At 42.0% G+C, this 72,089-nt stretch overlaps 1 long non-coding RNA gene across 2 annotated transcripts; it reads right to left on the reverse strand.

The window, feature by feature from the left end:
* Window positions 1-18,693: 18,693 nt before the first annotated feature.
* On the reverse strand, window positions 18,694-54,445 carry LOC114809134. Of its 2 annotated transcripts, XR_003756891.2 has the most exons (4): window positions 54,297-54,445; window positions 36,343-36,412; window positions 27,511-27,751; window positions 18,694-19,259 (listed from the first exon to the last, which is right to left on the reverse strand). It is a non-coding gene; the product is annotated as an uncharacterized LOC114809134 (long non-coding RNA). The 2 variants fall into 2 exon arrangements; XR_005661179.1 differs by lacking the exons at window positions 18,694-19,259; window positions 27,511-27,751 and adding an exon at window positions 32,375-32,520.
* Window positions 54,446-72,089: the final 17,644 nt, after the last annotated feature.

Here is a 72,089-nt window from a genome sequence, read left to right on the forward strand (position 1 = left end):
CTTCTTTGGTAGTTTTCTAGCTTTAATTGAAATGCCTCCATGAGAAGCAGCATGGCTTAATGGCAAGATCACAGGTTTGGGAGTTAGAGGACATGGGTTCTAATCCTGACTCTGCCACTTGTCTGCTGTGTGACCTTGGGCAAGTTACTTAACTTATCTGTGCCTCAGTTATCTCATCTGTAAAATGGGAATTAAGACTGTGAACTCCTCATAGGGACAACCTGATTACCTTGCATCTGCCCAAGTTCTTAGAACAGTGCTTGGCACATAGTAAATACTTAACAATTACTATAATAATTATTATTATTAATATTAAGAAATGTGTGAAAAACTTCTGAAGGAGAAAAATCTGTCTTTTGGTAGTAAAAAAAAATTAATTTATTAATAATAGGACAATTCCTATTTTGCAGAATACCTTTTCTCCAGAAATTGGAAATCAGAATTAGATAAATAGAAAACAGAAAGTAGTTTCATGGTCCCCAACAAAGGTTTTCGAGAGTTATCTTCTCTAGATTGTAAACTGCTTGAGGGCAGAAATCTTGTCTTCTAACTTGTCACGGTACCTTTGAACTCTTACTCTTCCAAGCCCTAATAAATACTATTGCTTGATTGATCCTGTTGACATCAGTTTCCAGAGCCCAGAAATGGCAATGCTAAAACCACAGACTATCAGCTCCCCTCCCTAGCCCCCAAAACAAAGCAGGGAAGCAGCATGGCCTAGCAGAAATAGCATGGATCTTGGGACTTGAAGTACCTGGGTTCTATCCCTGACTCTGCCAATTGTCTGCTGTGTGACTTGGGCTTCTCTGTGCCTCAGGTACCTTCTATAAAATGAGGATTAAGACTGTGAGCCCATGTGGAACATGATTTAGGTCCAACCTGATTATCACTTATATACCTCAGTGCTTACTACAGTGCCTGGCACATAGTAGGGTCGAAGAAGTACCATTAAAAAAACAAAGACAAAATTAAGAACTCAGTTTACATTTCCTTGCCTTCAAATACCCTATCTCCACTGCTCAACAATCCCAATCACTTTGGACGTGAGATTAAATGGTGTTATACTTCCCTGGAAAATTCATGGATCCAGAATGGTCTGAGCCCTGACTCAGTCCAGATGAAAAGGATTTAACTGCATTGCATTTATAAAGCCACCCTCCACACTGAAGGATGCAAATACATTCTCTTCATGTTTGGAGTGGATCAGGGATTACCAAATCACATTGAATTGCAATTACTTTAGGGATGACACATCACCGCTATTCTTCAATGGCTAAAATACAAAACAGACTAGAGGAATGTAAGCAAAGGAAAGAGTTGGCACTTCTGAAGGAATTTGTTTAGTCCCATAATTTCCCTCAAGTAATTGCAGTAGGAAGTGTGAGGAGGGTTGAAATTGGGTTATTGGGAAAAAAAGACCAATCTCTTACATTTTAACATAAAGCGAATGGATAAGTAGTATTTTTTTCACTCCAGTAGTATTGAAGTTCCTCAACAAATCAGCAAATTTATAGGACAACAATATTTCTGGCATGGTGACAGCTTAGAAAATGTAGCAGTGAGAGTTTTAAAGGACTGCTCTCTTCTTCCAGAATGAGGGTCATGGCTATTTGAAATTAATTTCCATAGGTCACTCCAAGACATCTTGGGCTGAACATTTCACACAACACCTGTTGAGTCTAATTACAGCTTTTCTCTCAGCCTGAGGAGAACAACTTTGACCCTCTTAGGCCAATAGTGGGAATCTAAAATTGACTCTCTGGACCCATAAACATGTAAACACTGATCTGTGGATGTACTGTCATAGTTAGATGAACTACTCATGCCCCATATTAGTGACCTGAGACCTGCTAGGCTATTAGTTTTATTTATACACCGGAAAAGGTACAAAAAACTGTGTACTGAGTAAGATTGATCATTCACCAGTAACTTTTCCCTCCATAAATCTGGGGCAATAATATGTCTATTGGCCTGTTTTTTACCTTGTCATTTGTAATAACTCTAAAACAAAACAAACAAAACAATTTATAGCACATTCCCCCATGACACTATAGAAGTGGAAACATGAGGAAATAAATTCAAGAGACATTTGCCCACCCTCAATTGAGTTTATCTCAAAATTTTATTTTCATAAATGGACATGATGGAGAAGTGCCTTATTCAACTACTAAATTTAGCCCTATTACTATTTGACACCCTCAGGAGCCACTATCTTGTGGCCTGCTGTTAGCCATATCCTACCTCCTTTCTTCTTCTCTCAGAGGGAAGCAAGACAGGGAGGGAAAGAGAGGGGAAGAGAGACTGAGAGAGACAGAGATAGAGACATAGAAAGAAAGAGAAAGGGAGGGGAGATAAAGGGAAAGACAGAGCAAGACAGAGAACAAGTGAACAGATATCTGGTTATTTTGTGTCAAGTTAGAAAGTGGATTTTAGGGTAGGTAGGTGGCCTGTCCATATCATGGATTCATTGCCCCATTTTAGATTATAAGCCCCATGTGGGTCAGAGAATGTGTCTGTTCTGATTATCATGCTTTTTAGTACACTCCTTGTCAAATATTATTATTTTTAATTATTATTATATATTATGTTATATAATATATATTATCATTATTCTTAAATGAGAAAGGTAAAGAGATAGAAATTATCATGCAGGTCCTTGTGGGCAGTTATGGCATCTTCTAATTTTATTGTAGTTCATTCAAGTATAGTATGATTCTCTGCCCTCAAAGGCTACTGACTGGCATAAGCTACAGTGTCTCCTGGGAATATATGGGTGAGTGGAAAAATGGGGGTGAGAAGAAGAAATAGAGAAAGGAAAAATGAAAGAGAAAATATTCCAGTTTAGACAACCTCAGGGCATTTCCTACTGACTAATTAGGACAGCCATACTTTATATGTATACCTTGTTGTTTAAGCCCAAAGATATTAATGAACAGTCAAGTGCAGCATCAAACAAAAGTATTTGATTGAGTTCTTCTGAGCTCTATGCCAACTCCCCAAGTCCCTTCTCTCTATTTTGACTTTGAAGCCAATAAGAGACAGGGACTGAGTCCAACCAACTTGACATATCTACCCCAGCTCTTAGGATAGTGTTTAACACATAATAAGCACTTAATAAATACCACAAAACAAACAATAAAATCTCAGTATATAAGGACCCACGAGCCCTCCCTGCCTGTCTTTTTTTTTTTTTGCATGTGACCTTTCTTAGTGTCTCTCTTGTGGTCATCACCAGTTCTGACAATCACATTTCCTCTCTCACACTCTCATCATGCCCAGATCAGGAGTCCTATATACCCAAGAGCTTTCAACCTAACATCCCAGTATTTAGCCCTAAGCAAACCATCATCTTCTACTTTCCTGACTGGCTGTTGATTAGGTCTCCTCATCGACCGTTTCTAATTATGACTCACCATAAAACCTCCGAACAAATTGGGATTTGTTCCACTGTCAAGACAAGCCCCTTAGTTTCCTTTGGACTTCTGACTAGAGCCAGCTTCAAACATGTGGCTTCCCTAAAGCAATGGAAGAATTCTCCTCCTGTTTCCACTCTGAATGATGTCATTACTTTATGTTGCAAGCACATGCAGTGCTTTCTTTATACTGTCATTAGACTGTACCGCATGTATACATAGTTTAATGTAATGATGTCATAGAGAAGCCAGGTAGAACCCCTGAGACTACAACATTTAAATGATAATAATGGTACTTGTTAAATGACTAATAAACACCAAGCACTGTACAAAGTTAAGTGTTGGAAAAAATACAAAATCATCAGATTGGACACAGTCCCTTTCCCTCAGGGGACTCATGGTGTAAAGGAGAAGGAGAAGAAATACTGAATTCCAATTTTACAGATCTGAGGACTGAGGCACTGAGAAGTTAAGAGACTTGCCTGATTTCACCCACAGACAAGTGGTAGAACCAGGAGTATAATCCAAGACTCCTGACTCCAAGTCCTGTGCTGTACCCACTATGCCATCCTACTTCTCACCCTTCTGCCCCTTGTAGGAGAGCTTCTGCACTGGGAAGACTCAGATCTCTGCTCCCAGGGGTATGGTTTCTGATGAGGGAGAACTTTAACATTTTTAACTCACTGCCCTACAGTTACCCCTTGCAAGATACCCGCCACTCTCACAGTGTTTGACCCTCAAGTTTTTCAAGATGTTAGTGATGTGAAGGTGGCAATGAAAATGGGGCCCAGATTGTACCTGTGAAAGGGCCTTGAGAAAACAGAGCAGCTCCATCAGTTATGTGCTAATAGAGGGCATGGACATTGGCCTTATCTGCATCAGGTATTAGAGGTAACACATACTCATTATCTAGAAAAATTTGGTCTAAAAATATAGTAGATCTTAAATATAAAAATAATTCAACTGTGCCTTAAATATTCAGATATTTCAGAGTTTATTTTTTTTTCTATCTGGATTGTCTAAATGATTAGTGGTTTTAGGCCCAGGTTGAGTTACTGAATAACACTTCTATCACATATCTGATGTTTCATTCCTTCCCAGTAAAAACAAAAAGACAAGAAAAACGTCAAGCACCATAATTCTCAAAACTGAATTGCTAAACGGATGATGTCATTTTCCAAGATGGTTTATTTGCTGGATTCCTCCAGTAATGAATATCAACTATATGAATGTAATCCCTCCATAGAGAAAGAGAGGGAATTATTAAAAAAACAAAAAACTCACTCTAGTATCTGCTAAATCTAAGATTACCTGGGATGGGGTAAATTCCAAAAGGATTTTGATTCCATTCAGCTCATCCCAGCTGGAAGAAACCTCTTAAACTCTTCCTTTGTAATCAAACCCCACTTCCCTCCTTGAGGGCAGGGATCAGGTCTACCAACATTAGTGTATTGTACTCTCCCAAGTTCTTAGTACTCTGCACATGGTAAGCACTCAATAAATATCATCTTTAAATTAATTGATTGACAGTTTTCCCAAAGTAGTGGGCTCATCCACCTTCTACAATATTAATCAGCAGAAAGCAGAGGTAAAAAATTGGATTCCTTAAAAGACACCTTTCCAAAGATGTCTGTCATATGTTCAAAAGGTGAAACCAAAAGTGAACAAAACAGCTCTTATAACGCTTCTCTTGCAGAAAAACCATCTCTAGGATGATCGTGCCTTAGTTTTCTCTCTTCTTGATAATACTCTCACTATGGGTCCTATTCCTTTGATGGAAGGCTCAGGCTAGAAAAATTCATACTCATTCTGTCCTGATGAAAATAATGTGCTCCATCCCTCCTTGTATGGTACGTTTTGAGCTGAAATCTATGTTCATTTTAATATTAGAGTGATTCACCCTGTGGGGGGGAAATGGTGACATAGTGATTTTTTTCTTTGGAAAAATCAAATTCCTCAGCATCTCTGGAATGCTGTTCCCAGTCACACAAAGTAATTCCTTTAAAAAAAAAAGCCAACCTGAGCCTTAAGAATGGACATCCTTGAAGCACTATTGTTTTCAGAAGACTTTGGGTGTAAGCCATGGCCATTCACAAGCATAAAATCAGGGGAGAGGGGAGGAGAGAGAGCAAGCATAGGGGCTATTTTTTGCCTCCTCAAAGAAAAAAATCAAAATATGATGAATGAAATAATATCATAAAGCTCTAAAGGAGGAATGTTCAAGTCCTCTTTCAAAATGAATCCTCTTTTCATTTTTCTCCATTGGGTGTATGAAAATGTAAGATAAGACAGGAAAGGTAATCCTCTGAAGCCATACAGGAAGTGTTTATTTTGTCTTATGTATAAAATCATCCCAACAGAGCTGAGATCCAAAAAAGAACTTGATGTCCTCACTAAAATTGAAAATGACCTTGGTAAACAACTGGAGGGTGCTGATAGCATACTGAGCTTCCCGCATTCTCCACAAGCTCCTTGAATTGCTCATTTCAGAACGGTGAAAAACATTTCCTGCTTTAGTACATATCAGAAGAGAGAAAATGATCTGGAATGACCCTAGGAGACTTGAGCAGATTGGTTCATAATCCCAACCAAATAGCCCATTGGCCAAACTACTTGGAAGAATCCTATTTTCAGCCAGAAAGTGGAAATGCCCTTGGCCAGAGTTAAGTGGGGACATTCTCAGTAAACATACATCAAATTAAAGTTTTATCTATTAGTATGTGTTCATCCAGCCACAAGGCTTGAAAAGACCTATGGAGATGCCCTGAGCCGGGTGGTGCATGGAAAGACATTCCAACTAAGCCTTAACTTTAGGCACACCATAATCATTCCTTCAGTTTTCACTGTTACTTACCGGAGAGACAGAGATGTGTCCTATGGTAGAAATGAAACAATGGCAAATCAAACTCAAAGAACAAGATAACTTCTGAGCCTAGGAGCAGTTCCACTTGTTTTACAGAAAAGCATGAGCCCTATCCCCTTTCTCCACCCCCAGTCACTTTTCCTCTGACACTTCATATTAATCAATCAGTCACTTGTTTGAATTTATTGAGTACTTACTGTATGCAGAGCACTGTACTAAGTTTTTGGATGAGTATAGTCAGTCATTCATATTTACTGAGTGCTTACTGTGTGCACAGTACTTTACTGAGTGCTTGGGAGAGTATGTTATAACAATAAAATTACACATTCTCTTCCCACATCGAGCTTACAGTCTAGAGGGAGAGACAGACATTAATATCAATATATAAATTACAAATATGTACATAAGTGCTGTGGGGCTGGAAGGGATATGAAAAAAGGATGCAAGTTCAAGTTCAAGTGCAAAGGTGATGCAGAAGGGAATGGGAGAAGAGGAAATACAAGCATACTTGGGGAAGGCTTCTATGAGGGGATGTGCCTTCAATAATGTTTAGAAGGTGGAGAGAGTGAATGTAGGATATGAAGAGTGTGGGTGTCCCAGGTCAGAGGCAGGATGTGGGTGAGAGGTTGGCAGTGAGATAGATGAGATTGAGGTACAGTAAGTAGTTTGGTATTTGAGGAGCAAAATATGTTTGTTGGGTTGTGTAGGAAATCAGGGAGGCAAGGTAGGAGGGGGCAAGGAGATTGAGTGATTTAAAACTGATGATAAGGAGCTTCTGCTTGATGAGGAAGTGGATGAGCAACTACTGAAGGTTCTTAAGAAGTGGGGAAACATGCACTGAATGCAAAGAACCAGTGTAACTTAGTGGAAAGAGCATAGGCTTGGGAGTCTTAGTACAGTGCTCAAGCACTTAGTACAGTGCTCCACACACAGTAAGCGCTCAATAAATATGATTGAATGAATGACTCAGGGGACCTGGATTCTAATCCCCCTTCCATCACTTGTCTGCTGTGCAATCTTGAACAAGCCACTTAACTTCTCTGTGCCTCAGTTCCCTCATCTGTAAAATAGGGATGAAGACTGTGCACCCCACGTGGGACAACCTGATTACCTTGTATCTACCCCAACTCTTAGAACAGTGCTTGGCACATAGCACTTAAAACTATCATTATTATTATTAATAATAAAAATGATTCAGGCAGCAGAGTGAAATATGGCCCAGAGGGAGAGAGACGGGGAACAGGGAGATCAGCAAAAAGACTGCTGAAGTAATTGAGGCAAGATAGGCAAAGTGATAGGATTAATGTGGTAACAGTTTGGATGGAGAGGAAAGGGCAGATTTTAGCAATGTTGTGAAGGTTGAACTGACAGGATTTGGTGTCTGATTGAATATGTGGGTTAAATGAGAGTGATAAGTCAAGAATAAGTCAAATTTTAAGTTTAACAAAAAGCAAATGCCAGTGTTCAGAAATAGGAATTTGTTGTTGCATTGTTTTAAAATTCCTGTTTCTCAAAAAAAGAGTACATTTCAACAATGAAAGAGAACATTCTAGACTCAAGGATTTTTAACTAAATTATTTCATCTTGAATTTGAAAAGCAACTTTATATATTGTGAACAAGTATTGGCAGTAACATTTACACTCAAAAAGGATGTGACCCCCAGGCAGGCTTATTATTTCACACACAATGAGCACACACTTCAATGTCAGATAGTAATTTCTCCAGTAGTTTACAGAAAAAAAATTTCCATAAAATGTATGCATATAATTTTATCTTCAGCCTGGATTGACAGAGCATGGCGTGGTCCTAAATGATTAACAGGGATTTGGTGAAGAGAAGGCTTTAAAAATTTGAACTCATCAAAAGAATCTCTTAAAAGTGTTGTGGGTCAAAGCAGAAGAGTACAAAGCAGTTTCATCAGATAAATAATAACTGATTAGTCCTTTCACTGACCAATCCAAAATAAGACTGAGTCCTTGTAAGTGCTCTGTAGATTTTGCGATATCTTTAGCTGAATCAGCAGAGGGACAGAAATATGATAAAAAAGCCAAATGAAAGGCAAAGAAAGATATGGTACCATATGCCATGTGGTAGTGGCATAAACCTAGTCCCTTAAGGAATTCAAAACACCTTATAAACATCTCTGAGAAAAGATCTAGCTAAGAACGATAACTAAAATAATAGTTAATTCCTGCCCTTCAAAATCCAGCATGGAAAATGAGCCTAGTCCACTACCTGGTGGAAGAAAGACTGAAAAAATGACGATATTTTCTTCTGGAAAGACAGTGCGGGAAATGATGAAAATCTAAAGAATCATGAAGTCTCCAATTTCCACAACAACAAAGCAAGGGGACATCTTTGAGGACTGAAAGTGATTGATTCAAAACAAACAAATCAACCTAATCAATAAAAGCCATTCTACACCTTCTGTGAGCAGACCACTGTACTATGTCCTTGGGAAAGTACAACAGAATTAGGAAACATAATCCCTGCTTTTAAGGAGTTTATAATCTAGTGAGGGAGTCAGACATTAAGATATATTACAGGTAGGGGAAGTAATGGAGTAATATTAATTACGGTACTTGTTTAGCACTTACTATGTCCCAAACACTGTTCAAAGTGCTGGGGTAGATACAAATTAGGTTGGACATAATCCCTGTCCCAAATAGGGCTCAAATTCTTAATCCTCACTGGCAGAAGAGGCCCAAAGAAGTGAAGTGATTTGCCCAAGGTCACGCAGCAGTAGTGGAAAGAGCACAGGCTTGGGAGTCAGAGGTCATGGTTTCTAATCCAGGCTCCACCACCTGTCAGCTGTGAGACTTTGGGCAAGTCACTTCACTTCTCTGGGCCTCAGTTACCTCATCTGTAAAATGGGGATTATGACTGTGAGCCCCACGTGGGACACCTTGATTACCTTGTATCTACCCCAGTGCTTAGAACAGTGCTCGGTACATAGTAAGCGCTTAGTAATAATGTTGGTATTTGTTAAGTGCTTACTATGTGCAGGGCACTGTTCTAAGCGCTGGGGGAGATAGAGGGTAATCAGATTGTCCCACATGAGGCTCACAGTCTTAATCCCCATTTCACAGATGAGATAACTGAGGCACAGAGAAGTTAAGTGACTTGCCCACAGTCACACAGCTGACAAGTGGTGGAGCCGGGATTTGAACCCATGAGCTATGACTCCCAAGCCCAGGCTCTTTCCACTGAGCCACGCTGCTTCTCTCTTAACAAATCTTAACAAATACCATCATTATTATTATTATTATTATCATTACTTGGCAGAACTGGGATTAGAACCCATGACCTTCTGACTCCCAGGCCCATGTTCTATCCACTAAGCCATACTACTTGTTTTATTATTATTAAATGCCGTTGAGTCGTTTCCAATTCATAGGAACTCATATATCTATATGCCCTGTCCTCTGCCATAATCCGCAACCTTTCTAACGGTTCTCCTATTATTGTTATGGTCTCTATCCATCTAGCTGCTGGCCTGCATCTTCCATATTTTCCCTGAACTTTTTCTAACATTAGTGTCCTCTCCAGAGAATTAGTCCTCCTAATTATGTGTCCAAAATATGCTAATCTAAGTTGAGTTATTTGGCCTTTCAAAGACCACTTTGGCTTAATTTGCTCCCAAATCCATTTGTTTGTTTTTCAGGTAGTCCATGGCATTTGCAAAAGCCTTCTCCAACACCACATTTCAAAGGAATTAATGTTCTTCCTATCCTGTTTTTTCACTGTCCAGCTTTTGGGTCCATACACTGTCACTGGAAACACCATAGAATTGACAATTTATATTTTTGTGGCAATTGTTACATCAGCACATTTCATGACTTTTTCCAGGCTCTTCATAGAAAGTCTTCCTAGACTTAATCTTCAGTGTATTTCTTGGCTACTAGTTCCTTTATTATTGATTATCAATCCCAGGAGGGCTTCTAGATATGTACAAAATGTTTTACCAAGGTCTGTGAATACTTAAGGGCTGAGAGGGCATGAAATAGCTGATATGGGTGTTGTCAGTTACAAAGTGGTGGGGGGAGAATAAAAATTAATTGAAGGAACCGTCCTGGAGGAAATGTGGTTTCAGAAGGACTTTGGAAGAACTGTGATCTGTCAGACATGAAGTGGGATGGAGTTCCAGACAGCAGGAAGAATGTGAGCAAGAAGTCAGTGGAGGCAAAGGAACAAAACACACAGGGAGTTGGGTTGAGAAAAATCAAGCGTGCAAGCTAGGCTGCAGTGGGGGAAAAAAAGATAGATAAGTACAAGGGAGAGAGCAGATTGAGTGGATTAAAACCAACTATCAGGAGTTGCAGAAAGGAATGGGCAGACACTGAGTGTTTTTGAAGAGTTGAGTGATGTGTGCAAAGTGTCATTTGAGAAATGTTTTCTGGAAAGCAGGTTGAGGAATGGATTGAGGAGGGAAAAGCCTGGAGATCAGGAGCTCAAACCAGTATATGATGTGTCCACAGCATAGTGTCCAGTAGCATGAAAAGGAAGAGGCAGAGGCTGGAAATGTGAAGGAAAAAAATGATAGATTGCAGTGACCATTTGCATGAGGGGACGGAAAGAGTGGTAGAAATCAAGGATAATGCCAAGATTACAGCTCTGATTGGTGGGGAAGATAACAGTGTTGTCAACCATGATAGGAAAGTTATGTGGAGGAGAGGACTGGGGAGATAAAAATGAGTCTAGACTGCAAGCTCGTTATAGGCAGGGAATATGTCTGCTAATTCTGCTCTATTGTACTCTCCCAAGGGCTTAGTACAGTGCTTTGCACATAGTAAACACTCATCAAATATCACTGATTGATTGATTGAGTTCAGTTTTGGATTTACTGGTCTTGAGTTGGTGGCAGACTATCTTTGTAAAGGTTATCTGGTGGCAGCAGGAAATGGTATACTTCAGAGAAGGAGGAGAGCAAGACTAACGAAGTTGAATTGGGAAATTGAAATTGAGTGGAAATTGAGAAGAGAAGGGGGTGCAGAATAGATTTTTATGGGGACACCTAACAGATAGGGTGTGGAGACGGAGCCAGCAAAAGAGTCTAAGAGGAATTGGAGGGAGAGAAAAAGGGAGAACCAAGAGAGAACAATGTCAGAAAAACTAAGCTTAATTGGTATTTCCAGGAGAAGGCAGTAGTTCAGACTGTCAAAGGTAGAGATTTAGGAAGTTTGGAACAGAGTAAACTCCCTTAGATTTGGCAAGAATGGGGGTGATTGATTAGCTTGGGGAAAGAAACCAAAGTATAGAGGGTCATAAAGGGAGATGGAGGAAATGAAGTGGAGGTAGTGGGTGTAGACAACCCAGTCGAGAGGTTTGAACCAGCATGGGAAGAGGGAGATGGGCTGATAGCAGAATAGTGCCGTAAGGCCTAGAGAAAGCATTTTCAAACTAGTGGATATGTGAGCATAATACAAGGCAGAGGGGCAGAAGGCAGCTCATTAGAGAATGAGTGGTTGTCAGTGTCAGTCAGGGAGGGAGGAAAAGTGGGTAAAAGTGTTTTTAGAGCTGAGAAGCTATGGGTATGGAAACATAAGTGGGCAGGGCCTTGAGAAGTGGCCAAGGAAGATGAGAGAATGGATTTGGGAAGGGGAGAGGACTGGGCAGGGAGAGGAAGGTTTGGGGAACTCAAGCCTGATGGCTTGGATTTTTTAACAAAATAGTTGGCAAAGTCATCAGAGGTGATAATGGAGTAGGTGGGGGCACTGGGGGCCTCAGGATAGAGTCTACAAAAGTAGGTGGGGGCAGTGAGCATGGAAGTCATTGAAGAAGTAGTGTTGCTGAGCAGAGGAGAGGGGCTGATATAGCATACAAGGATGAAAATTTGTGTCCAGAGTTGATCTGGTGCCTGAATTTCCTCTAATAGTAATAATAATTATTATGGTATTTGTTAAGAGCTTACTATGTGCTAGGCACTGTACTAAGCTCTGGGGTGAATACAAGCAAATCAGGTTGGACACAGTCCCTGTTCCAAATTGGGCTCCCAATCTCAATCCCCATTTTACAGATGAGGGAACAGAGGCACAGAGAAGTGATTTACCCAAGGTCACACAGCAGACAAGTGGTGGAGTCAGTATTAAAAAGCAGTGTGGCTTAGTGGAAACAGCACGGGCTTGGGAGTCAGAGGACATGGGTTCTAATCCTGGCTCCGCCACTTGTCTGCTCTGTGACCTTGGGCTAGCCACTTAACTTCTCTGTGCCTCAGTTCCCTCATCTGTAAAATTGGTTTGAAGACTGGGAGTCCCACGTGGGACAACCTGATTAGCTTGTATCTGTTCTAGTGCTTAGAACAATACTTGGCACATAGTAAGCACTTAACAAATACCATAATTATTATTGTTATTAGAACCAATGATCTTCTGACTTCCAGGCCTGAGCTCTTTCCACTACGCCATGCCCCACAGAGGAACGCAGGAAGAACATTTTGGTGAGGAGAGACAGCAACGGAGAGACACAGGGGCGAGGGAGTTTGTGTTTGAAGTAGAAGGCAGTTGAGGGTGTGGACTTGTGTGACAAGAGAGAGAGAGGTGAGGTGAGGGAGACCAAATGGGGCATGATGGTCAGGGATAAGTAGAGGGGGTCCAGAGTTTGGAGGTCTCTGTGGGAGGAGGGAACATTTTTGTGGGGAGAGAGGGTGTGGAAGAGAAGGCAGTCTAGGAGGTTGTGGTTAGATGGTGGTAACTCAAAGTTGGTGAGGTTAGAGATGGCTAGTGACTAGTGTCACTTCTTTACACTGAGGTTGGTAAGCATAAGGAATTTGTTTCCACAGGAATTTATGCAGGCCAAAAATATCAGTACATTCAAAGGAGATTTTTGATAAATTCCTTGCTGCTTGGCTTTACTGGGTTGAGAGGAGTTGTAGATGTAGAGGGAAAGCTTAAGGATGATAACTGTCCCATCTGTCACCACTAAGATGATCATTGAGGGGAACTATCATGTCATTTCTCCAAATGTCCCATACCATTGCTGGAATCAGAACCCTGAGGTTGGTCATCCATTGGTCTGACTTGATATAAGCATTGTGTATGGTCATATGTTCTTAGCTGGTTAGCTCATATCTAAAAGCTAAGGTCTGAGAGTTAATACTGATGACAGATTCCCTTCTTTCCTCTCAGATTGCTATAGGAGAAATCATGAAAAGTATTATTGACAGAAATAATGGTATTTACTAAGCCCTACTATATTTCCAGCACTGTGCTAAGTGCTACAATGGGTAGAACCAATCATTTTTACTGAGCACTTACTTTGTGCAGAGCACTACACTAAGCACTTGGGAGAGTACAATATCACAGAGTTGAGAGACATTTTCCCTGACCACAGTGGGCAGGCAGTCAAATGGGACACAAGTCCTACCTTTTTTTTTTAATGGTGCTTGTACCTGTCTTACACAAGGCTCATAGTTTTTTGGGGTGGAAGAGAGGGCATTTTTTCCTATTTTTACAAATGAAGATAGTGTGGCACAGGGAAGATAATTGGCTTGCTCAAGATCTTGCAGCAGGTAAGTGGCAAAGCCAGGGCTATAACCCAGGCCTCCCGACTCCCAGGTCTTTGCCCTTTCCATTCGGCCACACTGTTTCTCTGAGATTAAATCTGATAGATCAATTTCCCAGTGCTCCCCGTATTCATTCATTCATTCAATCAAATTTATTGAGCGCTTACTGTGTACAAACCACTGTACTAAGCTCTCAGGAGAGTACGATATAATAATAATAATAATGTTGGTATTTGTTAAGCGCTTACTATGTGCCAAGCACTGTTCTAAGCGCTGGGGTAGACACAGGGGAATCAGGTTGTCCCACGTGGGGCTCACAGTCTTAATCCCCATTTTACAGATGAGGGAACTGAGGCACCGAGAAGTTAAGTGACTTGCCCAAAGTCACACAGCTGACAAGTGGTAGAGCCGGGGTTCGAACCCATGACCTCTGACTCCAAAGCCCGTGCTCTTTCCAGTGACCCATGTCCTCTGACTCCCAAGCCCGTGCTGTTTCCACTAAGCCACACTGCTTTTTAATACTGACTCCACCACTTGTCTGCTATGTGACCTTGGGTAAATCACTTCTCTGTGCCTCTGTTCCCTGTACAATAGAAACAGAGGACATATAACAATAAACCACCACATTCTCTGCCCAAAGAACCACACTTTACCTTCAACTCTTCAAGTTCAGACATCCAGCTCATGCCATTATCCCATACTGGAATTTCTTGATAGACCACAGCTAGTCCTATCTTCAGAGCCCTCCTAAAATTCCACCTTTCCAAGGAAGCTTTCCCAAATTAATTCCTGAATGCTAAACCTTGTTGAACTAATGCTCATCCTTGGTCCTTGTAGATTTTGATTGTGTCCTCAATGCTGTTATGCATATGAATTTTGTTATTCATTTGTATATTATTCATATACCTAGCTGTACATTTGATTATTTTTTCAGCTATATCACCCTGATATGTTTGCATTAGTTCTAGCCCATAGTTGTTCTTCCTTCAAGTTACACTAGCTGTAAAAAAAAAAATTGATTTGTTCCCCACAATTAGATTGCCAGGCTGAAAGCAGTAAGTAGCCATTTGTTTTGTTACTTTTTACTTTTCCAAGTGTTTCATAGAGTTCCTAACAATAAATACCATCGATGGTGATGTGATGGTGATGAAACTCTGTCACCAGCATTATCCCCACCCAGTTGCATTCCACTGCCTGCATCACTGTTTCTTTCCCAAGTTAGGCCTCATTTTCAAGCAGTGAAGGCTTCTGACCTCTCACATTAACACAACAACATGAAACAATTATTTCTCTGACCTGTTCTGACAAAATAATCTCATCTCATCTCCCATTGCTCATTCGTTAACTACTTCCCAAACACAATGTTTTAGACAAAGCCAAGTAAGAGGCCACAGAAGTACCCCGAATTCTTAGCTGAGAAAGTTGTAAAGGAAAAACAAGTAAAATAATATTGGAGAATAACGTTTTGTCTTGGATAAAGAGAGCCTTGATGCTTTCTGCCCTGCTTAAATTCTGTAGCACCCATAGCTCTGTTTCAGCAGTGAATCATTATTTACATAGTGTTAATGATTTGATTTAACCTTCCAGCAATGAACTGCTTCAATAGCTCATTAGTTAGAGTAATTGGGTGCCTCTTGCCAAAGGCTGAAATCTCAAGGGTGCAATTTTAAACCACATTTAAATCCAGATAAATCACATTTTTTTGGCAAAATACTACTTCCTGTCCCTAAGAAAAATGATAAGCTTTCAAAAAGAGCTCCAAATGTTTCAGTCTTAAAAAATCCTCATGATTGTATTTGGAAGATTATGATCTTGTAAAAACAACCGTATTTTGGTGAATAATTAAAGGGAAATCACTTATATTCAATTCATTCCAAAGATTCACTGGACTATTGACTTCTGTTCTCCTCAGATGTAGACCCTTAGATCAAAGCTCCTCCATAGGTTGTAAGCTTCTTGAGGACAGGGAACAGGCATTTTGTTTCTATTGAAGTCTTCAAAGTGCTTAGTCCAGTGATCTGCAATCAAAGGTCCAAAATAAACATTACGGATCATCCTTAGGGATCATCATGGGCACAACAAACCCTAAACTCCAACAGTATTATCCAGCCACAATCTTGGGTGACAACAGTGGTAGTTAGGACAGTCTGGATTGGAGAAGCCAACAGAGAGTCTGTTCTCCTTCCCAAGAGGCTTTGGAAAGGTCAAGAGGCCAAGATGCAAACTCTAAAACGAGAACAGACCCTACCCTGGGAGGAACACGGTCCAGCACAGGACAAGATTTATGGGCATGTACTATGGAGTGACTTTAATATACAAATCTTTTTAGCTAGATCCAAATCTTTTTAGCTAGATCCATAGGCATGGATAGGTCTTCTTGTCATTGATGTCACCTTCAGGTTCTCATTTCAGGTACATATAGCTGGGTGCTTAGAGAGATACATCGTTTCCTCCAGACCAATGAAGACCTTAGATCTTCATTATCAACCACATCAACGCCATTTGTCGAGTATCTACTTATGCAGAGTACAAAAGCTTATAAGACATGAAGAAGCAATGTAAGGCAGGATTGCTGTTCCTGAGGAATTTCTAGGAGAAGGAAACTCACATGAGTCTGGCAACAATCACAAAACCACACAAAATTATTCAGGAACATTTGTGGTAATATTGACAAGAGCAATGATGATGATGATAATAATGATTGTATTTGTTAAGTGTTTATTATGTGCCAAACACTCTAATAATAATAATAATGTTGGTATTTGTTAAGCGCTTACTATGTGCCGAGCACTGTTCTAAGCGCTGGGGTAGACACAGGGGAATCAGGTTGTCCCACGTGGGGCTCACAGTCTTAATCCCCATTTTACAGATGAGGGAACTGAGGCACAGAGAAGTTAAGTGACTTGCCCAAAGTCATACAGCAGACAAGTGGCCGAGCCGGGATTCGAACCCATGACCTCTGACTCCAAAGCCCGTGCTCTTTCCACTGAGCCACGCTGCTTCTACTAAGTATGGGGATAGTTGAAAGATAATTAGGTGAGACACTGCCTCTGTCCCACATTGGGATCATGGTCTAAGTAAGAGGATCAACAGCTATTGAATCCCCATTTTACAGATGAGGAAATAATAATAATAATAATGATGATGGTATTTGTTAAGCGCTATGTGGCAGGCACTGTATTAAATGCTGCGGTGGACACAAGCAAATCGGGTTGGACACAGTCTCAATCCCCATTTTCCAGATGAGGCAACTGAGGCCCAGAGAAGTAAAGTGACTTGCCCAAGGTCACAGAGCAGACAAGTGGAGGACATGGGATTAGAACCCATGACTTTCTGACTGCCAGGCCTGCTCTCTATCGACTCTGCCATAAAACTGAGGGCCAGAGAATTTAAGTGACTTGTCCAAGGTCATACAGCTGGCAAGTGCCAGAAATGGGGTTAGAACACAGGTCCTCTGCTTCCCAGGCCGGTGCTCTTTCCACTAGGCCAATCTGTTAGCATTTTCTCATGGTTTGCAGAGTTCTGGAAATAGTTTGCTCCAGTAAAAAAGTCTGTATTTTCACAGGTATACAGCTCTGCTAGTCGTTTAAAATGGAAATTTTGATTAACGTTCGGTGCCTTTTCTGCAGATAATGATTATCCGTCTTCTGAGTAACCCATGCCAAGATTTTCCCATGTGACAATGAGAAATTAAGGGTGGGTTTTACTTGTTTCCAGCCAATGATTCTACTACAATTAACCTTAGAGCAGCTGCAAAGTAACCTGGAAGCTTAACACTTTGCAACACAATGTTAAATCCCAAACCTATACTGCTCTTTCCAGGCACACAGCCAGGAAAAGGAAGTGGGATACTATCAATGTTGCTTTTGTTTATTTTGTTTCTTAACTTCAAGGTAAATTCATTGTCTGCTGAAATGTTTACTTTTTTCTTCTTGGAAATGTCATTCATGATATGACTTCCACTGAGAACTACTATTTGTTTCTGAATTCTTTCCTCTCTTTCTAGAGCCCGGAGATAACCAGACTTTCTTTTCTGTCTCATCCTCAGCTCTCTCCTGTTTAAAAATGATTTAGTCCCAGTATCTGATAGTCACAGTATGGGTTCATAGTCAGTCTCAACTGTTTCTGTTGGTGCCTTGTTCTAAAGGCTGAAATTTTACTCTTCTCCTCCTCTGTCAGAAGATGCAAAAGGTAAAGAGATTTGATGCAGATTGGCTAATTTTGAAACTACTGAAGCCTGTGTCTCAAGTGACCTCTCTGCTTTTTTAACTCCAAATAAATGATTCTCTCAAATATATGAGAAAATATACAGATTACCTAATCCTTCTCAATTCCTTTCAATCACTATTTTTGCAAGAATTTGTTCTAAAACAAAACTGAACAACATTAGGTAACAGGACAGATTAATAATTGTCTGCTTGCCTGCTGAGAAACAGCATGACTTAGTGGTTAGAGCACGGGCCTGGGAGTCAGAAAGTCCTTGTTTTAATCTCAGCTCTGCCACATAATAATAACAACAATTATTATTATACAAGCCAATTGAGTTGGACAAGGACAACCTGATTAACTTGTATCTACCCCAGTGCTTAGGACAGTGCTTGGCACATAGTAAGTACTTGAAAAGTACCATAATAATTATAATAATGTATAATAATAGTAAGTATTATTATTATTAACTGTGGCATTTGTTAATCATTTACTATGTGCCAAGCATTGTACTAGGGGCCAGGATAGATGCAATATACACAGTGGGACTTTTAGTCCAAGCTGGGAGGAGAACAGCTATTGAATTCCCATTTTATAGATTAGGGAACTAAAGGACAGAGAAGATAAGTAACTCAACCAAGGTCTCAGCAGGGGAGTTGCTCAGCCAGGATTAGAACCAATTTCTCCTGACTCATCCTGTGCTCTGTTCACTAGGCCATGCTGCTTGTGCCTTTGCTGACTTTGATATAAAACAGCATCCAATAAGAAACAGATTACTTCAGTGTTTAACAAAAATTTGAGATTGTCTCAACTTCCCAAAGTTGCCCTTAACATTTCTCCTGACAAGGTGTGAAGTGAGGAAAAACATGGGGAAAAATCACTTTATTACCCTACCTGCCCCAAAAGACATACGGTTGATAAACACCTCAAAGCCACAGAGGGAAAGAGAGAGCTGTTCTGGAAACCAACTCCTTCTGTTATTCTTCAATTCATTTCACTGGCCAGCATGCAAATTTACAAAAAAACAGATGGTTTGCATTTCCAAAAGCTTTTGAATGTGCAAATCTTGCTTTGTAGCCCAAGAAATGCCTTTGTTTGTCCTTTCCCAGTTTTGGGGCTCTTCAATAACAAAGTCCGCTGATGAAGAAGAAAATCCCCACTGGATCTGCTTCAGCCTGAAGTTCTGGGAGCCAGATGGTGGCCGTGCCTTAGAAGTGGGCTTTTCGAATTCGCGGAGATCCCCCATTCACAGACTGAGTCTGTCTGCCTCCGCTTCTGTGTAGAATGACAATAAAGGTCTGAGCCTACAGCATGGGGCAACAAGCTGGACTCAGCCCCTCCCCACCATTCATTCATTCAATCGTGTTTATTGAGTGCTTTCTGTGTGCAGAGCAGTGTACTAAGTGCCTGGAAAGTACATACAGCAAATAAAGAGACAATCCCTGCCCACAACGGCCTCACTGTCTAGCAGACACAGACATCAATACAAGTAAACAGGCATTTATAGAAATAAACAGAATTATAGATATACACATATATACATAAATGCTGTGGGGCGGACAGGGGAGAAGAGCAAATGGAGCAAGTTAGGGTGACTTGAAAGGGAGTGGAAACTGAGGAGCTCAAACTAGTCTCAGTGAGCTACTACTTCCTTGCTAAATGAATTTAACTATGGTATTTGTTAAGGTCTTATTAAGCATTGTTCTAAAACCTGGGGTAGATACAAATTAATCAAGCCAGATATAGTTCTTCATTCATTCATTCATTCCGTCAGTCATATTTATTGATTGCTAACTGTGTGCAGCGCACTGTACTAAACACTTAAGAGAGTATAATTCCAAAATAGACACATTCCCTGCCCAAAACGAGTTTACAGTCTAGAGGGGTGTTCCTGTCTCACATGGAGATCACAGTCAAAATAGGAAGGAGAACAGGAATCGAATCCCCATTTTACAATTGAGGAAACTGAAGTACAGAGTAATAATGTTGGTATTTGTTAAGCGCTTACTATGTGCAGAGCACTGTTCTAAGCGCTGGGGGAGATACAGGGTAATCAGGTCATCCCACGTGAGGCTCACAGTTAATCCCCATTTTACAGATGAGGTAACTGAGGCACAGAGAAGTGAAGTGACTTGCCCACAGTCACGCAGCTGACAAGTGGCAGAGCCGGGAGTCGAACTCATGACCTCTGACTCCGAAGCCCAGGCTCTTTGTACTGAGCCACGCTGCTTCTCCTAGTTAAGTAGTTAAGATACTTCTTCAAGGTCACACATTAAGCAAGTAGCAGAGACTGGATTAGAACCCAGGTCCTCTGATTTTCAGCCCCATGCCTTTTTCCATTAGACAGTATTGCTTTCCTTTGCTTATGCTGCTTTCCATTTGCAAACCTTTTTTTTTTGAGAGTCCTTAATTTACCATACTTCTCTCCAGAATCAGTCATGACCCATTAGATCTGCATTATCCTTCTTTTCCCTTCCTGCTCCTCAAAAAGGATTTGAGTTTAAACAGAGAAGCAAATGGAGGATTTGTGACCAAGGTTTGCCAACAGTGAGGTGGCCAGAGTTCCCTGAGTTCAGAGTGAGTTCAGCGGTGAGGTTTACAGGGGATGGAGCCAAATGTCCAAATTTAGATGGGAAGAGGAGACACAAAGGAGAGACAGGGACTGAAAGAAAGATGAAAGTCAGAGAAAAGATAGAGGAATATAAGGAGGCAGGAGACAAAAGTATAGAAAAATAGGCAAGAAAGAGACAAAAAGGAAGAGAGGAAGAAAACAACAGGCCCAAAGGCATGGGTACCCCCCAACACATCAGAAACATAAACACAGAGTCACTTGAACACTCCAAATTTCTTCAGAAAGGTATTGGACTGCATCATAATACTTTTGAAAGCCAGTTACAAATGAATGAGAATGTAGCTGATGGGCTCAGGTGGCCACTGATAAAATTTGAGCCAAATCCACAAGTCATTAACCCCACAGGCCAGAGGGTAAAAGAGTGAATCTTCTACTTGCTACTAGATATGATCTTACAAGAGCAGAGTTATGGTGGGAGGGGTGAAGGGGGTCCCACTGTGGTTTTTGAAGGTGTGCTATTTGGTGGGCATACAGATGCCCACCTCAACACCTCTCAATTCAGTATCTTGCCCTACCTCCAAACCCCTCCTAAAACAATTCAATGGAATAACAATCATCCCTCACTTTTATGAGAAGGCCTCACCCCTGTAGGAGTTCTGGCAGCACTGATGGAATCAGGCTATGACATGAGGGGGTTCCTCTGAATGAGAGGCTTAGATTTGGTGGGGATGTTCTGTGTGAAATGGAATTATCTCCGGCCCAGGAAGGAATGGCCAGTACCAATAGCACTGACTAAACAAGCCCTCACTGCATACAGGACTCTGTTCTAGGTGCCTGGGAAACAGAAGTACAAGGATTGATCTGTAATTCTCTTGAAGCACCAGATCAATTAGGAACTTTTCCTGTTTAAATTCGCCAAGCTTAGGTTATCTCACCCCAACAACCACCCTTGCCACTTAAGTATATGAAACCATTCTTAGCTCTTGTGTATGTTTCAATTTGAATGCAACACTTATTTATTCACTTCTCCCGCATTGGAGTGTAAGCTCCTTAAGGGAAGGAAATAGGTAATTTCTTTATCCTGAAATTCCCAAATGCTTAGGATGGTGCACTATGCCAAGAGAGAGTTCAATAAATGCTAGTATTACTACTAATACTACTACTATTTTTAATTAATAGATATTTATTCTTCCATACTCTTGCAGTGTCCCATTGTCTCTTCATTCCTCCTCCAATTCCCACTCTTTCTAAAGAATTTGTGTCCGCTTGGCTCCTCCAGTAGATTATAGGACCCTTTAGGGCCAAGTTCACAACCTTTATTTCTATTGTTCTCTCTTTAGTGTTCAGTATAGTGTTGCACACAATAGTTATTCAATAAATAATATTAACTGGCAACAATAATAACTGTATTAGTTAAGCACTTACAGTGTGCCAAACACTACCCTAAGCACTGGGATAGATGCAAGAAAATCAAGTCAGACACAGTCCTCTATCCCACAAGGGGCTCACAAGTCTAAGAGGCAGGGAAAACACCCATTCAATACCCACTTTACAGATGAGGAAACTGAGACATAGAGCAATTACTTGACCTGCCCAAGGTCACAGAGCAGGTAAGTGGTAGAATCAGGATAATAATAATAATAATAATCGTGATATTTGTTGAGCATTTACTAGGTGTCAGCCACTGTTCTGAGTGTTGGGGAAGATATAATCTGGTCAGACACAGTTCCTGTCTCACATGGGGCTCACAGCCTAAGTAGGGAGACCTACTGCAGAGCTTGGACCTGGGAGTCTGAAGGACTCGAGTTCTAATGCCAGCACCACAACTTCTGTGTGACCTTGGGCAAGTCACTTAACTTCTATGTGACTCAGTTTCCTCTTCTGGAAAAGGGGGATTAGGACCATGACCACCATATGGGAAATGGACTGTGTCCAATCTGATTTCCCTGTACCTACCTTAACACTTTAGAGCAGTGACTGGCACATAGCAAGCATTTAACAAATACTATAAAAAAACAACAACAGGTACTTAATCCCCAGTTTACAGATGAGAAAACCGAGGCACAAAGAAATTAAGTGACTTGCCCAAGGTCACATTAGGCAAGTGGCAGAGCTGGGATTAAATCCCAGGTTTTCTGACCCCGAAGTCTGTGCTCTAGTAGGCCACACTGCTGGATCATGAACACAGATAAGACACTGGTAACTTCACAGAATCTCCTATTTTCTTCCAGACTCAGGAAGAAACAGAAAGAAGTGATAAAGAGATAGAAGGCAATGAATAGATGCCATTGCATTCTGGAAGGAGACTGAAGACCTCCCTTAGCTCAGCTGAAAAGACTGAGACAAAGACAAAGTTGGGCTTTTTAGGAGAGGAAGGATCTTAGGATATGGCTCTAGAAACCAGGATCCTTCATTGTGAGATTTCCAAGGGAAAGTTTGGCCCTGATAAATCAACTGTCAGACTCATTCAGGTGTTCATGTGATTCATTTGTTTTCATGCTTTCCTTTCCGTAGAGGAAAGAGAAAAGTAATCTGATTATTGAACTTCATTCTGCCCACAGAAAATCTGAATAACATAGGAAAAAGCAGCCAGACAAAAGAGATACTTTAGATATACTATTTTTAAATCCCCAGACTTTTTTTGCCTGCAGGTAGAGGACCATGAATGCTGTTACCTGCTTTTAGCAGAGTTTAAACATCCTTCATAAATCATTGCCATTACTAATAAAGACCAAAATATACTGTATTGGCTTCCCAGACACTGAACACAATGTTGGCACTTTTGATCGAATATTAGCTCCATGAGTCAGTCAAGGCACCCACCCCTTTATGTCTCCATACCCCAGCCATTCCAGATGGACCGCTTTTGGCTCTCTCTGGACATGGCTTGGGCAGCTTGGAACCAGATGACAGATGACAAATGGTACAGTAGGACTTAGGTGGTAAACAGAAGAATACAGCCGCTGAGTCATTAGGGAACCATTCAGGCCCTTGAATGCTTTTTCTAAGTCACTTGGTTCAGTGTGTGATCCTGAAAGAAATGCTTAATTTCACCCAATTATGTTACAATTCAGATCATTACATCTCTCTTCACCCATCTGCATTTCTTTTCTGCCCAGAAAAATGTTTTCTCTTCAGAAACTACTTTTCTGTTCTGATGTTTTCTTTATGTGGACAGAATTTTAGGTGCAAGATTTTTTTCCTGTGGGAGATATTCCTATGAAGACAGGGCATTGGCTATTCAATTTCTGGTCCTAGGACAATTTCTTTCATTTACAAACAGGAATATCATGTTTATCAGGATTAATCAATCAATCATATTTATTGAATGCTTACTGTGTACAAAGCACTGTACTAATTGCTTGGAGAGTACAACACAACAATATAACAGACATATTCCCTGCCATAAATGGGTTTACAGTCTAGAGGAGTAACTGGATTCTAATCCCTGGGGGACTGAGAAAGAGGATGAGGAGGAGGAGGCTAAGGCAAAATAATTTTAAATGACTAATCAGGGTCTTTGGGAGTGAGCTCCAAGATAATCAGACTCCTCTCTTCCCATGTCCCACAATTTAAAGGGTAGCATCACCTTTAAGAGCCAGTCACACTGGCACAGGCTGACTGAAGCAGCAGTTTTGAGAAGACTGCCTTCATAATGTCCCAAGCAGAGGCTATGTCAGAAAAGTCAAGAGGGGGAGTGATTTGTGAGAGTCAGCTAAGGCTAGCTTGAGGCCTTGATGTCGGACTATAATACAGCTAGAACCTTGCTAAATTCCTGCTTTAATCCAGCCCCGAGGGTGTCATTACTCCACATTTCTTTGGAAGTGGCAGAATCTTCCTCTAGTTAATAATAATAATAACAATAAAATAAGCACTTACTTTGTGCCAAACACTGTATTAAGAGCTGAGGTTGAAAAAAGGTTAATCAGCTTGGACCCAGTCATTGTCCCAAATGGAGCACACAGATTAAGTCAAAAGAAGACTTGGCATTGCATCCCCATTTTACAGATGAGGAAACTGAGGCATAGAGAAGTTAAATGACTTGCCCAAGGTCATGTGGTCAATACATTGTGGAGGTGAACTTAGAATCCAGGTCCTCTGAGTCTCAGGCCTTGGACTCTTTCCACTAGGCAATGCTGCTTGTACTTTCCATGCACTTAGTACAGTGCTCTGCACACAGTAAGCACTCAATAAATACGATTGATTGAATGAATGAATGCTTCTCAGTTGAATGTCCTGATAGTGATTGAAAACTGTTCTCACTTTCTGTTCTAGACCAGTCATCGGCCCATTATATATTTAGCATTCCTTCCCTATGTCAGCATTTCAAGGATTTGGTGTATGGAGCAAGATTTTTTTTTTTAAAGTTTACTTTGTTTTTATTCTTAGAATTCAGCCAGTGTTAAATCATTTTGGTCAATAAGTCTCAGTGTTGACTCATTCCAGAATAAAGTTCAAGTTACCTAAAAACAAGAAGATGATTTCTTTAACCTGAGAAAGGTATAGATGTTAGCTGCTAGCATAATACTCGTTACCCTTGGTTGACAGAGATAGTATAGCTCAACCAATACTGTGGAAGACAATCTTATTTCAGGGTGATTCAGCCTAGGGATAAGAAAAACTTCTTTCAGAATAGAAGAAGCAAGAAAGCAACATAAATGGGGAGAACAAGTCAATGTTACCCAAGAAACAAATTCCTTCAGTCAAGACTTTCCAAACCTCTTTTCTTTATTCCTGTGATGTGTCTATTTTTATCTATCTCCCCACAGCTGTTGTGAAGGTTATTTAATAATAATAATAATGGCACTTACTATGTGCCAACCACTGTTCTAAGCGCTGGGATAGATACAAGGTTATCAGGTTGTCCCCCTTGGGGCTCATGGTCTTGATCCCCATTTTACAGATGATGTAACTGAGGCACAGAGAAGTTAAGTGACTTGCCTAAACTCACACAGCTGACAAGTGGTAGAGTCAGGATTAGAACCCACCACCTCTGACTCCGAAACCTGTGCTCTTTCCATTAAGCCATGCTGCATTTCTGATGAATGCTTTAGGGGCCCAAAATTAGTATTGCATCATTCTCCTAAGTAGGCCTATCCAATTAACACCTGGGAAATCTTCTGCCTTGGATATGTTATAAACAATTAATGGTTCCTGCATTTTACCAAGAAGAATAAGAGAATTTCATCTCTCCCTTTGAAGTGAGTCAAATGTTAAATGGGATCCTGAGTCTCATCACTGATGACAGGAACAGAGAGACTAGGGATTCTATTAAGTATCAACCAGTCTATGTGATTCCTACTGAGCATTTGATCATGCCAGAAATAAACATAAAAAATGGCCATGGAAAGGGACAAGAAAAATGCTACTGAACATCTTACTCAAGAGGCTTCTATCTCATTAGCTGAGGCCGCTTGAAAATGTTCCTAGGTAGTTTGCTGCCAAAAATGTGAATCAGAGCAATTCCTTTCATTAGATGCCCCCAAACCTGACTATTTGTGAAATGTTTTGCGAAATAGAGTTTATGTGGTTCTGCCAGGAGATTCCAACCTCCTTCCCTTGGCCCATCTGTGGAACCTTCTGCTCCATACCATGGCCCCGAATGGGTTATGTTCATTTCAGGAATCCTAATTAGACCTTACTGAAAGAGGAAAAAATCCACAGGGAACAGGCAGTACAAAATAATATTTGACACTGATGTGGTAGAAACAGAAAAATGCATCAACAATTTAGGAATTATAGGTTGGTCCCTGCTGGGGTAAGGGGGAGAGCCCGCTTCACACTCTCAACTGCCTGCTGTACTTAAGGTGGCCTAGGCCAAGTATCCAGGCTCTTGCCCTAGCCCATTAAGAGAGACACTCCCCGGCCATGTCCTTGCTAAAAACCTTTCGTGGGAAGAACGACTGTTTACAGATAACTCAGCACTAATCACTGGACTTCCTTGTGGAAGGAAAAGTCAGTTGGGATACCCAAGTTGCTGTTTTGTGGAGGCAAAGCCAGGGAGAGAGGGGGAAGGGAAGTTGGAAGGGGAATGGAGAAGTTCAAAACATTTAATTTGGACTGAAATGAAAGTGCACATTTCACACATATTTTTAACCAACCCCAAGACACAGATCCTGACTTCGAATGTACCGAACAGGAAGGCATTTAGTGTTGGAATGCTTGTTTACCCTATCCAAAACACACACACGCGTGCACACGCGCTCACACACACACACACACACACACACTTATGGCTTCTGGGGTATCTAAAAGGGGATTGGCGGTGAAAAAAGTATTTAATTTATAGGCACAACCCCAGCTTCCTGTTTTATTTTTTCCTCTTTCTGACAACTCTGTTTTTTCAACTTTTTGAAAAATGATAGGAAGCACACTTCATCTCTTTCCCTTCCCCGTCCCCCATCTTTATTGACCCAGCTGTGAATTTCCCCCTCAATTTATAGCTTCTACCTGGCTTGAAATCTAAAGGGGAAAAGAAGGGGAATGAGAGAGAGGGCGAAGATGGATGTTATGCTTTCATGGTTACTGAGGTGGGGAAGAATCTGGGTGGGGGCGAAGTTGCTGTGGAGTGTTTCAAGGGCAGGAGATTGTGGAAGAGGAACTTTCTTTCAGCATGTGTACATTCAAAGAGGGTGAAATAGAGGGCAAAACCCTGGGAGAAGGCATTCGGAGCAAGAGAAAGATTATTCTATGTATCGAATGAATGGACCAAAGCCTATGAAAACCTTATTAAATTTCACCACAATTGGAATTCTTCAAACTGCCTAAGGGAATCAGAAGACATTTTGCAGAAGAAAGAGTCGAAATACCAAGATAATTAAAAAATTCAGCTGCTAAAACTTCCAAACTTTTACAGCCTCCTCTGTTGATAATTTTTCCTATTCTTTGTGGGTTAGTTGTTGGCTCTGTCACAATAAAATACATGGCAGTTGGTGAGATTTCACAGACTTTTACCTGCTGGATCATTACTGTACTTTGCTTTCTTGGAAATTCTGATTTGTGCAGTAGCTCCATGAATCTTTGAAATAAAAATCCCAAGCAGGTAAAATCCTTCTGGTTTTGGAGTTTGATCATCAATGACAATCTGCTTGAGGCTTGGGGTAGGTCAACCATCAAAAAGCCTTCTAAATTAGGGAAAAATATTTTGCTGTGACATTTCCTTCCTGAACCATGTGCTTGGAACAATCTGGTCGATCTGGAAAAGAACCAAATAGCATGGCTTCATGAAAAGAGAGCAGGACAGGAAGTCAGACCTAGGTTTTAATCCTAGTTCTTTTATTTGCCTGCAGTGTGACTTGTTGCAAGTCACTAAACTTTTTTGGGCCTCAGTTTCCTCATCTGTAAAATGGGGATTAAATGCCTGTTGTCCCTTAAACAGTGAGCACTTGTGGGGCAGGAACTATCTCTGATCTTATTATATTGCATGTTCTTTTCAATAAATGCCACAATTATTTTATCATTATTATCATTATCTGATGGTGTTCCATCATTACCTCCCGAGTGAGACCCTGAATTTGTTTTCAGAATAAAATGAATCTCCAGGCAAACAGTGAAGTAAAAATCCAAGCTTTCCAATTCTGAGCTGATGAGGATATTCACATGCCAGTGGAAAGGGACTGTCCTGGAATATGCTTTGTTGGGGATGAGTATTAGTGCACCATGCCAGACTCGCATTTTCGGGAGCATGTTCACTGGGATATAGAACTTTCTGTGTTTACTGCTGGTCAGGAAGGTGACGAAAACTTACAAAGTACAAGACCCATAAAGGTGATGAAATGGATGAAGCAAGTCAGACTTGGAGGAAGTGATCGTCATCAACAAACATTTATTGAGTGTCCACAGGGTACCTCCCTCTGCCTTAGCTGTCAGAAAGTCAGTCTTGAACCTGTACTATTGATTTTTTCCACTTTCACACTTGCATTTTTTGCTAAAAAAGAGCAAGTGATCATGAGTCATGAGGGAAAAGTGATGTTTAAAGTTCAAGGAGGACCAGCAACCTCTCAACTCAAACCCCAACTATATTTAATCAATCAACTTATGGTATTTATTGAGTGCTTATTGTGGGCAGAGAACAGTACTAAGCATTTGGAAAGCTGCAATAGAGTAGACATGATCCCTGTCCTCAAGGAGGTTACAACGTAGTCACGGGGACAGACACTACACTAAATTAAAGCAATCTAAAAAGTGTGTTTTAACTGCTGTTGGACCAGGAGGTGGGATGGATACCCGAGTGCTTAGTTGATACAGATTCAAGGGAAGAAAACGATAATCTTACAACTCATTTTAAATCACTCCCTCCCAGAACAGATGGGAGTAACATAATCTACCCAAAACTTTCAGCTATCTTTTGTTGTGTGACTCAAATAGTGAAAATGGAGATAAGACAGTTTGCTTATCAATGAAAACGTTCAGTCCATGTCTCCCCATGCCTCAAGAATCTCCAGTGGCTGCCCATCTACCTCTGCATTAAACAGAAACTCCTTACCATTGGTTTTAAAGCACACCATCAGTTTACCCCATCCTACTTCACCTCACTAAATTTCCTACTACAGCCTAGCCCACACACTCCGCTCCTCTAGTACCAGCTTACTCACTGCACCCTGATTTCATCTATCTTGCCGCGACCCCTCTCCCACCTCCTCTCCCTGGCCTGGAACTCCCTCACATCCATATCAGCCAGACTGAGACTGTCACTCCCTCCACCTTCAGACCATTAATAAGGTCATAGCTTCTCCAAGAGGCCTTCCCTGATTAAGTCCTCTTCTCCCCGCTTCTCTCTCCCTTCTGTGTCTATGCACTTGGATCTGTGACTTTGGACTTTTGGTATTTGCCCTACCCCCAACCTCATAGCACTTATGTTTGTATCTTTAAATTATATATTGTAAATTACTTATTTGTTCATATTAACGTCTGTCTTCCCTTGTAGACTGTAAGCTCGTTATGGACAGGGAACTTGACTGTTAATTCTGTTCTCCCAAACACTTAGTTGAGTGCTTTGCACATAGTAAGTGCTCAATTAATATGATTGATTTATTAATTGATAGTAAAACTGCTACCGCCAAGATAGATATTGGTTGATTGCCTTAGCCTTTGGCTGGCAGGGAAGATGATGTCTCTGCCTCATTTTATTGAATGTTCATCATTTCAAGTTTGTTCTGTCACTCACATTAGATTGTCAACAACTCAAGGCCAAGGTCTAGTTCTAATTTTAGTTCTCGATTTCTCCTAGGAGTTCTCATTGCATCTACTCAGTTAGTGAGTCAGTCAGTCAATTGTATTTATTGAGAGCTTACTGTATGCAGAACACTGTACTAGCATTTAGGAGAGTACAGTACAATAATAAACTGACATATTTCCTGCTCACAAGTTCAGGATTCAGGGCAAAGTAAGTGCCCTATCAATATAGTTGATGAAAATGAAAAATAAGAGGCCTAGAAGAGAAGGGAACTTTCATTCCATTGTATTTATTGAGCACTTACTATGTGCAGAGCACTGTACTAAGCGCTTGGAAAGTATAATTCTGCAATAAAGAGAGATAATCCATGCCCACAACGGGCTTGCAGTCTAGAAAGCTTGGTCTCATTAGGGGTCAATACCAGGCTATTGCACACCAACCCTACACATGCCTCTGTTCCTAAAAAGCAGCACGACCTAATGGAAAGAGAATAGGTTTGGGAGTCGGAGGACTTGGGCTCTAATTCCGGCTGTGCCACTTGCCTGCTGTGTAACCTTAAGCAAGTCTCTTCACTTTTCTGTGGTAAAGTTTCCTTGTCTGTAAAATGGGGATTCAATACCTGTTCTCCCTCTTACTTAGAATGTGAGCCCCATGAGGGACAGGAACTGTGTCAGATCTGATTATCTTGTATCTACTTCAGTACTTAGAACGTGATAAGCCCTTATCAGCTCATTAGGGGCAGAGCCTGTATCTGCTACTCACCCAAGCACTCTGCACACAGTAAGTACTCAATAAATACCTTTGACTGATTAAAAAATACCACAAGCATTATTGTTACTATTCTGACCACCATCCCCATCTCCCACATTTTGCCACTTGTGGGTGCCAGGGGTTAAAAGAGTCAGAGGAAGAAAGAGGTATATCAGCACTGGGCCCATGGCAGCATCAGCATGCCCAGACCTTCTTCCTGTCCCTCTTTCACCCACTACCTCTCCAGCCCTTTCCAGACCACAGTCCATCACCTCAGGCCCTCTCCTATCCTGCTCACTGGAGACTCAGGACAGAGGAGGCTTCCTTGTAGCAGGGGTTGGGGGGTGTTCTGATAAAGTAAGGCCAAGGGAACAAGAAGGGGAATATGAGGGTGGAAAAGGAATCAATCTATGAAATCAATAGTATCTATTGAGAGTTTACTGTGCAAAGCACTGTGGGTTCTAATCCCATTTCTGCCACATGTCTGCTATGTGATCTTGGGCAAATCACTTAACTTCACTTACCTCAGTTACCTCATCTGTAAAATGGTGATTAAGACTGTAAGCCCCATGTGGGACAGGGACTCGGGTGTCCAACCTGATTACCTTGCATCTAATCCAGCAGTTAGAACAGTGTTTGGAACTTAAATAGCACAATTATCATTATTACTATTACTAAGCACTTGGGAGACTCCAACAGAGTTGGTAGGCATGTTCCCCGCCCACAAGTGACACCTTAACATGAGAAAGTCTATTACTTCTTCATTCATCTCTATTTCTTTGAGAAATTAACTCTCCAAAAGGTACAGCAAAGATCCTACCCTATAACTCAAAATGATTTACAATTCTGTTGCCTTCCTAATAATCCCCAGCATGACCAGCACACATACTCTGGCATTGGTGCAAAGTGCTTTCAGCTGCCTGGGAGATGTAGCTATGGGCTAATGGCTGCCACATTTATAGCATTCCTTCTCCTTAAAATATGAGTGTCTAAATCATTGCTTCCTATGGGGTTTTCAACCACATTCCATCCAGTAATACTAAGGGAAAGGTCCCATAAGGGTACAATGCATCCATTGCTGGAAACCACTAACCACAGAAGTTGCAGAGTTTACAGAAAGAGAGAGGGAGAGACACAGAGACAGAGAGAAAGAGACATAGAGACACAGAGAGAGGATTTATGAACAGAAAATGCATTCATTTTCTGCCAAGCCGTTAAAACATTCCTGTTTCCAGCTGCTGTGGTTCTTCACTCAATCCTATCACTAGGCATGAAAAGCACCTCTGGCTTCAGATTTTCCCTGTGGAAGTCAGATTTGGGGGGCAAAGCTGAGTTGACATCTCCCTGTCCCTACTCTCCCACAAGTGTCAAAGCAGAATCCCAATTTTCTGCACCTCTACTTTTTCCTGAACCCCCATGCAAGAATGAAACACTCCTCTCTTGGGATTCCTGCATTGGAACTACTGCACCTAGATTAGGAGATCCTCAGATCTGCATTGCTAGTTTGGTATTCATCTCAGAGTTTAGTGCAGTGACCGGCACATAGAACTCAATAAATACTATCCTTAGCAGTTTTAATTCCTCCCTGTGAACTCGAAGCAGTTTCACATGTCTCAATCTATCTTCATTAGCTAGGGATGGGTGGGACAATTGTCTAACAAGAGACTTTCAAAATAAAGATGACTGATGAGGTACTTTTGAAAATAAAAGAGTCTTAAAGCTTGTCATAAAGCACCCATTTCAAAAGCTAGCAGATAAACACTGGGAATAAAAGGAAGGCACTAGTAATTGAATGCAGGAATTATGGTAGGGCAGAATGCTATTTGGGGTCTGGCTAAGAAACACTGCAATAGGCTCTGGCAGGAGTGGAATCCTATTAGTGGGATTTTAATATATCCTGAGGGTCCATTATTTATTTATTTATCTCCAAGGCCTCTTCTGGTTCCAATCCAACTCCAGAGGATGTCCTGCTTTTCTTGTGCATCCTGCCCTCCTCCTCCCTCTTTGGGTCATTTCATCATCCCTCAGGCTGAGGAGAACTAGAATGAAAGAGATAAAGACAGAGACAGATGGCACACTTGTGAGTTAACCTGGGAGCAGTCCTCAGAAGGACCTAGTGGTGCTCCATGAATACAAAGCTGGGCAAGATTTCACCTTGCCATTGTGGCTTCCCACAATAGCAGAAATTTGTAGTGATGGCAAAAGAGGCATGGACTTCCTGCAGGTATGGGTTCCTACAACCAGTCGATGGCCCTGAAAACTAAAAGTTTTCCTTTTGATCTGCTCCTTGGAAAATATACATGCTCCTTCAATTATTGACTAAATTTGATTTTCCTCCATTCTGTGAGACAGAATGTAATCACATTTATCTTCACTGCAGAGCATTTTTCTAGACACATAGGAACAAGTACTAAAACTAGAAGGCATGGTCCTTGCCCTGGTGGAGTTTTCAGTTCAATAGGCCAAACTTCAGATTCAAGATTGCATGTATAGAGTCGAGTCATGGATCTCATCCCCAAGTTTCTCGTTATTATCAAACTTTGGAAAAGAGAGTGGAGTAGGAAATGAAGGTGAGAGCCAGCAGCCAGTTCCCTCTCTTATTCACTCCTTCTCCCCCTTCCTGCTATGGTGACTTCTACTGCAATTCCAACTGAAAATGCAACTGTTTATAAAAAAGGTTGACAATTCACCCTCCTTGACCTACTGGGGTCTCATGGAGTGCTCTTGCCTCTCGCTATCAACTCTCCCACTTCTGTTCCCCCCAGCTTGGAGTTCCTTCCCCCCATCAGACAGACCACAGCTTTATCCATATGAAAGTTCCTCCTAAAGTCCCACCTTCTCCAACAAACTTCCCCTGATTAATTTCCCAGTGCCCTGAGCCACAACATCCTTTCAGCCAATTCTAGCACTTATTTTTATTCTCCTCAGCACTCATATATATATATGTGTACTCAGTTGTTTATTTTGACCACTGTTGAAATTATTTTTATGTTCATCTTTTCCAATAGAATGTAAGTCTCTTGTGGGGTAATATTTCACTTCTTTACTTCTGTATTTCCCAAATGCTTAGCACAGTGTACCACACCACATGGGCCCTCAATAAATGCACCTATTACTACTATTACTATTATTATTCTACAGCATGTCTGCCCTAAATTCACATATGCATCACCTGATTCAGGCAGATGAAGGTATAAAGCCAGAGTATGCAGCTTTGAAGAAGCAAATGGCTAGGTTTATAGGCGTACTATTGATAAAGAAAAATATAGTCTCATGACATACATGTAAAATCTTAGTACAGTCTACTTAAAGATCAGGTATTTTAAGTAACTGACTTCCTCAGAGAATTATTAATTCACTTGAACTAAAATGAATGACAAATTCCACCTAAAATTGACTATGGTCAATATTTTCCTTTGGAATTAGAATAATTTGGTCAACAGGATACCCTTTTGAAAGGAAAAGTTATGCTTTACTGTAGGAATTGTGAGTATTTTTATACCCTTGGGGAGTCCAGTTTTTCTCCAGTTCCCCACAGGGCTGCCAATCCCTGGAATTTTGTTAGAAATTTTTAAAGATGAGAAATATTTCCAGCTAGAAACACTTTTTATCTGTAACACCTTCATCTCAGCTGACAAAATACCTCAGGACAATGTCCAAGATTGTCTCCTTTTCCTTTCTCTCCACTGCATCACTACCCTCTACCTTCAACTCCCAGGACAAATTTAATCTGGCTAAAGGTCCTACTTCTCTTGTGTTCCACATACATCCCCTTTCAGTAGATATGTAAGATCTCATGTGAGACTGTTCTACGTAGGGGCTTGACCTAGGATTGACTTTGAAGACACTGCTTTAGGCTGTGAGTCTACATTTAGGACATGGATTGTGTATGATTTGTTTGAATTGTATCTAACCTAGTCCTTAGTCTACTGTTTGGCACATAGTAAGTGCTTAGCACATACAGCAATTATTATTACTGTTATTCTTGGGACATGGATTTTGTCTTTATATATGTTTAAAAGAAAAATGCATTACCCTTATATTACATTGGAAGAAATGATTCAACAAATGATATTTGGGAATGTAGAAAGAAGCTGTGTGACCTAGTGGAAAGAGCATGGGCCTAGGAGTCAAAGAACCTGGGTTCTAATCCCAGTTCTGTCACTTGCCTGCTGTGTGATCTTGGGTAAGTCACTTAACTTGTCTATGCTTCAGCACTGCATCTGTAAAATAGGGAATAAATACCTGTTCTACTTCCCTCTTGGACTGTGAGCTCCTTTTGGACAGGGACTGTTTACACCCTGCTTATTTTGTATCTACCCCAAGGTTTAATACAGTGCATGACATACAGTAAGTGTTTAACAAATATTAATATCATTATCATTATTAGCAGAAGAAATGCCATCAACATCAAACCAGTGGTCCATCCAGCCCAGTGTTGTTTCCAACTCTGGGTGTAACTAATACTTGTGGTAAATGAGTAGTGTCTCCTTGACATCCATCATCATAATTTAAGTTGTAACATCCAATTTCACTAATCTCTCCATTTACTAACGCTTCTTGGTAATACCATTCCTGAATCTATCTAAATCCTTCTCAGTTTTTTTTTTACATGCAACAGCAATTTATAGAAAACCTCATGTGGTAACAAAGAACTGTTTATTTTTGTTTATTTGGAAATAATTCCTTCTAGCTTCAGTGGCCCCTTCATCTTGCTGTTGCAATATTTGGTGAAAAACAATTCTTTGGTTGCCCTTCCATATTCTTAATTAGTCAGTCACTCAATGAATGGTATTTATAGTATTATGGAAATATAACAGTATTTCTTCTAGACTGTAAGCTTGTTGTGGGCAGGTAACATATCTGTGAACTCTCTTGATTTTACTCTCCCAAGGTCTTAGTACAGTTCTTGACGCACAGCAAGTACTCAATAAATAACATTGATCGATTGATTGAGTACTTACTAAGTGTAGAGCACTGTACTAAGTTTGGGGGAGAGTACAATATAACAGAATGGGTAGAAACATCGCTAAAGACTTAAATAGCATTGATTGATAGATTTGTAAATTTTAATCACGTCAGCCTTTGTTTCAACCTTTATTTTTGTAGATGGAAAAGTCCAAATTTTGCTTTACTTTCTCCACCCCTTTTTCATCTTCTCTGAGATGTAATTGATGCAAATTGTCTTTATATGTGTGAGTGGTGAGGAGTGAATAAGTAGTGGAGAGTTATTATTCTAAGATAGTGCTGTAATTAATTCCTTGAGGCAAGTATTGTATATTGTACTTATTATGAATGTTCTCCAAATGTTTAGAAAAAATAATAATAAGGGTATTTGTTGGGGAATGTGGAGTTGAGGGAGGTGAGAAAGGGATTAATAAAAATAGACTGTTGCATTAGTGATGGAGGACCCCTATCCTAATAGAGAAGGTCTGTAAATTCATCATGGGTAGTGAATGTGTCTACCATTCTGTTGTGTTGCACTCTCCCAAACAATTGGTACAGTGCTCTGCACACAATAAGCACTCAATAAATACCAATGATTCACTGATTGAGAAGGAAGGGCCAATCCTTTCAACATTTTATAGGTGATATTTCCCAGGTGTATCCAGGCTACACAAGCCACTCACCCAGAGGTAATCCTGACTGTGGGAGAACGCTACAATCTTTGGAAAATGACTTCATTGTTTGGTAATGAGGAAATCAGAATGGCTGCAAGATCAGTATGGAAGAGCAAGATTTGTCTATTTCTGTTCCTGCCTGATTTGAATATGGTAGCAAAGTTGTGAGAATCCTTAATTAAGGTGGAGATGCCCTTATGTGTCTAAAATAATTAAGATATGCCCTATTTTCTTCCATACCTTGTTCTTCTCTTTGGGTCTCAGAAGATCTGTTCTCTCAGCTGTCCCAATCACAGAGAAGCAGTGTGGCCTAGGGAAAGAACATGGGATAGGGAGTCAGGAGAGCTGCGTTCCAATCCAGGCTCTGCCACTTGCCAGTTTTGTGACCTTGGACAAGTAACTTAATGGTTTTGTGCCTCAGTTTCTGCATCTGTAAAATGGGGATATAATACTGATCTCCCTCCTTCTTAGACTAAATGAGTCCCTGAATGATGTTCAGGGACTGTGGAAAGAACACAGCTTGGGAGTCAGAGATCAGGGGTTCTAATCCCAGCTCTGCCACTTATCAGCTGTGTGGCTTTGGGCAAGTCACTGTGATTCAGTTACCTCATCTGTAAAATGGGGATTAGGATGGTGAGCCCCAAGTGGGACAATCTGATAACCAAGTATCTATCCCAGCACTTAAATCAGTGCTCAGCACATAGTAAGGACTCAAAATCTAAAGGGAAGGAAGGGAGGAAAGAGGAGGGAGGAAGTGGATGGGAGGAGCAGGGAGGGGAGAGGGAGAGAAGAGCACTCTCTATCTGTTCTCTTCCCAATTTGCCCCTCTGGGCACCTGTGAGTTGGTTGAATGATCTCTATGCAACTGGTCTCCACACTTATCTTAGGCCCCAGCAGAGCAGTGTCATATGTGGAAGCCCTGGACTTGTCTGGGGAGAGATAAATCCCCTTCCCCTCCCAAACCAAGGCCTTGGAAGATTCTAAAGGTGTCTGCATACCTATCTACCTTGCCCATTCTTGACAAAACTAAAATAATCCATCTGCAGGGGGGTGAAACATCATATTGAGCAACAGTAAACACTTTACAATAACTGACGAAATCATTTCTTTCCTGGTAATTTTATACCCGAATGCATTACTTTCTCTGTTTATCAGCATTCATAATCATTACCTTTTTATAATCATTCTTTTATACCTTTTATAACCATTATTATTTTAGAAGGCACCATTTGCTTTTCTCGTTTTTCCCATCTCCATATGTATAAATTTTGAAGTCTCCCAAATTGTGCAAAGGGATTATAGATTTCATTCAAATGCATTTCCTAACAAAGTGCCAAACCTCTTGGGATTCAATCACATCATCCATCATGAAGTTTATTAGATCCCAAATACCTCAAGGTGTCTTGCCTGGGAAGTTCCAATCCTATTGGATTTTTATCTCTCTTAATCACATGTTCTTGGGTTTTGACACAATGATACGCCAAGGGGAAACTGCTTTCTTTGCCAAATGGAATCTCAATCACATATCCATCTTATATTAAAGCTTGTTGTTCAGTGCTGGCAGAGTTTATCCCACTGCGTGGCAATACTGGATAGAATGCAGGCACTTGGAGAGATCTCAAAATTAAATCCATTATAACACACAAAACTATATTGCTCCACTAACGATGCCCAAAACCAAATGGAGAAACATGTTCCATATTTGGAATGCAATCTAGGATATTCTTCTACTCTGTAAAGGTCTTCCTTATTTTGCTTAATGAGGATAATTCAAACCATCTGTAGGCTTTTACAGGAAAGTATGGGTGACTTTAATCTACCATTAATCAAGACTATTTAAATTAGTCCCCAAATTCTATTCATTTTTCTTCCTTTGAGAATTACGCTCATGTCTCCCATCCAAATCTGATTTAGAGTGACCCATTTTCAGTATTTCAGATACAGAGCTTTTAAAACCACAATAGTTCTACACTCTTTGTTCCCAAGTAGGAGTTTCAATGATTCCCCCTGTCCAGGGATCTGGAGTATATTTTTGTCTGTTTTAATCTACTCTAAATTAGCCCATCAAGAAAAACAAACAACAAAATAACTGATTGTTGACTGGTGATTAACTGTGTCCCAAATCAAAAGAAAAGCCTTATAATTATGAATAATGGACTTTGATAACATCTCCCCTGATCTTTTCATTGTATTTACCAGGATTTCTCTGTCTGAGAGAAAGGAACATGGACTACAGTTGTGTAGTACTTGATTTCATCTTATGTGCAGAAATATAGCCCAGAAGACATAGATCTTAGCTTCTGATAGGCAGTGTGTCCTACTGAAAAAAACATGGGCCTACAAGTCAGTTTATCAAGATATTTTCTCAGCTCTGCCTCTAGCATGCTGTGTGACCTCAGACAAGTCACTCAACCTCTCTGTGCTTCAATTTATTCATCTGTAAATTATGTCCATCTTCCCAGGGGTACTGTCAGCATAAAACAGACAATTGATATGGAAGTATTTTGGAAAAATAAAAGGGCTATATGCATTAAAGACTATTATCATTATTGTTGTTGTTATCATCTTGTAACCAGTGTCCATCTTGGTAATCCAAGGAAGATCAAAGAGTCTATTCTACAGTCAGTAAATATATTGGATGGTTGCCTCACATAGTATCCTCAAGACCCTCTTCCAAGAGTCCTTCCCTAACTAAACCTTCCTTTCCTTTTTCAACTCCCTTTTGCGTCACCCTGACTGGCTTCCTTTATTCATCTTCCCTCCCAGCCCCACAACACTTATGTACATATCTGTAATGTATTTATATCAATCTCTGTCTTCCCCTCTAGACTATAAGCTCGGTATGGGCAGAGAATGTTTCTGTTATATTGTACTATCCCAAGCTCTTAGTACAGTGCTCTGCACATAGTAAGAGCTCAATAAAAACATTTGATTTACTGACTGACTGACTTCATAGGTCACGGTCAACCAAGGTATGTTCTGTGGCCAATTTTGTTTTATTTCTCTTCACTCAGCCTCTGCTATTTATCTTTCAAACCCCCCAAGCTCCCCATGGCCAACCTGCTCAATCCAGAACTACATATACCTTGTGGTGCTCAATCCCTAAACCCAGCAGTGTTTCTGGGAAGGCCTGCACAGTCCAGAGGCCCAGTCAGGATCAGTGGCCCCAGAGACAAATTCTAGTGCACAGGCAGTTAGGATCCAGCCCAGACCAGGAGTTTGAGAAAATATTCTTCCTTCTCATGAGAAAGAGAACACTAGTGTGAATTAGGAGTAAAGCTAAAAACAAGAGTTTTTCAGGGAAAAATAACAATGGCAATAATAATATGATAATAATAATAGTAATAATTGTGGAATTTGTTAAGCACTTACTATTTGCTAAACACTGTACTAAGTACTGGCAGATACGAGATAATCAAGTTGCAGACAGTCCCTGTTCCACATGGGGTGCAGAGCCCGAGAGGGACAACAGGCATCCATTTTGCAGATCGGGTCACTGAGGCACAGAGAAGTTAAGTGACTTGCTCCAGGTCACCCAGCAGGTAGGTGGTAGAGCCAGTATTAATAAAAAATAATAATAATGGTATTTGTTAAGCACTTAGTACGTGCCAAGCACTGTTTTAAGTGCTGGGATAGATAATGAGGTAATCAGGTTGTCCACATGGGGCTCACTATCTTAATCCCCATTTTACAGATGAGGAACTGAGGCACAGAGAAGTTAAGTGACTTGCCCAAGGTCACATAGCAGACAAGTGGAAGAGTCTGGATTAGAACTCATGTCCTCTGACTCCAAGCCTGTGTTCTTGTTTCTAGGCCATGCTACTTCTCTAACCCAGGTCTTCATACTTTTTCCATTAGGCCACATTACTGATGGAAGCACACCATCGTTGACCCTAAGATTGCTCTTTTCCCGGATCCAAGATCTGACAAGCCTTTGAAAAAGGGGAAACCAGCCCTCCCAATGAAACAAACAGCTGACTGGGTTCGACTTTGATTGGCACTTTTGTGTTCTTCCCAAACCCCAGGCTAAGCAGCTCTTTTTCCACTGGCTAGCAGTTCAGGAGACCAGTAGGGACACAGTAATCTCCCAGAAACTCATGGCCAATGAGTTATTATTATCACCATCCTCAGGATTAAGACTGTGAGCCCCACGTGGGGCAACCTGATTACCCTGTATCTCCCCCAGCGCTTAGAACAGTGCTCTGCACATAGTAAGCGCTTAACAAATACCAACATTATTATTATTATTATTACTAAATGCCAAGGATTGTACTAGGCAATGGGGACCTTCAGAGGGTTCCATTTCTGCTCTCAAGGAGCTTCCAGGCTAACAGGGATAACGAATTGCCATAAATTGATAACATAGCTAGAAAAGCAGTGTTTTCTAGTGGAAAGAGCACAAGCCTAATCCCGGATCTAATCCTGGATCTGCCACTTGTCTGCTGTGTTATTTTAGGCAAGTCACTTAACTTCTCTGTGCCTCACACCATATCTGTAAACTGAGGATTAAGACTGTGAGCTCCATGTGGAACACTACCAGTGTCTGACCTGGTTAGCTTGTACCTACCCCAGTGCTTAGTACAGTGCCTGGTACGTAGTAAGTGCTTAACAAATGCCATTAAAAAAATCATTAAGGCTGCTTATCCCAAGACCATATTAAAAACTCTGACAGTCAAATCACCTCTTCCTAAGGGATGGAACGAGGATGTTGGGCTTCGTAGAGAGAAGGCTTCCATGACAAGCCTCCCCAGGATACCCAGATGTAGACAGGTCCCGGGCAATCCAGCACGAAGCCCTCTGAATCTGCCACGGAGATGTCCAGCCCCACATCGATGCCTGGTTCAACCCTACCTTCCTCCATCCATCACTCAGTCAGTACAACAGATACCAATCAGAGATAAGGAGAGATTCACCTCTTTTCTCCTTTCAGGGACAACGCCAGAATATCTCCCCCTAAAAATGGATGATTATTTTTCATTCACTAAGCACAACTCATTTTCCTAGGAGAATGAGGATGAGAAAAGAATTTCCCTTAGTCTTGGACTCCCAGTCTAGGGTACAACTGGTTTACCAAAGCATTGGCCAAAGCTGGGCCAGCCAAACAAGTTTGAAAGTACAGGTGACCCATAGTAGACTGAGCCTACCTCCCACCTTGGGCTCTTAGACCAGGCAGGTCCAGGGTAGGGGACATCTTTCCTCAGGTGGATTATTTTCCCATCCTGACAGCAGCCCTGGAAAAATCAAATCCTGTAGCCAACAGCTGCCCAGATAATGCAGCTACAAATTCCCAGCTCCTCAGAGAAATAGCCTATTCACTGCCTAACAATTGCCAGCCTGGGAGCCCGCAGCCTTCCCACCTCCAGTCATGCCCTGCTTCATTAGCTGCACGGACCCCTAAAATGAACCTCTGAAAGGGGCATTTAGCTCACAATGCACTAGGCAGGGTCTGAATTAAGTTCCCAGGAGCATCCAGAAATAAACCGCTCTGAGCCCCCCGTTTTCATTTAAGAAAAAAAAAATGTCCAGAAAAAGGGAAAAAAAAACCCATTTCTTGGTATTATTGCATGTGTGTGGGGTGTGTGGGTCTGTGTGTGTATGTGTGTGTGTGTGTGTGTATGCATGCGCATGTGTGTATGTGTATCTGCGTGTGTGTGTTTTTCAGTCTAAAAAGGCATTTCTGGCCTCAAGGAGGGCTAGCCTGTTACCTTAGAGACTGTTTCTTTTTGAGGCAACAGAGTGGCAGAGGGCATGCCTTTGCTGCTTATCTTGGCAACCGTGAATTACTGAACGCTGTTCCCATGAATGCAAGCCTTTCACTGCCATTAGTGCTTGCCCACAGGTATAAACATTCTTTCATGAAAAGGACCCGGGGAAGGCACACTGCTTCGATAAAACTCCTGCATTACAAACAAAAGCATATTATATAAAGGGACAGTTCTATACAATTAGGCTTGAGAACGGATGGGTTGTTAATGGCACTGATCCTGGTCAGGGTCCTGTGTCCTGCTCCGTTTGTACACTGGCTTGGGATAGATGTTTCAGGGTGAGTGTGAAAAGAGGACAGAGAAGAAAGAAAGAAACAGAGAGAGATGAGCGAGAGCGTGAGAGAGACAGAGATAGGATGTTTGGGGGAAGAGGGAGAGAGGGGAAAAGAGAGGGAGAGAGAGTGTTTGCTTCAGAAGACATGGACCGAGAATAAACGTCCTCGGCATCTACATAGGAACTAGGAACAGGGTGAGTCTGTTTCTTCCTGGAAGAAGGTGGAGATGGGTGAGTGGGAATCTTACTGTTGGTTTGATGGAGAACAGACTTCTCCCCCATTCACAAACATTCTTCCAGTTATTCATGGGCAAATATTGTAGGCAAAATTCCTCATCTAATTACAGCTATGTGGCCCTTTTTTGAACAAACAAGGCATCCTGTTCTGCTTTTTCTGCAAACCGAAGGTTGGGAAGTCAATCACTTCAGTTCGGGAATGTAATTCTATATTGACCCCAGCTCTACCTTTGGGAATTATAAACACCTTAACAGCTTGCTATTCTTTGGTGCTCATGGATGCAGTCATGTCTACACACAAAATCACACTAATCTGGATGACATTTTGGAAAAAAATAATTCTTTAAAACACCAATTGATCAATCATATTTATTGAGTGCTTACTGTGTGCAGAGCACTGAACTAAGTGCTTGAAGAGTACAAGCAGCATGACTAGTGGATAGAGCACGGGCCTGGAAGTCAGAAGGTTATGGGTTCTAATACCAGATCTGCCACCTGTCTACTGTGTGACCTTGGGCAAGTCACTTAACTTCTCTGGGCCTCAGTTCCCTCATCTGTAAAATGGGGATCAAGACTGTGAGCCTTATGTGGGATAGGGACTGTGTCCAACCAAACTACCTTGTATCTACCCCAGTGCTTAGTAAGATTTTAGCGCATAGTAAAGGCTTAATAAATACCATAATTATAATTATTATTATTACAATGCAACAGAGTTGGTAGAAAATGTTCCCTGCCCATGTAGGTTGGTGTACATGACCTCAAAAAGCCTGAGCAATTCCATTCTCCTCTTTCATTTCTGCAGTCTTAGCCAAATATTTTTTTAAATTTATTTTTATGGTACTTGTTAAGATCTTAGTATGTGCCAGACACTGTACTAAGGTTCCATGTTGTCCAGGAGCAGAAGGGAAAAAAATGAAATTCCTGACCCCATGGGTTTACATGTGGAGACAGGAAGAAGCTGTGCCTAGGATGACAATGGGAAAAAGACCACCTTTTCGAGTTTCACCTTCAGAGAAGGGTATGAATAGACTAATGCTACATCTCTTAGAGCAGCGGGGCGTAATGGATAGAGCATAGGCCTGGAAGACAGAAGGACCTGGGTTCTAATCCTAGCTCCACCACTTGTTTGTTGTGTGACCTTGGGCAAGTCATTTAACTTCTCTGTGCCTCAGTTACCTCATCTGTAAAATGGGGATTCAGACTATGAGCCCCAAGTGAGACAGGGACTGTGTCCAACCTGATTAACTTGTAACTACCCCAGTACTTAGAACAGAACTGGCACATAATAAGTGCTCAACAAATAGCATAATTATTATTATCATTATTATTATTACTGTATTGTGTGTTAGCAAAGAACAATGGATCCATAAGGACCGGCAATTCAGAAATAAGTTGGGAGGTTTGGAGACGCTGTGGCCAGAGAGGTTTATTGATTCCCTTTTCCATTTCTTTATGAATTGTAAACCTACCTTATCTGACCACGGCTCCCAGAGAGCACAGGGGACACTCTTTGGTTTACCAGTGACTGTGGGAGTCTTTCGTTTTGAGTGTCCTCTTTCCTTCACTTCCGAGTCTGCCCACAGACAGGAGGGAGGCAGAGTGGATGGGCTCTGTTGACAAGTTTTTCCAGCTCTGATTGATTGACTGATTGCCTCCTTGGGCCTTACTTGGCCAGTGGCTGCTGAAGTGCTCCTCTTGTTTGACCTGGCAACACCACGGACCCTTGCTTTGAATCCCAAGTTCCCCGCCAGGTCTGTTCAGGGGCTTTGAAACCTCTAAGCTGGAGCTAGGGCTAGAGAATGTCTCTCCTATTTTTTTGGGTGAACTCCATGTTTTTTTCCAAGAGGTTAGATCACTGTCCAAATCCCTGCGTTGCTAGACAGACTGTAACAGTTCCTGGTCTGAGATGTCCTGAACTTTTACGGCAAAGGGAAAAGTGGAAAAGAAATAAAAAAGGTCACCTCAGCCTGAAAATGGACAGTTTCTATCTAATAAACAAAATCTTACTAGTAAACTGAATGCATGCCTGACCAGAGAATGAATGACAGGTGGATTGGTAAAGGCTCACCTAGATAAGACACATGTCATTACCCTGATTCATGCGTGAGATATAGTTACAATGTCTGGAGGGCAGAGGGAGGAATCAAAAGATACTTCCTCAACCCTCAACTTCTTCACCATCACTCTTCGAAGATAGAGGTGATCTTCATACCTTGACTGGCCATTTTGGGTATTGAAAACTGATTCTTTCAGTATTGAAAACTGAGTCTGAGGAAACTGAAACTAGTAAACTGAGGTGTATTAATTGCTGGGGTGGATACAAGCAAATCAGGTTGGACATAATTCCTGTCCCACGTGGGGCTCAGAGTCTCTATCCCCATTTTACTGATGAGCTGAGCCACAGAGCACTGAAGTTACTTGCCCAAGGTCACACAGCAGACTAGTGGCAGTCAGGATTAGAACCCATGACCCTCTTACTCCCAGGACTGTGCTAGTGCTCTATCTACTATGTCTTGTTGCTTCAAGACAGCCAGAAACAGTGAAAGAGGCAACATGGAAAAAGTCAAGGTCTGGGAGTCAGAGGGCCTGGGTCCTAATCTTCTTTGCCACTTGTCTGCTGGGTGACTTTCGCAAGTCACTTCCCTGCTCTGTGCCTCTGTTATCTCATCTGTAAAATGGAGATTAAGTCTATAATCAGCACGTGAGACATGGATTGTGTCCGACCTGATTGCCTTGTATTTACCCCGGTATTCAGTACAGTGCCTGGCACACAGTAAGAATTTAAGAACTATCATAAAAAAAGATATCATGTCACAAAGCAGCCTCTTCCTTTGTTTTGCTCTTTGGCCTTGACCAATTTGATTTAGTGCATCCTTGAATACCCCCCTTCCAGGCCTCCCACTTTGTGCCTATACCCACTACCTTGCTCCCTTTACAGAACCCTGCCTTCTCTACATTCAATGCCAGACTGGCACCAGCAGGCTTCCTACAGAGACACAACTGGAGCTTTTCCCAGCATCCTGGGACTCAGTGCCAACCATTAATCCCAGAGCCTGTGCCACCTCGATGGTGCAAGGTCAACATAAATTCCCTGTGCCTGGTTGTGTGCTGATCCTGGAAGAACAAAAGGAAATGTTCCCTCTTGGAAGGCCCACAGCTCACCGTGCTTCTCAAAACTAAAAAATAATGACCCTGACGACCAAGACTCCAGATCCACTAAGAAACTAAACATCCCTAATGATTCTACTTGCCTAATTCCTGCAGCTTAACATCCATTTGTAATTCGAATGTACGAGTATTTGATGACCACCTCGAGGAATTCAATGGACTTTGATTAATAATTAAAGTCCAGTTCTTCAGAGAGTTTCTTTACATTAATTTGGGGTTTGTAGAATGCTCAGATTGGGGCTCAGATTGGGGAAGTGGGGTGTGTGTGTGTGTGTGTGTGTGAGAGAGAGAGAGAGAAAGAGAGGAGGTGAGAGAGAGTTTGTGTGTTGTGTGTTGTGTTGTGTGAAAGTATTACTAGAAGAAGCAGACTTTCCTATGTCCCATAGAGTAATAAGAAGTTGGGTTCCAACTAGTTTCACTTTAGCTGGCTAAAGACTCAACCCACTACAAACACCCAGCACTGGCTAAAGACTCAACCCACTACAAACACCCAGCACAGCCCCTGTTAACACCTAGATACACCCCCAAGCTCAGAGACTGCTCGCCCAGTGTCCTAAGGGAAATTTAGGATTGAGCAGAAGCTGGAGGGCACCCAGAAGCAGACGGCCTACGTTCTTCCGTGCTTTTCTTATTCATTCATTCATTCGATTGTATTTATTAAGTACTTTCCGTGAGGAAAGCACTATATTAAGCGCTTCGGAGAGAATAATATATTAATAATAATAATAATAATGTTGGTATTTGTTAAGCGCTTACTATGTGCCGAGCACTGTTCTAAGCGCTAGGGTAGACATAGGGGAATCAGGTTGTCCCACATGGGGCTCACAGTCTTAATCCCCATTTTACAGATGAGGTAACTGAGGCCCAGAGAAGTTAAGTGACTTGCCCACAGTCACACAGCTGACAAGTGGCCGAGCCGGGATTCGAACTCATGACCTATGACTCCAAAGCCCGTGCTCTTTCCACTGAGCCACGCTGCTTCTCTATAGATTCCCTGCCCTCAACAAGCTTACACTCTACTCTTCAGTCCTTCTCTCCTCCTGCCCCTTGTTTGAATCTACCCTTTTTCCCAGCAGTATCTCAGGAAGAGATATCCATTTCCTCTCAAAATCCATCCCCTCCATCTGTGCCTCCGACCCCATCTCTTCTCAGCTTTTCAAAACACTTGCTTCTCCCTTCTTCCCTCCCTGACAGCCATCTTCAACTGTTCACTCTCCAAGGGCTTTTCTCCTCTGTTTTCAAGCATGCTCATGCCCCACCATTCCTAATAAAACCCTCTCTTGATCCTATGACACCTTGCAGTTATCTCTCTCTTTCTCTCCTATTATTCCTCTGCAAACTCCAGGAGCAAGTTGTCTAAACGTGCTGCCTCCAGTTCCTTTCCTCCAATTCTCTTCTTGACCTACTCCAATCTGACTTCTGCACCCTCCACTCCACAGAAACTGCCCTCTCAAGGGTTACCAATGATCTCCTACTTGTCAAACACAACAGCCTTTACTCCATCCTAATCCTTCTCAACCTCTCAGCTGCCTTCAGCACTGTCAACTATGCCATTCTCCTGGAAACAAAAACTTCTCACTAGTGGCTTCAAAGCTCTCCATCCCCTTGCCCCCTCTTACCTCACCTCCCTTACCTCCTTCTACAGCCCACCCTGTACACTCCACTCCTCTGCCGCTAACCTCCTCACTGTGCCTCATTCTCACCTGTCCCGCCGTCGACCCCTGGCCCACAACCTACCTCTGGCCTGGAATGCTCTCCCTCCTCACATCTGCCAATCTAGCTCTCTTCCCCTCTTCAAAGCCTGACTGAGAGCTCACCTCCTCCAGGAGGCCTTCCCAGACTGAGACTCCCTTTTCCTCTGCTCCTCCTCCCCTCCCAATCGCCCCTACTCCCTCCCTCTGCTCTTCCCCCTTCCCTGCCCCACAACAGTTGTGTATATTTGTAAATACTTATTATTCTATTGATTTTATTAATGATGTGTATATATCAATAATTTTATCTATTTTGATACTATTGATGCCTGCCTACTTGTTTTGTTTTGTTGTCTGTTTCCCTCTTCTAGAGTGTGAGCTCGTTGTTGGGTAGTGATTGTCTCTATCTGTTGCCGAATTATACTTTCCATGTGCTTAGTACAGTGCTCTGCACACAGTAAGCGCTCAATAAATATGAGTGAATGAAACAGTATCCAACCTTGTCTTCATTGACACTTTCTGGCCACCCATTCTCAGTCTCTTTCACAGCTCCTCCTATACCTCCCATCCCCAAACTTGAGTCCCTCAAGGCTCAATTCTGGGTCCCTTTCTATTCTCCATCTACACCTACTCGCTTGGAGAACTCATTTGCTCCCATGATTTCAACTACCACTGTAACATGGATGATTCTAAAATCTACATCTCCAGTCCTGATATCTCTCCCTCTCTGCAGTCTCCTATTTCCTCCTGTCTTCAGAACATCTTTACTTGGATGTCATCTTGACATCTTAAACTTAACATGTCCCAAAACAGAACTCCTCAACTTTCCACCCAAACCCTGTCATCCCCCTGACTTCCCATCACTACAGTAGAAGTAAAAATATTTATTAAGCACTAACCATGTGCAGAGCACTGTACTAAATTCTGGGTAAAAATACACAGGTGGGTATTAGCATGATTGCTGTCCCTCAGGGTGTTCACTGTAGACAGCATCACCATCCTCTCTCACAAGCCCATAACCTTGGCATTATCGTTGACTTATCTTTCTCATTCAACCCAGATATTCAGTCTGCATCAAATACTGTCAGTTGTACCTTCACAACAGTGCTAAAATCCACCTTTTCCTCTCCATCAAAACTGCTACTACAGTGACCCACACACTTATTTTATCCCTCCTTCAAGACAGTATCAGCATCTTTGCGGACCTCCATTTCTCCTGTCTCTCCTCACTCCAGTCCTTACTTCATTTTGCTACCCAGATCATTTTTCTACAGAAATGTTCTGTCCATGGTTCTCCACTCACTCAATCAATCTTGTTTATTGAGTCTTCACTGTGTTCTGGACACATTATTAAGTGCTTGGGAGATTACAACCAGTATAAGCGGCATTTCCTGCCCATAATGACCTTACAGTCTAGAGAGGGAAACATGTACATAGAGCTTTGGGGCTAAGAGCAGGGGTGTTGAATAAAGGAAGCAAATCAGGGAGATTCAGAAGGGAGTGGAAAAAGAGGAAAGGAAGGCCTCTTGGAGAAGATGTGCTTTCAATAAGGCTTTAAAGGTGGGGAGAGTAATTTTCTGTTAGTTATGAAAAAGAAGGGTGTTCCAGGGCAAAGGCAGGATGTGGGCAAAAGATTGACAGTGAGATAGATGAGACTGAGATACAGCGAGTATGTTGGCAATAGAGGAATGAAGTGGATAGATTGGGTTGTAGTAGGAAAGTACCGATCTGAGGTAGGAGGGGGCTAGGTGATTTAGGGCTTTAAAGCTGATGGTAAGGAGTTTCTGTTTGATGCAGGGAGGCTGAACAACCACTGAAGGCTGTTGAGGAGTGGGGAAACATGGACTGAAATTTTTGTAGAAAAATGATCTGGGCAGCAGAGTGAAGTATGGATTGGAGACAGGAAGTACTCCATTAATATGATTGACTGATTTTGCAGTGATGCTACTGAAAGGCAGTAATGGTCCTGGGCTTTTCCTCAGACTAAAGGCCCAGGACCACTTGCACAAAGCTCTGGGATAGATAAGAGCAAATCGGGTTCGACACAGTCCCTTTCCCATATGGGACTCACAGTCTTAATTCCCCTTATATAGGAATTAATAGGTGAGTTAACTAAGGCACAGAGAAAATAAGTGACTTGTCCAAGGTCACACAGAGACCTGTGGCAGAGCAGGGATCAGTTAGAACCCAGGTCCTCTGACTGCTAGACCTGTGCTCTTTCCACTAGGCCATACTGCTTCTCTTCTTTGCACTAATGAGTGCTAAACACTCCATTAGACAGTTGGGAACATACAATAAAAGTATAAGGCATTGATCTTGCCCTCAAGGAACTTACTCCCACTCCAAAGAAACCTAATCCAAGGAATCTCCTCCAGGAAGATGGTCTGATCCTGGTAAACTCTCTGGTAAACTCACAGGGCACCGAGAGGATGTCAATGAGTGGATAGTATTTACTGAACAGTTACTGGGTGCAGAGCTCTGTACTAAATGTTTAGGAAAGTACGTTAGAGTTGCAGCATAACCTAGTGGAAAGAGTACGGGCCTGAGAGTCAGAAGGATCTGGGTTGTAATCTCAGTTCCACCACTAGTCTGCTGTGTGATCTTGGAAAAGTCACTTAACTTCTCTGTGCCTCAGTTACCTCATCTATAAAATGGGGATTAAGACCGTGAGGACATGGACTGTGTCCAATGGAATTACCTTGCATCTATCCCACTGCTTATTCCAATACCTGGCACAGCTTAATAGATACCATAAAAAAAAGACACAATTCCTTACCTCAAGGACCTTATCCTCTAGCAGTAGCATGGCATAGTGAATAAAGCATGGGCCTTAGAGTCAGAAGGTTGTGGGTTCTAATCCCTGCTCTGCCACTTGTCTTCTGTGTAACCTTGGGCAAGTCATTTCACTTCTCCGGGCTTCAGTTACCTACCTCATCTGTAAAATGGGGATTGAGACTGTCCAACCTGATTTGATTGTTTCCTCCCCGGGCCGCCCCTACTGCTTAGTACAGTGCCTGGCACACAGTTAGTGCTTAACAAATACCACAATTATTATTATTAGTATTATTATTAGTATTATGGAAGCCAGGCATTAAAATGAGTTACAGATAGGGACGAGAACTGAGTATAAGGGAATTTATGTACATAACTACTAGAAGGGTGAAAGAGGAGTATCTAAGTGCTCAAGTGATGTAGACTCAAGTGCAGAGGAGACTGAGCTCCCCTTTTCCCTCTGCTCCCTCTACCCCCCTTTCACCTCTCCGCAGCTAAACCCTCTTCTCCCCCCTTTCCCTCTGCTCCTCCCCCTCTCCCGTCCCATCCCCTCAGCACTGTACTCGTCTGCTCAACTGTATATATCTTCATCACCCTATTTTGTTTAATGAGATGTACATCACCCTGATTCTATTTATTTGCTATTGTTTTAATGAGATGTTCTTCCCCTTGACTCTATTTATTGTCATTGTTCTTGTCTGTCTCCCCCGATTAGACTGTAAGCCCGTCAAACGGCAGGGACTGTCTCTGTTGCCGAACTGTACATTCCAAGCGCTTAGTACAGTGCTCTTCACATAGTAAGCACTCAATAAATACTATTGAATGAATGAATACAGAATGGAGGGAAAATAATAATAATAATAATAATGTTGATATTTGTTAAGCGCTTACTATGTGTCAAGCACTGGGGTAGATACAAGGTAATCAGGTTGTCCCACGTGGGGCTCACAGTCTTCATCCCCATTTTACTGATGAGGTAACTGAGGCACAGAGAAGTTAAGTGACTTGTCCAAGGTCACACAGCTGGCAAGTGGCAGAAGTGGGTTTAGAACCCATGACTTCTGACTCCCAAGGCCATGGTCTTTCCACTAAGCCATGCTGGGGAGATGAGAAAGGCTTCTTGGAGGAGATATAATTTTAGTAGAGTTTTGAAGAGGGGGAGGGTGTGGTCTTCTGGATGTGAAGAGGCAGAGAGTTACAGGCAGGAGAGAGGACTGTAAGCAACGGGTCAATGGTGAGAGAGATGGGAACGAGGCACAGGGAGTACATGAGGAGTAAAGTGTGCAGTCTGAGATATAATGAAAGAGAAGTGAGGATGGGATAGGGAGTGGGGAGAGAACTGATTGCATGTCTTAAAGTAGCACTGATAGGGGGTTTAATATGATACTAAAGATTAGGTAGAAGCTAAAAGCTAATCTCCACTTCCTCACCCTCCTACTCTCCCTGATTCCTTCATCTTCAGGACCTGCTTCCTGCTGCTTTCAAGGTTTTTCTTTGCCTTTTCAAGCAAAATTGTACTTTGGAGATAGGTTTATATCCCCCGCCACTCCCATTTTGGGACTTTTGAAAGGGAAATTTAATTGATGGGATTTGAGATCTTAAACTCCATGGAGTAATGCAAATTTAAAAGTCATTAGCGGCCACACCTTTTGTGAAATGCAGACAACTGGCTGGAAGCCGAAGAGGGAGGAGACTTTGGGGTTGAGCTCCTGAATTTTAAAATGAAGGTAACCAGAGCAAAAATCAGCAGTCCTTGGCACCCTCAGGGAGCAGAATCTACTTTTCACACAGTTACTTTTTTACTGCATTACTGAACCAATAAAGAATGTTCTGAATACCTGGATTTCCACCTAAGCTAAGTAGGTTTGACTATGACATAAACAAGTTTATATGTGTATGGGGCCAGGGAGAGATGGAGGAAGGGAGAGAGGAAAGAAACGGAAGGAGGTAAAGGGAAATTGGAACTGCAAGAAAGCACATTTCAATAAAAACATCTAGCAGACATTTCTTTTGCTCTGTTTCTAGCCCGTAATTACACAACTAATCAACAGGGTGGATTATGAAGCCCTTTAGTGTTCATGTTGCAAAGGCCAATGAATTTTGGCAACTTCTTCAGGAAGAAGAAGAAAAAGGAATGAAAACAAACAAGAGGGTTGCAGGAACTGGGGCTGGCAATGCAGTTGGCAGCAGGTGGATTTTCTTTGGAGGCTCCTAATTTGGTAAGTCAATGCTGTTAAAATTCTATTTCCCTTCAAGTCTGGAAGCTTCAGGACTGAAATCTCTTACTCCAGCCTTCTCTAGGGAATGATTTTTTAGGCTGTTTATCTTCCACCCTCCTTGCCTCCACTACTGCCTGTAACTGGTTCATATTGTGAATGCATAGTCTCTTGGCCCGAAACTCTCTTTTTTGCTCTCATGTCTGTTCATGCTGCCCACAGGGAATCCTTAATTCATCGGGCTTTCTATAACGAACATGCAATCTACAAACCGCACATAGCGTGGCATGTTCAAAACATCAATAATAATAATAATAGTGGTTTAGCCAAACATTCATTCATTCATTCAATAGTATTTATTGAGCACTTACTATGTGCAGAGCACTGTACTAAGCGCTTGGGATGAACAAGTCGGCAACAGATAGAGACAGTCCCTGCCGTTTGACGGGCTTACAGTCTAATCGGGGGAGACGGACAGACAAGAACAATGGCACTAAACAGCGTCAAGGGGAAAAACATCTCGTAAAAACAATGGCAACTAAATAGAATCAAGGTGATGTACAATTCATTAACAAAATAAATAGGGTAACGAAAATATATACAGTTGAGCGGACAAGTACAGTGCTGTGGGGATGGGAAGGAAGAGGTGGAGGAGCAGAGGGAAAAGGGGAAAATGAGGCTTTAGCTGCGGAGAGGTAAAGGGGGGATGGCAGAGGGAGTAGAGGGGGAAGAGGAGCTCTGTCTGGGAACGCCTCTTGGAGGAGGTGATTTTTAAGTAGGGTTTTGAAGAGGGAAAGAGAATCAGTTTGGCGGAGGTGAGGAGGGAGGGCGTTCCAGGACCGCGGGAGGACGTGACCCAGGGGTCGACGGCGGGATAGGCGAGACCGAGGGACGGCGAGGAGGTGGGCGGCAGAGGAGCGGAGCGTGCGGGGTGGGCGGTAGAAAGAGAGAAGGGAGGAGAGGTAGGAAGGGGCAAGGTGATGGAGAGCCTTGAAGCCTAGAGTGAGGAGTTTTTGTTTGGAGCGGAGGTCGATAGGCAACCACTGGAGTTGTTTAAGAAGGGGAGTGACATGCCCAGATCGTTTCTGCAGGAAGATGAGCCGGGCAGCGGAGTGAAGAATAGACCGGAGCGGGGCGAGAGAGGAGGAAGGGAGGTCAGAGAGAAGGCTGACACAGTAGTCTAGCCGGGATATAACGAGAGCCCGTAATAGTAAGGTAGCCGTTTGGGTGGAGAGGAAAGGGCGGATCTTGGCGATATTGTAGAGGTGAAACCGGCAGGTCTTGGTAACGGATAGGATGTGTGGGGTGAACGAGAGAGACGAGTCAAGGATGACACCGAGATCGCAGGCCCGAGAGACGGGAAGGATGGTCGTGCCATCCACGGTGATAGAGAAGTCTGGGAGAGGACCGGGTTTGGGAGGGAAGATGAGGAGCTCAGTCTTGCTCATGTTGAGTTTTAGGTGGCGGGCCGACATCCAGGTGGAGACGTCCCGGAGGCAGGAGGAGATGCGAGCCTGAAGGGAGGGGGAGAGGACGGGGCGGAGATGTAGATCTGCGTGTCATCTGCGTAGAGATGGTAGTCAAAGCCGTGAGAGCGGATGAGTTCACCGAGGGAGTGAGTGTAAATGGAGAACAGAAGAGGGCCAAGAACTGACCCTTGAGGAACTCCAACAGTTAAAGGATGGGAGGGGGAGGAGGCTCCAGCGTAGGAGACCGAGAATGATCGGCCAGAGAGGTAAGAGGAGAACCAGGAGAGGACAGAGTCCGTGAAGCCAAGGTGAGATAAGGTATGGAGGAGGAGGGGATGGTCGACAGTGTCAAAGGCTGTGCTAAATCCTGGAGTAGATGCAAGACAATGGTCCTGTCCCACACCAGAATCTCAGTCTAAAGGGAAGGGAAAACTGTATTGAATCCCCATATTACAGATGGGGAAATTGAGGCACCGAGAATTTTAGTGACCTGTCCAAGGTCACACAGCAGGCATGTGGCAGAGCCAGGATTAGAACTCAGATTCCCTGACTCCCATTTCTGCACAGCTTCTTTAAAAATCCCTGTACAGTTCTAAACGTACCTTCCCTGGTGAGTGGGTTTGGCCCCTATTTCCTCTTGCATATTTCCTTCCAACATGGGAGTAGGGGAAGGGGTGCTAGTGGGACAGACTCCTGGAAAGACGTGGTCCTAAGGCAGCTGCTCCCTTTCTTCTCCTAAAGTTAGAGCAGTCCTGCAAACCTGGAAAAAAAAGCATCAAAAGTCACTCCCTCCCTGTCCAAAAACATCGTAGTTCTTGACTACCTCTCTGGTAGTGTTCTTGTTCCACAAAGACCAAATCGTCTCTATTTGCATATGACAAATGACATTTCCACTTTCAGAAAGGACAAAGAACTCCACAGAGTGAGGTGAGAGTCTTCTTCACAAAGTGTTCTCATATGAAACTAAAAGGAACCATTGGTATGTAACAAGATGCCAGCAGAATGATAATAACAATGGTATTTGTTAAGCACTTACTATGTACCAAGCACTGGAGTAGATACAACTTAATCAGGTTGCACACAGTCTCTGTCCCACATGGGACTCACAGTCTTGATCCCCATTTCACAGATAAGGGAACTGAGGCACAGAGAAGTGAAGTAACTTGCCCGAGGTCACACAGCAGACAAGTGGCAGAGCAGGGATTAGAGCCCTGGGTTCTAAATCCAGGTCCTTCAGACTCGTAAACCCGTTCTCTATCCACTAGGCCATGCTGCTGCTTTATACTTTCTGCCTTTGGGTTCTCATTATTGGAAAAGTAGAATCAGTATAGCTTAGTTTTTTAACAAAAACAATAAGAAAATCACCATGGTTATGTCAGTTTCCTATAGGACCTGGGCTTTACTCACAGCTGGGCTTTGCATTCTCCTAACAGACTGGAAGGACTGAGGCATCAGATTTTAATGAAATGCAGTGGTGACAGGTAATGGTGATGAAGATGACAGAGCTTCCAATCATAAAAGCACAGATGAGCCTCACTTCCATCATGGGGACTCCAGACCAAGCATGTGAATGAAGGAATTGATTATACTGCTAGTGGTCTACAAAGAGTCATTTGCACCCTCTATCATCCCTGCCAGAGATGGTCCCACTGCGACAGGGGGTGTAACAAGGGAGTAGGAATGTGCATAAATGGAATTTACAAACAAAACCATTTACAGTCAAAGAGATTCCCTAATAGTGTTGGTGTCTGTCCTAATCCCCTAGAACAGAAGGGGGCTGCCAAGGTAACCACCTCTTGGGAGCTGTCATGGCCTTTGCCATCCATGCTAGCCAACTATTCTCAGATTTCTTGCTGAACCTGTCTGCTCCTCAAGATGTTGTAGGTGAAGGAGCATGGCTCAGTGGAAAGAGCCTGGGCTTTGGAGTCAGAGGTCATGGGTTCAACTCCCGGCTCTGCCACTTCTCAGCTGTGTGACTGTGGACAAGTCACTTAACTTCTCTGTGCCTCAGTTACCTCATCTATAAAATGGGGATTAACTGTGAGCCTCACGTGGTACAACCTGATTACTCTGTATCTACCCCAGTGCTTAGAACAGTGCTCTGCACATAGTAAGCGCTTAACAAATACCAACATTATTATCTTTCCACCTTAAACTTTCATCCTGGATGGCCTAGCCCCAGCATTCATTTCCCCATATTCTGACTTTTTCCCTGTTCTCTGCTGTGGTGAAGTGGGCATGCACATGCACAAACACACACACACACACACACACACACACACACAATCAATCTCAGGTTTAATGCTTTGTTGCTTTTGGTTAGTTTTGAATGAACTGGCAGAGCTCTCATAAAACAGATAGCAGACTACTGAATTCCGTTATTCCCGATATTGAATCCCAAATGAATATGCTTACTAAGCCATATTCTCCCAAAATATCAACTTCTCTCAAATAATTAGGTACGATTCCTCAAGAAGCCTCTCTAATGTTTTCTCACCCTGAAATTATTGTTTAGTGTTCTGGAGTTAGGTATTCAGTAATAACAACAATTTGAACTGGTATGGCACTTGTATTTTCCAAACCATTTTCATACCCATTCTCTTATTTTATCCTCGCAACAACCCTGGAAGATAAGATCATCTAGTATTCAGAAAAACACTAAATGGTCCTCAAAGGGCCTGAAGAGTAAGTTTGGTTTCCAAAATGACAAACAGATGCCCCAGGAGTAACTTACTCAATGGAAGAATTAGCCCCAGGACTTTGGGGATGAGAGTTGTTTCTGAGAAGCCAACATTTTTTTTTTTTTAAGAAATATTCATCTATAGCCACAGAAATTGCTTCACCATCCGCTCCTGCAGGGCAGGCATCTCATGGCCACTCTCCGCTTTCGAAAGGTAACGCCTTGGTTTCAGAACCCTATTAGTCATTTCCCCACTTTGCTCTCCTTCAAAGCAATCTCCCTGGAGCCAATATATTTCCCCAGAGCTGGAAGATCACCCTCAACCCTACCGGCTTCCAGCTTTCAAATAGTCAGACCTGAACTTCCTGTCAAGTTTGCAAACACTGGACTGACTATATATATTTTTTTTGCTTGTTTTCACCTCTTTCCTCCTTCAGAATGACGTGGTGTAACCACAGACCTAAATGTAAGCCAGGACCACAGAGTCCTGACCCAGCCTGGGACACTGGAAGGTCAAAGTCTCTCCTTCTCGCCACTCCCCTCCCCGCCAAAGGTCTACCCAGGACCATTAATTTCCCTCAAAGCACACCTTTTCCTCTTAATAATGCCTACGTAGCCAGGGTTAAACAATTTGCATTACTAAAAAGGTCACTGGATGTTGAATTCCTCCTAAATGTTATAACTGAATTGAAAAAGACTCTTAACTTCTCTAATCCAATTGGAAACCTGAATTTGATGGTGCCTGGGAAGCAAAAGAGACTCAGGGCATGCGACAGACTAACATCAGAGAGAGACCAAATCAGAGAGAGAGAGAGAGGCCAAAAGATAGCCAGACACAGGTAGACTGACAGACAGGGGAGACAGAAATACGGAAAAGATAAGACAACTCACCTCATGGTGTACTTAACCAAGATTCCTGGCACCCTGAATAATTATTCCCTCAATTCAAGGGTTAAACTGTAGAGTGGAGGAATCAGACTAGAATTTTCTTGAGGACAAGTTTTCTCATGACTTCTGAGTGTTTCCTCCTTATTTTGGTTCTGGCCAAAAGTACTGCCAAAACAGCTTCTCTCATAGTTCTTTCACTCTTCTGCTTCCAATCCTGGCCAGACTCTACAAATGCAGAGAACTATGTTAAGGTAGTCAAGGGAAATGCTGCATGTTACTTAACTTCTACAGCTGGAATTATTGAACAAAACTGTGGAGTGGGAGTGATGTGGTGGTTATTTTTTGAGTTTGTGGTTATCGTTCTTCCATCTGACTGGTTTCTTTAACCACAATAGTTATGACGGTGGTTTTTGGGGGGAGGGGCAAACTCCCTTTATTATTGTTATCCTATTTCCTGTGAATAGTTTCACTTCAATTCCTACCCCTGAGGCCTAATATCACAGAGGAAAGCAACAACTTATAAAAACTCTTTTCAAAGGACCATGAGGAGAGACAGCAGGGTCACTGAAGAGCCAAAGTTCCAAAACATCTTTCCAGATTCCCATTAGCTTTGAAGGAAATTATTTGTTACATTTTCATAAGTTAGGGCCTATTGATGTTAAACACCTATTTCTTGCAGGAACAAAAATAAAATGCAGAGGAAAGAGAAGGGAGAACCTCCAGGAATATGGCGGCAACATACTCAAGTCCTGGGAGTTAACTCCATCTGGAGAAGAGTAAATACTTTTATAGCTGTGCTCCCCATTAGAGTGTAAGCTTTCTCTGGGCAGGTAGAATCTCTTGATTCTATGATATTTTCCCAAACTCTCAGTACAGTGCACTGAACTCAGTGAGTGCTAAACGAATAGCATTGTTATAGAATAACTGCTATGGCTACTAAGACTACTACTATGACAATACTAAACCAATACTGTGAGCTGACCTTCTATCCTGGACATCAGGGGAATTATGATCCGCCAACTTTGGTCAGAGAGAGTGAGCACTGGATCATAACAACAGGCTAGAAATCCAATGAGAAAGAGAATAGAAGGTCCCTTGGAATACTCAGGATCTTCAACCTATGCTTGTTCACTTTGTGTCAATTAATTTGGGGAGAATTACATCTTAGAGACCATCCTTGGTCTCAAGGACTATTTTAAGTCAGTAAGTTATTTACAGATTTAAAGAAATCAAGGACCCTCTTTCTCTTTTTTTTTCCAGGAAGTATAAAGAACTTTCCACCCTAGGTAATGAAAAGGAAGAAAACCTTGATGCATGTTTGATTGGAACAGGCAGGACCCTTGGCTTCTTCTTCTTGTTGTTGTTTAATTTAGGAAGGAAAAACAAGAGTCAAATGAAAACCACTAAGCTCCAGTCCACAGGGCAAAATTCTAAAAATAGATCAAGCTCGGCATTCTGACAGAAAGAAATTTTAAGTCTGAAAAAGAAAAAACAGAAGATTTGAACTGCTTCTCAAAGTCATCTGATTTCAGTGCTAGTACCCTAGGCAGGCTTGTATTTAGAAATCCATGGGGCATTTTTGCTTCAAACACCATGGCTGGGAAGCAGTATTAAAATAGATTCTGTCTAGTCATCATGACTCTTGTTTAAGCACCCTTCTCTCCCTAATAATAATAATTGTGGTTTATATTAAGTGCTTGTTCTGTGTCAAGCAGTGTACTAAGCACTGGGGTAGATACAAGATAATCAGATCCTACATGGGGCTTACATCTAAGGTAGAAGAAGAACATGTATTCACCCTCCAAGGCCTACCTGGGATCATTAATTTATTTCAAACCATACCCACTCCTCCTAATAATTCCTGGTAATCTAAGGAATGAACAATGTTTTATTAACGTGTCCACCATAACAGAGCTATTTTTAAGGGAGGAAAAATGAGGTCCTTTATTAATATATTTATTACATTAAGTGTGGGATTAGAATATAGTTTTTGACAGTACCAAACCTTCTTAAACTGTGGAGTCCTTAAACTTTCTTATCCCATTTCTGGCCTGCCAACATGACTGACAAGGAAAGGTTTATAAGCAAAATTTGGTATCTATGATAGCATGAAGATAGAAAATCTAGGAAGTGATAGCAATTCATATGATGGTAACAATTCTTGGTATTTTTTGTGTAAATTCATAATTAATCTGTTTAGTCTCACTTTGGCCCATTTTACTGTAACTCTAGAATGACAGATTGCCCCCCCAAACTCCACCTAGATGTGATAATAAGACATGGAACTTGATAATTATCAGGAGTAGGTAATCCCTACTTCATTCATTCATTCATTCAATAGTATTTATTGAGCACTTACTATGTGCAGAGCACTGTACTAAGTGCTTGGAATGGACAAATCGGTAACAGAGACAGTCCCTGCCCTTTGACGGGCTTACAGTCTAATTGGAGGAGACAGACAGACAAGAACAATAGAGATAAATAGGATCAAGAGGATGAACATCTCATTAAAACAATAGCAAATAAATAGATAGAATCAAGGTGATGTACATCTCATTCAAATAAATAGGGTAATGAAAATATATACAGTTGAGCAGATGAGTACAGTGCCGAGGGGATCGGAAAGGAGAGGGGGAGGAGCAGAGGGAAAGGGGGGAAAAGAGGGTTTAGCTGCGGAGAGGTGAAGGGGGGTAGAGGGGAAGCAGAGGGAGCAGAGGAAAAAGGGGAGCTCAGTCTGGGAAGGCCTCTTGGAGGAGGTGAGCTTTAAGTAGGGTTTTGAAGAGGGGAAGAGAATTAGTTTGGCGGAGGTAAGGAGGGAGGGCGTTCCAGGACCATGGGAGGACGTGGCCCAGGGGTCATCGGCAGGATAGGCGAGAACGGGGGACGGTGAGGAGGTGGGCGGCAGAGGAGCGGAGCTTGCGGGATGGGCAGTGGAAAGAGAGAAGGGAGAGGTAGGAAGGGCCAAGGTGATGGAGAGCCTTGAAGCCTAGAGTGAGAAGTTTGGCTCACCTTCTTAGCTAGAGTCAAAAAACGGTCAATAAGGATATAGTAATAATAATAATGATAGTATTTGTTAAGCACTTACTATGTGCCAAGCACTGTTCTAAGTGCTAGGGGGGATACAAGGTAATCAGGTTGTCCCACAAGGGGCTCACAGTCATAATCCCCATTTTACAGATGAGGTAACTGAGGCCCAGAGAAGTTAAGTGACTTGCCCAAAGTCATACAGCTGACAAGCGGTAGAGCTGGGATTCAAACCCATGACCTCTGACTCCCAAGCCCGTGCTCTTTCCACTGAGCCACGCTGCTTCTCTGCACATATCTATAATTCTACTTATTTATATTGATGCTATTGATGCCTGTTTACTTGTTTTGAAGTCTGTCTCCCCTTTTCTAGACTGTAAAGTCGTTGTGGGCAGAGATTGTCTCTCTTTATTGCTGAATTGTACTTTCCGAGTGCTCACTACAGTGCTCTGCACTCAGTAAGCGCTCAATAAATACGATTGAATGGATGATATGAAATGCTTTATGCATTTTCATATTCTTATGTAAAACTTTAGAATCACTGGTGTGCCACTTTGAGGATAACAAATCCATACTTCTGCAAGAAAGCAGCAGAATAAAGTTCTAGGTCCCTATAGTTGTGCATGCGCAAATCCTCAGATTTAATGAGTACCCTCATGGATGATGAAAAGAAACTTTTTTTTTTCTAATCACATTCAGACATTCTGAACATTGACAGAGATGATTCCTAGGAGAGTAAGCAATAACCAACCTCTCCATTATAGTTACATATTTGCAATCATGGTTGTTAAAATGTTTTCCCAAACTAGTACAGTATAAAATTGTTATGCCTCCCCAGAAAAATGAAATGTTCTCTAGGTAAATATATATGCATATATTTACAGTGCTAGCTTAAACTGCATACAAGCACAAAAATGTGTTAATAGTTAGGTGGTCAACAAGAGAAGCAGGGTAGCATAGTAAGTAGAGCTTGAGCCTGGAAGTCATAAGGACCTGGATTCTACTTCCGCCTTCGCCACTTGTCTGCTATGTGACCTTGAGCGAGTCACTAAACTGCTCCATGCCTCAATTGCCTCACCTGTAAAATGGGGGGATTAAGATTATGAGCCCTATATGGTACAGGGACTGTGCCTAGCCTGATTAACTTGCACCTTTCCCAGAGCTTAGTTGAGAGCCTGGCACATAGTATGAGCTTAACAAATACCGTTTAAAAAAAATGAGGCATGCTCCATCTTAAGCATCTTCAAAGCATCTTAAGGTTCACAGCCATTATGGGAGACAATTGAGACAAATAATGCTAACTCAGGAGGTGGTGGCTGGAAGATGAAGGTGTGTCTAGCAAGATAATGTAGGTAATAAAGCATGCCTTGCTCAAGACCCCAGGCTTTTAGCTACCTAGAAACTCTTTTCTTTGGTCCCCTGCTCCACCTCTTACTGTTTTCTATTCAAAGATAAGGGCAACTACTCCAAGAGATACTACTTTCTGAGAAGCAGCATGGTGTAGTGGAAGGAGCAAAGGCCTGGGAGTCAGAGGACCTGTGTTCTAATCCTGCTGTGCCATTCGTTTGGTGGGTGACCTTGATCAAGTCACTTAACTTCTCTGCACTTCAGTTTCCTCATCTGTAAAATAGGGATTAAATCCTACTCCTTTCTATTTATTCAATAGTATTTATTGGGCATTTACTATTTAGGCTCTGAGCCCATGTGGGACAAGGACTATGACCACCCTGATAAACATGTATCTACTCCCGTGTTTAGTACAGTGCTTGGCATAGAGTAAGAGCTCAACATATAGCATTAAAAAAAAAAGTGTTCTGGAAAGCATTTCTCTGTGTGAGAGAGTGAAGGCAAGCTTGTTGAGGGAGGGAGCATGGCCTAGTGGAAAGAGCATGGAGCTGGGAGTCAGAGGATCTGGTTCTAATCTCAGTTCCACCAATTGCTTGCTTTGTGATCTTGGGCAATCAATAAATCATATTTACAGAGTCCTTACTATGTGCAATGCTTACTATATGCAGAGTACTGTGTTAAACACTTGAGAGAGAGCAATATAACTGTTAATTCATGTTAACTTGATATGTTAACTTCTCTGTGCCTCAATTTCCTCAACTGTAAAATAGGGATTAAATGTGTGTTTTCCCTCTCACTTATGGGACAGGGACTGGGTCTGACTTATTTAATTTATACCTACCTTGGAACAGTTTTGACACATAGTAAAATGCTTAACAAACACCATAAAAAAGGGAGAATGGAGAGCCCTAGATAAACAGCAAGGAGGATAGGGAAGGAGACACTTGATGAGGAGATGATATTGGTTTAGTGGAAAGAGTCTGGGCTTGGGAGTCAGAGGACTAACTCCCACCTGTCTGCTGTGTGACCTTGGGCAAGCCACTTAACTTCTCTGTGCCCCACTTACCTCATCTGTAAAATGGAGATTAAGACTGTGAGCCCCATGTGGGACAACCTGATTACCTTGTATCTACTCCATTCCTTAGAACAGTGCTTGGCATATAGTAAGCGCTTAACAAATACCATAAAATTATCAAGCTCTTAATACAATGCTCTGCACACAGTAAGCGCTGAATAAATAAAATTGAATGAATATTTCAGCTGAAACCTTAAGACTAATGGTATACATTTCTAGGAAGGTTGACAGACCTTGGGTTAGGCTATTTGAAGTAGAAAGTCAAAGTTTCTTGATATTTATTGTAATTTTAGCATTGTAGAAATATTTTTTCTTTGAGCTATTTTCTCCCTCATCCACCCTTATCACCCTAATCCATCCCCAAACTGAAAGGTCAAGAGGCATTGATCGAAACTGCCTTGACTGTCTTGGGAAACGAAGGACTCTCTCTCCACCCTGCAACCCCCTCCCAAACTGGCACAATGAGTGAGGACCCAAACCTAGCCAGTGACCTTAAAAGTCTCATATCACTCAATTCAAGCCTTGAAAAACCTCAGAGGGAAACACCTGCTGCTTAGGTTTTATCCACAGTAATCCCCAGATCAATCAACAGTCCAGAAAAAGAGAGGTTATCACAATGGAAAATTATTTTTTTAATGGGGTTTACATAGGACAAGAACAAAATATTGAAGAACCCAGGTCCCTCTACTTTTGCTCTGTTTCTGTACTAGTGGCCTGGGTAGGAGGTGGAGTATCATTTAGAAGAGTCAATCCTCTTGGATTCCCCCCTTACTCACTTGTTTGTTCAGGACAGGGGTCTGGAACCTGTGGCTCAGAAGTTACATCTGTCTCTTCTTGGAGCCAAATCAGGCTCTTGAGTGAAGGGGGCAGTGATGGGGAGTGGGGTGGGTGGGGGTTGAAACAGTCATCCAGGGCCTCAGTATAAGTGGAGGGCTCCAGGCCAAACACTCACAATGCCTGGCACCACCACCGCCACCACCCACCTAATAGCCGCAGCAGATGGCCTGGGGCCACTGAACTCTGGTCCATTGTGGCCTGCCAGGAATAGGGGATGCAGAAATAGGACTTTCCAAGAGCACCCATAAGCAACAAAGATCCACCCAAGGCACTCTGCCAAGTAGGGGGGCCACTGGAGGCTAACCCCTTGAAAGACACGGAAACCCTGGGGGTCTCTGGGTCCAGTAGTGTGTCCCTACTTGGAGCCAAAACTGAATCACTCAGACTGATTTCTTTGAGCTTTTCTCATCCCATTCTGCCCAGGGAGGCAGTCCCTGAACCTTCATGGAGAGGAATCCCCACCTATCACAGAGGCTCCTATGGGTGCAGCTGCCCTTAGGAGCCTGGAACGAAGGCGAAAGGCCAAGGGCTCTGGGCAGGGATGGACAAGAATACGGACAACTCCGGAAGATACCCACCACAGAGCTTCAGGAGGCTCTCTCCCCTTCCTGCCTGGATCCATCACAGTCAAAACCCTCTGCCCAGTAGGGAGGAATGGTGCCCTGCTCCCAGCTGGGGAGAACAGGACCCATTTGCACGTAGCCCAGTAATTACATTGCATTTCATGTGGGGGCCTCTTAATACTGAATATTGCTGGGCCCCAGTTTATCTGGTCCAGTCACTGTGGAGTGGGTGTTGGACCAGTGAGGAGCCAGGGATTTAAAACTATTAGATATACAATGAAGCTATTCAGTAAGTGTTTCAAATGACGATTGGCTCTTCACACACCAATCAAAATATTAATGGCACTGAGTGCTTACTATGAGCAGAGCATTATACTAAGTGCTTGGGAATACTAACTGCTTGGGAAGTACATAGATAAGATCCCTGCCCTGTTGGAGGTTCTACAACTGATCAAAAGTTTCCTTTGGTTTGGCTATGCTCTAGAAAAATGTTGCTGACCCCTGATTTAGAATTAAAATATGGATAAGGAGTGGTAGTCGTCTTTCTTTCAAACACCCAGACCTCTTATAGTGCTGTGAATGTTCCTATGTTGTAAAATTAGAAAGATTAACCACACAATTCAGAACCTTTCTGATAAGTTAGAGGAAAGAAAAAGGAAATAATTTTCAAACATGTTTATTTCAGCTCTGCAAGTCATTTCCTGTTCTGAATCTAAAATCAACTTTAGACAGAAAAGAAAGTTTTCTCCTTAGAACAGGCCATCTTAATGATCACTAAATCAATTTCGGTTATTTTGGTTTTTTTTTTGTTTTACCCTGATATTGGCTGGCTTTAGGAGTGTGTCAGGTTTGTAAGATGATTTCAATGGCTTTCTCTTCAGTTGAACAATCAACTGTACTGATTGAGTACTTACCATGTGCAGAGCATTGTACTCCCGGAAAGTACAGTGTACCAGAGTGGGTAGATACTTTCCATTTCGTTCCATTCTTGTTCCATTCCCGTCAAAACTTTGTCTGTGAATACTGAAAGTCTTGGATGTTTCTTCAGTCAGTGCTATTTATTGAGCACTTACTGTAAGTAAAACACTGAACTAAGTAGTTGGGAGAGTACAATACTCTAGAATTGGTAGACATCATCCCTGCCCTCAAAGACCTTAGAGTCTGGAGGTGGAGAAAGACATTAAAATAAAATAAATGCCTGAGTAAGAGGAAAATGCTTTGGGGCTGGGCAAGAGGTCACTATCAAAGTGTTTAAGGGGTACAGATCCAACTGCACAGGCAATGCAGTAGGAAGGGTGATTAGGGGAAGGCCTCTTGGAGGATATATGATTTTAGGAAGCTAGTCTGAGTTCCATCAGAGAGAGAGAACATGGGGAAGGGGTCAGCAGTGATATAGATGTGAATGAGATCCAGAGAGTAGGTTGGCATTAGAGGAGCAAAGTGTGCAGGCTGGGTTGTCTTAGGAGATCAGCAAGCTAAGGTAGGAGGGGGAGAGCTCATTCATTCAATTGTATTTATTGAACATTTACTGTGTGCAGAGCACTATACTAAGTGCTTGGGAGAGTACAATGCAACAATAAACATACACATTCCATGCCCAAAATGAGCTGATGGGAATGAGTTGGTGGTTGAAACTCTCTCCAACTTGAGCTTCAGGATCTGATGCCCTGATTTGGGGTGGGATGTCGAGAAAAGAAAAATAAAATCCCACAGCTGCCAAGTGCACAGAGCCCACGCTGAGTTTCTCAGCTCGCGAGGACTGCAGACTGATGGTGACTCACTAGGAGAATATGCCATGGGTCCGCAGCTGCAAAGTGAGTCACCAGCGTTTCCTCTCCATGTCCCTCTAAGGGTATCCTTTCAACTTGTTGGAAGGTTGCAGCTATGACTTCCGGGGTTACGTATAACTTTGAAGAATGAGATCAGCAAATTTCCTAAACAGAATCAGCTGTGTCTTCTGATAACGTTCATGTGGGATGAGAAGCAACTTATGTGAAACGGTCTACAAGACTGTAAATGCCTTTAGGCCATGATCACATCTACCAACATGATTGTATTGTACTCCCCCAGGCACTTAGTATAGTGCTCTGCCCACAGTAGGAACTTAGTAAATCCCATTAATTCATTGCAGCAATACAGTCCTAGAGCCAAAATCCTCATCCAGTCATAAAGCTCCTCAGCCTTTTCCAGATCAGCTCCTAACACTGAAATGCCTCACCCCAGAAATCCTTTGAGGATGTCATGAGGCTTATTTTATCATTTAGGGAAAGAAACAAGCAGTTAGGTTTGAGCCATTAGAATCTAAACTCCTCCATTAGATTGAAGTTCATTGGAGGCAGATGCCATATTGACTACTTTCAGAGTATGCTCCCAAAAATTAAGTGTCCTAAGGGAAAGAGCACAGGCCTAGGAGTCAGAGGGCCTGGATCTAATCCCACTTCTGCCACTTGCCTCCCATGTGCCTTGGGGAAAGTCATTTCACTTCTTTGTGTCTCAGGTTCCTCATTTGTAAAATTGGGATTCAATACCTATACTTCCTCCTTAGACTGTGAGCATGATATAGGACAGGGACTATGTCTAAACTAATTTTCGTATATCTACCCCAGAACCTAGCACAGAAGTTGCCATATAATAAATACTTAACAAATGCCATTATTATTATCATTAACATCATCTTGTTATTATTACTTTGCATGAGAAGGTGATCAATAGATAATATTGAGAATTATATTAGAATCTGTGAGATTTGACAAGACACTGGTTACCTTGGAGAGTGCAATCTCACTGCAGTGAAGGGGGCAGAAACCAAATTATAAAGAGTCAGGCCTGGGATCCAGAGGACCTAGGTTCTAATCCCAGCTCTGCCACTTGATTGTTGTGTGACCTTGGGCAAATCAGTTAACTTCTTTGGGCCTCAGTTTCCTCAAGTGCAAAATGGGGAGTCATTACCTGTTCTCCCTCCTACTTGGACTTTAAACCTCATGCAGATCAGGGACTGAATCCGGTCTAACTTGTTTCTACCCTAGCACTTGGAGAGGAAGTGGAGGCAGCAAGTGTACACAACTCAGTCAAGCAGTTTGGAAAGTAGGAGTATGAGGCCATGAGTATGGGGTCGGCTGGGGAGATACTGGCTTGTCTGAAAGCAGAGGGGAAGGAGCCATCAGATGGTGAGCAGTTAGTCACAGTAGGAAGTCTGGGCATAATGTTTTTAGAAGGTGAAAGAAGATGGTGTGAGAAGCACAGAAAGAGTGGGAAGATTTCAAGAACAGGCAGGAGATCTCCTGACATGCATTGGGGGGAAAGGATATATGGGAAGAGGTTGGAAGGCTCAGAGCAGGCTTGCAAGCTCACATCTGATGTTCTCATTTTTGTCCTATATATAGTTGGCAAGCTCATCCAGGTCATAATAATAATAATAATGATAATAATAATAATGGCATTTGTTAAGCACTTACTATGTTCCAAGCACTGTTGTAAGCACTGGGGTAGATACAAAGTTATCAGGTTGTCCCATGTGGGGCTCACAGTCTTAATCCCCATTTTACAGATGAGGTAACTGAGGCACAGAGAAGTTAATTGACTTGCCTAAAGTCACAGAGCTAGTAAGTAGTGGAGCTAGGATTAGAACCCACAACCTCTGACTCCCAAGTCTGTGTTCTTTCTACCAGGCCACACTGCTTCTCATAAGAGAGGGAAGGAGGCTTTAGGAAGGAGCTAAAGGTCTAAAATAATTGGCAAGGGTAATGGGAGCCAATGAGAAGGGGGAATTCATGTGAGAAGTCATAAAGTAGGTTCAGAAGTGTTCCAGGTCCTCTGGGGTGCCTAACGTATTCTCTGCTACCCCCGCCATCCACTAAACATTCCAACTTTTTTTCATAGCATTCTAAACCAATTCAATCATTGCACAACGGTGCCTGAAAGAACACATTGCTGGCCCAGAAGTAATTGCCGGTGACTCACATTTTTCAAACCAGGATGCCAAAATTTAAAAGGACCCCAGCAAAACACATAGTGTTGCAGGAAATGGGGGCTGGAGGCTTCAGAGGTTATTGACTTCAACATGGGATCCCCCCTCAAGTCCCATGAAAAGGGAGCCAAGGGTCCATTTGGTAGTTTGGGGGTCCTTCCAGCTCATTTGCCTGGCCAAAATTACCCTTGATGTCAGTTGAAAAGGAGAGAAGCAGTATGACCTCGTGGAAAGAGCACAGGATTAGATTCTAATCTCAGCTCCACTTAACTTCTCTGTACCTCTGCTTCCTCATTTGAAAAATTGGAATTAAATACTAATCTTCCTCCCCTTTACAATCAAACCTGGTGTAGGACAGGGACTGTGGCTGAACTGATTATACTGTATAGATCTTGGGCACATAACAAGCATTTAACAATACTACAGTTATTATTACTATCTTGGATGTATGGAAGCATCCCTAGGGTCCTATTGCCCCAGGGCTTTCCCTTTTCCTAGGTATGAAGGCTTTTTTTAGGGCTTCCCATAATGTAACCTCAAGATTCACTTCTTCAGTTAACTGCCACCATCCTTTGATTCAATAAATGAACATTCCTGGACAGTAAGGGAATCATATCAGGTCCAATATCTCCAACATTTCAAGCCCACTCTTGGACCCTTCCCTGAGGACCTCAAGAGGGAAACTGAGGTCTCTGGGTCCAATCCCTCTGAACATTTGGTTCCAACCAATTTAGAATGAATGCCATTTTCCAATTAGCTAGTCCCTGCCAGTTTTCCTTAATCCTCTTCTGTTTGGCTTTGTTCCAGTTGATACCCTCTGGGTATGACTGAATCCTTATGTTAGTAAATTTTCCTTTAGGAGAGATGGCGTGACTTCCTGGATCCTATGGTGGGACTAGTCAGACTCACCTACAACTCTAGGAACTTATTTTCCCTTTCTTTCCAAGGCCAACTGTAAACCCCATAATGATCACAAATCTCTCCACATAAATCTAATATTGTAGCATTTGTTTCTTGATTTCTTAAAAAAAATTTATCCATGAAAATGAATATTCATGAATCCCTTTGGTTAGAAAATATTCCTGAAGGATTTTGCTGTGTATAATAAACTGAACCTTTTTTCTCCCCTTCAGGATTCCGGGGCTCAGTGAAATTCAATAAACTCTGGTACAAAAGTCAAAAGTCACATAAGGTCACTTTCATTTACTCGAGAGATACCTTGGTAACTATTTACTCTCCATGGAAAGAACCCTGTTCCTGCCACTTCCAGCCACTTTAATGAACTTGTGGTTCAAGTGCTAATGATCTATAATGAAATTTGTTCATTTCCTACCTCCGGGAGACCCTTCTCAGGGGATTTTTTTAAAATGGTATTTGTTTAAGTCCTTTCTATGTTCCAGGCACTGTACTAAGCACTGGGGCAAATAAAAGCTAATCAGATTGGTTGCAGACCCTGTCCCACATGGGGATCACAGTCTTAATCCCCATTTTACAGTTGAGGTAGCTGAGGCACAGAGAAGTGAAGTGACTTTCCTGAGGTCACACAGCAGACAGTTGAAGGATCTGAGATTAGAACCCACGTCCTTCTTACTCTCAAGACTGTGCTCTATCTACTAGGCAACTCTGCTTCTCTATTACACTTTCTCTTCCCCAGCTGCTTTCTACCCCTTTTGAGCTTAGTCAAAGCTAGATCCCTTCCTTAAAAAATTATATCTTCTATATTTAAATTTCCAAGTATTAAAGAAACAGGATTTGCAGGAAGACACTAAATGGTATACTTGGAATAAAACAAATATTCAAAGGTGGTTTATTCATTTCAATTGTTAGGCAAAAAAATTATTTCTCTATATTATATAGGTTATATATATTATGGATGTGGTTTTTTATATATATTACTCTTCCTCAAATCATCATCATCACCGAACTGCATTTGAGAGTACTCAGTCAGAGGTTGGTGAACATAACATGCAAAAAAGTGTCCCTGCTGCTCACAGTTAAAATAATTTCACCAGCCTTCACTGGGGAAAAAAAAAGGTCTTATTCAGTATGACAAATGTCTATCTAAGCAATATTATGCAAGGTGAATATTACCCTATAAATCAAGTCTGGGCAAGAATAATTGATGTGGAGGAAAATGTGCTAGGCAATGCAGTATGGCTTTTAAGCTCTGAAGGAAAATGTCATTCTGACAATGTGGAAGGACAGTTATGTGACCATAGCACTTTCATTGGTCAGAAAGATGATGCAGAGAGAGGGATGGTCATTAATCTCCACACTGAACATCAATTCAACCATCTGAGGAGTTTTGAGAGGTCAACCACTACTGAATTTCTTCATATTCTTGATTTTCCTTTCCTCATTTAAAAAAAAAAAAACTTTAGCAGGTCCCTGTGTAGGGAGTTCTGGGGATTGTGTTCTTGAAGAACTTTGTATTATGGGGAAGTTGTGTTAAAGTAACCATTGATTCATTGGAAATTAATGAACTAAGGGATAAATGTTTTGACTGATGGCTTTCAATACAAATTCCAATATCCATTCCTAACAATATATTTTTCATCTTCTCCACACATTATTTTGCTGAACTAAATACTGTAAATTTGCAAAAACACAAAGAAACACAAAGTACTCTATGGTTCAGAAGAGTAAGGCTCAGGCAGAGGAAAATTATAGCAGCATCACACCTTGTCCAGTAAAACATGCATACACACAATGGTTTCTTCTTTTACTGAATCCTTTTGCACCAACTTGTGGATTGTGTTATACCCAAAACAGATTTAGTGTTGGTATCACATTCTCTATTTCTTCCAAATAATCAGTGGTATTTATTGAGTGCTTACTGTGTGCAGAGCATTATACTACTATCAATAATAATTGTGGAATTTGTTAAGCACTTTATTATGTGCCAAGAACTGTCCTAAAAATAGGGGTAGATGCAAGATAATCAGATCGGACACAGTACCTGTCCCACATAAGGCTCACAGTCTTAATCCTCATTTTACAGATAAGGTGACTGAGGCCTAGAGAAGTTAAGTGAGTTGCCCAAGGTAACACAGCAGATACATGTCAGAACCAGGATTAGAATCCAAGTTCTTTTGACTCCCAGGCCTATTTTCTATCCACTAGGCCATGCTGCTTCCACTAAGTGCTTGGGAGAGTACAATATAACAGAATTGGTAGACATGATCCCTGCCCACAGTGAGCTTATGGTCTAGAGGGGGAGGCAGACTTTAATATAAAAAATTTATAATATGTAATTTACAGATATGCATAGTGCTATGGGGCTGAGGATGGGGCAAATACCAAATGTCCAAATTCCATCAGGTTTATCCAAGTTGTGCAATGAAAAAAGTGTCATAGCAAAACATGGGGGAGGGGTAACTAATACCTCACCTCTACCAGAATTGAAAGAAAATGTGAATACTGAAGGATCATATTCTCTGAATTTCAAGACACATACTTTCGTGTAAATACTACTGGTGGAAACCAATCAGTAGAAAGTAATGGTAGTAGCAAAACATTTGCAAGAAGAGCAGAATCAAAGGAATTCCTAGCATAAAATCCCTAGCATAGAAATGATAGGAACAGCAGCAATGACACAGACAACTGAATCCTTATTCAGTCCCGTGAAACACAAAGGAAATACAAGGAAACAAGGAAAATATGTGATTAACCCAAGTGAAAATGTAATGGGTAAGAGACTGGGGAGTGAATCATCCATCAGAGTATCAGCAGTGCTATTGCCAGTCAGATCACTGATCATTCCATCCCAAAATTTTGTCTTTGACAGTGGTGATGGCAGGCTTAGAGGAACATTGTGATGCTTGCCTATCTGGACACCTATCCCCAGGAGTATGGATTCCACACTTTTCCTTCTAGTATATGTAGTTGTACTTAATATTTGAAGAAAAGACTCCTGACAGTGAAATTTTCCTGTATGTGTAAGTTCTAGAACTCTCCTGTCCATGAATTTATCTGAACCCCTTTTACACCTATGGATACTTTTAATCTGCCTAG

Source organism: Ornithorhynchus anatinus, chromosome 2 (genome assembly GCF_004115215.2).
Source record: "Ornithorhynchus anatinus isolate Pmale09 chromosome 2, mOrnAna1.pri.v4, whole genome shotgun sequence".
Taxonomy (NCBI): domain Eukaryota; kingdom Metazoa; phylum Chordata; class Mammalia; order Monotremata; family Ornithorhynchidae; genus Ornithorhynchus; species Ornithorhynchus anatinus.